Source organism: Ipomoea nil, unplaced genomic scaffold (genome assembly GCF_001879475.1).
Source record: "Ipomoea nil cultivar Tokyo-kokei standard unplaced genomic scaffold, Asagao_1.1 scaffold0545, whole genome shotgun sequence".
In the NCBI taxonomy this organism is placed as follows: Eukaryota; Viridiplantae; Streptophyta; class Magnoliopsida; order Solanales; family Convolvulaceae; genus Ipomoea; species Ipomoea nil.
In genome coordinates, this window is record NW_017616973.1 from 91,084 (window position 1) to 163,172 (window position 72,089).

The 72,089-nt window shown below is 33.3% G+C and overlaps 2 protein-coding genes across 2 annotated transcripts; both read right to left on the minus strand.

Moving 5' to 3' along the window:
- Window positions 1-310: 310 nt before the first annotated feature.
- Window positions 311-1,210, minus strand: LOC109174196. The gene has a single exon (XM_019323452.1). It carries the CDS (start codon window positions 1,208-1,210, stop codon window positions 311-313), a length of 900 nt encoding a protein of 299 aa, XP_019178997.1.
- Window positions 1,211-29,014: 27,804 nt separating this feature from the next.
- Window positions 29,015-29,709, minus strand: LOC109174194 (acyl-coenzyme A oxidase 3, peroxisomal-like). Its single transcript, XM_019323450.1, has 2 exons — window positions 29,552-29,709; window positions 29,015-29,349 (listed from the first exon to the last, which is right to left on the minus strand). The coding sequence occupies exons 1-2, from the start codon at window positions 29,644-29,646 to the stop codon at window positions 29,160-29,162; spliced, it is 285 nt and encodes a 94-aa protein (XP_019178995.1). The 5' UTR covers window positions 29,647-29,709; the 3' UTR covers window positions 29,015-29,159.
- Between the last annotated feature and the right edge of the window lie 42,380 nt (window positions 29,710-72,089).

Genomic DNA, 72,089 nt, shown 5'->3' on the forward strand with positions numbered 1-72,089 from the left:
ATCCGGGACACATAAAACATTAGACAAACGCAACATTTGTGACTTAGACGGGATCGATGCATGACCAACGTGAGAAATATCCAAACCTGCGCCGTTACCAACGCGAAGCACATCCCCGCCGGTGTACTCATCCGCCTGAGACATCATGGACACGTCGGGAGTTGCATGTGCCGACGCGCCTGTATCCGGAAACCATCCCGAAGCCGACGAGGGAGGCGCTGATTCATCCACGGCAGTCACCATATTGGCTTGGGCAGGAGGCGGTGTATTATATCTCTTAAAGCAGTAAACTGCAGTATGGCCCTGGGCTTTACAAATCCTGACACCGAGGAGCGTTGTTCCGTCCTCCCCGGCCTCTATCCTGGCCTCCTCTACCGCCACGGCCGCGGTTCTGGTCTTGTCTGCCACCATCGTTGCTGCCTCGTCCACCATTGCTCCGGCCTCCACGACCGACATACAAGGCAGAAGGGGCCGCCGTGTAACTGCCGTCTGATCCGGCCGGGTAGTCATCGGCGTGTATGAAATCTTGGGCTTGCAGATAGTCGGATATTTGTGGAATCGTCACCGGAATCCCTGCTGCCATGAGTGATGACGCCATGGCGCGATACTCTGGTCGGAGACTGCGGAAGACGAATAGGTTCTGTTCGTCAAGGGAGACGGGCCTGTCAGCGAGCGCAAGCTGTTCCACTAGCAGCTGCGCACGTCCGAGATACTCCACCGCACTGCCACTCCCTTGCCAGATAGAATGGAACTGCCCGAGGAGGCTGAGACACCTGGCACGAGTGGTGCTGCCTAACGCCGCCATGATTGACTCCCACACCTCTCTGGATGTGGCCTTGCCGACGGCGAGGTGCATCACTTCATCCGAGAGGGATGAAATGATCAGAGATAAGATCAGTTGATCTTGCTTAATCCACGCTTTGTATGCGGGATTGGGAATCGGACTAGTGGTGGTAGCTGCGGAATTTGAACCGCCGGAAGCAGGTGGTGATTCGACTGTGGGCGGTGGACACGGCGTATCCCCATCGACGAACCCCAACAGCTCTTGGCCGCGAAGAAAAGGGATTATTTGAGTTCTCCAGAAGTGAAAGTTACGGTGGGTGAGTTTGATAGACACATGGTGGTTCGCACCGGCGAGGGGATTGGAGGCAGTCGCCGGTGGGTTTGATGCACCGGCAGTGACTGTTCTTTCAGAGGAGTTCGTGGACATGGTGGGGGATTGAGTGATTGCCGGCGATAAAGATCGACAAAGGGGGTGAGAGAGAGAGAACCCGGTCTATCTGATACCAGATTAGATAAATGTTTGATGATATTTTATTCAGCACAAGAACAGGAAAACAATATAAAGGGAAATAACAACTAATGTGAGAGACTCCTATCTAAGAGGGATGACTAAGGACTTATTCTCCTGTTACAATATTGACTAAACATATATAACAAGACTAATAAATAATATATAACTAACAATATCTGATTTTCAAAAAAAAAAAAAAAAAAAAAAACAATATCTGACAAAACTACAAGTAAAAATTCGAAACATATAGATATATAAATAATTAAAGTCTAGAAAAGTAATTTTAAATTGGCTCACCAAGAGAAACAAAGTAAAAAATCAACAAATATATTATAACAAAATCAAATTGATCTTTAAAACGCACTCTCATTTCGATGGACTGATGAACAATGAAATCTAAAAAATATAATTCCTCAAAAAAATATTTGACATATATACTAATATACATTGGACATGAAAGAGATGAAACATAAGACCTAATTCTATGCAATTCACAAAATAAAAGAGAGAGAGAGAAAGAGAGAGAGAGAGAGAGAAAAAAACTACCATGCCTTGGTGTTTATGTGAAAGTGTGGAACTGAAAATAAATAGATCTCAAAACCAAACCCCAAGAATGAAGCAACAAGCAAATTTATGACTACTAGTATGGCTAAAAAGATCAAGACAGCGCATAGAGAATAATAAACCACAGGACGAAAAAAAAATCTCACTGAAAAATCTTATATATAATCAAAACTTTAAAAAAAATGAAACTGAGAACAAATTAATATAACGGTATTCTTGAATGATGTCACGCCTTACGTGACATTTTCCTATATGGAAAATCTCAACAATTAAATTTGTTTTCATTGGAGAAATATTACCATCCATAAATTTATGAAAACATTATAAAATATTTAAAATGATTTCTCTAATTTTAGAAAATTTTAAAATACCTTTTCTAATAATAAGAATTTGATAAAAAATTAATTTTTATGCATAAACGAAGAAAAAATATTTATAAATATACTTATATTTTTTATATTTGTACTTTCCCACGTGTTTCGTATCCTAGAATTATTGTCCTCCTTTCCCGTTTCCATGAAACTTGGACTAGCATTCCTCAATTGCTTTGACCCTATGTGTATTAGGTACAGAATTCATGACCTTAAAGCACATAATTTCATTATATAAAACGCAGAAACTCATGAAATAATACACATAAACATGTTGGGTGTGTCATGCTCTTAAGGCACATAAATTCATAATACAAGACACTTAAAAACCATAATACGAGACACATAACTCAAGCTACTCCACTCCATCTACATAAAAACCCTATTAAAAAATACACATTAATATCTCATCTAGCAATTCAATCATAATAACTCAATAATAACTATACAATATATCATAGAAACCATTATTAAGTAAGTAATCACCGCATCTCAAATGAATTTAATCACATTAAACGTAATTATTCAAGCAACTGGCCAAAAAATAAATAAGAAACACACAAAAATAATCTTGTCTAACACTTTCAAATCTTGCTGAGCAATGAACTTGTCCATATCTAGCACAAATCCTGCGAGTAAATCAACAAAGACCAAATCAAAAATTTGAGTGTTGAAAAAACTAGAGACCATGAACATTACAAGAGAAAATCTAAAAAATGAAACTACTAAAGAGACTGTTGAAAACGAGAAAAGTGGGGACAACTATAAACTATTATAATCTAAGCCACAAAACGACGCATTTCAATCTAGGGTCGATAAAATTATGTGGACATTGGTTCACGATATAATTTGTCGCACTAATCTTTGGGGACATGGTAGTAAGATGACATAAGCCCAACTATAAAATTTGATCCAATGTGGCTGGGCCTAGTGCCCTAGTTAGCCATTTGAGGCACATTCTACCAAGGGCTAGGGTCCAGTTTGCACTTTGGACCATGGTCCAAAATGATATTCAAATTATGCGTATATAGTTAACAGACTATTTGTATGTAATAAATTGAAGGCACATAATATATTAAATACAAGAACAAAATATGTCGTCAATATTTTATGTGCCTATAGATAATCTATTATGTATCCGTAATTAAATATTATGTACCTTCAATTTATTTATAGATACATAATTTAATAACAAAAAATACATAATGTGTTAACTGCAAATGTATAATTTATTGACCAAGTTCACATTACAAGGTCGACCCTAAATTGCTACAAACCCTTCTAATATAACACAAAATGCCTACCATAATGGAAATCCAATTAGATAATTAATTAAAATAAACTAAAATTTTGATTCATAAAATATTAAGCGGGTATTATGTAATTTGAAATAATCATCAAAAATTAAGCATTGTTACAACACTGACTCTGTTATAATATCCTATCTGTTCATAAATACTTTCACAACCTACTAAAGCATAAATAGTCAATATTGCCCCCACTGAGTCTCAAACACATGACATCCCAATTGGGAGACCCACTTGGTGCCACTAAACCACAAGTTCATTGGTCTTAAATGACCCAACAAAAATCGAAGGAACCTACGCTTGGAACTGACTACGAAAGAGATGTGCCACCACAACTCCCATGTAAATATGGACTTGTTTGATGATCCATATAGACAAAGATAATCCATAGTAGACACCTTTGCTTCCTCACTCCCTACCACAAAAGGAGCATGAAAGAACATATTGGAGCAATTTATGCTCCTCCTTTCTGGGACCCAGGTCTAATGGAGATTGCAAGTGTACTTGGGACATTGGTCTAAAGGAGATTGCTAGTGCACTTGGGACATTTTAAAAGCCATTGCACCTTTAATTTATGTATCTATCGGCTTTGTGGGTCGCTATTACCTTCAGAAAGGAGTAGCATAAATTGATCCAACATATTCTGTCACACTCCATTTGTGGTAGGGAGTGAGGAAGCAAAGTGTCTACTATGGATTATCTTTGTCTATATGGGATCATCAAACAAGTCCCAATTCACATGGGAGTTGCGGTAGCGCATCTCTTCCGTAGTCATTTCCAACCGCAGGTTCCTTCGACTTTTGTTGGGTCCTTTAAGACCAATGACCTTGTGGTTTTGTGGTATCAAGTGGGTATCCCAATTGGGAAGTAATGGGTTTGAGCCTTTGTGAGGTCTCTCATCTTGGGTTTTTATTGTGCTCTATTATCGATTTGATACTTTTAGTTGGACTACTAATTTTAACTTTGCTTCTCGATTCTTTTTGGGGACTTTGTTGCAAATGTCAACTTCTTTTATGTTCTACAAAAGATCAAGGATATATGGACGTCACCACAAAAGTTTTTAATGGTGATTTGGCTTTGCTAGCTTACAACAAGGATTTTGACACCTCTATGATTTTGAAAAGACTTGTCAGTTTATGATTTGCTAGAGATAGTGTCTGTTCTAAAGGAAACATAAAGAATTTTAAGGAATTGTGGGATGAAACACATGGCAACATTACGTATGGCATGTAACTTGGTGAAGCTGGTATAAATATTTCTTGGAGTTAGAGTTCAGTTTAGAACTGAGTCTAACTATATCGCTCACCATTCGATCGATCTTCAAATCTTTCTGGGTTATCCTCTTGAAGACCCTTAACAAATTTCATTTTCAAGAATATAAGCATAATGTTCTGACAGTAATTGCAGTAAAACAAGTTTTTGGTGCATTCTGAACATCAATCATTTTGCATGTTGTCTTGTTGTCTAATTCTTATGAAGTTTCTTACATAAAAACAAGATAACATTCCAAAAAGAATGATGTTCAGAATGCACCAAAAAGCTGTTTTGATGCAATTACTGCAGAGGACATGATGTTTATATTCTTTAGAATGAAATTTTTTAAGGGTCTTCAGGAGGATAATGTAGAAACATTTGAAGATCAGATGGTGAGCAGTATAGTTAGAATCAATTCTAAAATGAACTCTAACTCAAAGAAATATTTATACCAGCTTCACCAAGTTACAAGCCAAAGGTATTGCTGCCTAGTGTTTCGTCCTGCAATTCCGTATATATCCTTCTATATTTCTTTTTGAACAAACACCATCTCTAGCAAAGTATAACATGTCACGGTTTCAAGACCATCAAACAATAGACTCGTAGAGGTGTCAAAATCCTTGTAAGCCAGCAAAATCAAAGCACCATTAACAACATTTGTGGTGATGTTCATATATCCTTGTTCATCAGTACGTGTATAACAGAAAAGAAGTAGTCATCTGCAGCAAAGTGCACAAATGTAATAACAAGCAAATTTCAAATCAATAGTCCAACTAATTAAAAATATCAATGGAACAATATAGCATAATGCAAACCGAGTTGAAAATAATCTCATAGAAAAATCATTATATATAAGCAAATCTAAAAAAGTTAATCGTAACATTTCTAACAACCAAACAATGAATCAAAGTCTAGAAAGGATATTCTAGAGTCGCTGACCGAGAAAAAACAAAGTAATAGATAAACAAAAATATTATAGTAGCAAAACCAATGACACTCTAAATAAATAAATAAATAGAAACTCATTTTCAGTTAATGATGAACAATGAATTTTATACACTTAATATATATTAAATATGAAAGAGATCATATTCTATAATGATGAATCTGCAATCCCACATAAAATCTAGCTTTAAAAAAAAATCTTATATATAATCAAATAAAAAATAAAAGGCAAAAATTGAAACAACAAAGGAATCAATATTTGGAAAGGTATATATTTCCAAAGTGGCTCACCAAGAGAAAGAAACTAATCGATTAACATAAACATTATAGCAAAATCATATCGATCTTTATAAAAACACTCATTTTGACAAACGAACAAAAAATCTCAGGCATTTCCTCAGAAAGTCTAGTTGTAATATATCTTACATATACTCATATCTGACAAATCTACAAGTAAAATTACGAAACATATAGATATATAATTAATTAAAGTCTAGAAAAGTAATTTTAAATTGGCTCACCAAGAGAAACAAAGTAAAAAATCAACAAATATATTATTACAAAATCAAATTGATCTTTAAAACGCACTCTCATTTCGATGGACTGATGAACAATGAAATCTAAAAAATATAATTCCTCAAAAAAATATTTGACATATATACTAATATACATTGGACATGAAAGAGATGAAACATAAGACCTAATTCTATGCAATTCACAAAACAAAAGAGAGAGAGAGAGAGAGAGAGAGAGAGAGAAAGAGAGAGAGAGAATAACTACCATTCCTTGGTGTTTAAGTGAAAGTGTGGAACTGAAAATAAATAGATCTCTACAACGAGACCCCAAGAATGAAGCAACAAGCAAATTTATGACTACTAGTATGGCTAAAAAGATCAAGACAGCACATAGAGAATAATAAAGCACAGAACGAAAAAAATATCTCACTGAAAAATCTTATATATAATCAAAACTTTAAAAAAAAAATGAAACTGAGAACAAATTACTATAACGGTATTCTTGAATGATGTCACGCCTTACGTGACATTTTCCTATATGGAAAATCTCAACAATTAAATTTGTTTCCATTGGAGAAATATTTTCATCCATAAATTTATGAAAACATTAAAACTATTTAAAATGATTTCTCTAATTTTAGAAAATTTTAAAATACCTTTTCTAATAATAAGAATTTGATAAACAGTTAATTTTTATGCATAAACGATTAAAAAATATTTATAAATACACACTTATATTTTTTATATTTGTACTTTCTCACGTGTTTCGTATCCTAGGATTATTGTCCTCCTTTTCCGTTTCAATGAAACTTGGATTGCATTCCTCAATTGCTTTGACCCTATCAATCACTTTTCTAGCGATTCTAGCAATTAAACATAAATATACTTCTAATCACTTGCATTACAAAAATATATAATAAGATTTGTATTTTGTAATATTTTATTAGTATCCTGTCAATAGTTAACAAAATAAAAATATATATGATAAAAATTAATAAGCAACACATTTCAAATGATATAATTGTACGACACTTGCATTTGAAATAAAAAATAAACAACAAAAATATATAATACAACATCAAATACTAATTAAATATGTCTGCTATTACTATTAGTCAATGTTATATTAAATTTAATCCTCAATACGAACAAATATTATAAATTTACTATATATAATTTTAGGGAAGGGATCAGGTGCATTTGTTGCTTCCCGTGCGGTTGTGTGGTGGATTAATGTGCGTGAGATTTATATTTAATGTGCGTGAGATTTGTACTCAATGTGCCTGAGATTTGTACTTAATGTGCGTGATGTTAATATCTGTGAGTTTTGTACTTAATGTGCCTAAGTATTGTGTTTAATGTGCGTGATATTTGTGCTTGATGTGCGTGAGTATTTCAGAATTACGAGCTCAGAAAGAAGCAGAACAGAAACTCAGGCATATTAATGCCCAAGTTTCTTGTTACTTCTTCCTTCAATTTGGCCATGAATTCTGGATTATCAGCTCCCTTCAGTACAGTTGAATGTTTATATATATGACGCACGCACAACAAAATTTGCACACTAGCTAAGTTTGAATTTCTATTCTATTATTCTCATAATTCTCAATCACCATAGCTCGCCTCTGCATCATCATCATCAGGGAGGGGCAATGGCTACTGGGGATGGGGAAGAAACTGATATTCATATTTTCTGCTGCATTTTACACATTCACGCACATTAAGTACAAATCTCAGGCACATTAGACACAATACTCACGCACATTGAGTACAAATCTCACGCACATTAATAACCGCACAACCGCACAGGAAGCATTCACCCGCACGAGAACCTTTCACTATAATTTTATTTAAGAATTAATGAGAAAGTAATTCATAATTTTGGAACTTCATATTCACAATTATTAAACTCTATATTCACAATTATTAAACTCTATATTCACAATTACAAAACTCTTTGTTCATAAATTTTGAACTCTATATTTACGATTATGACAGTTTTAAAACTGTGTCCACCTTGCAAGGTGGACATGGTTCCACAACATAATTTGCCATCACCCGACAACGCGTCAAAAGATAATCAACATTTAATGCACACTAAAATCCAAATATTTTAGAGTTACATCCATTTTTGGTCCTAGATTTATGGCTGACAGTACACTTTTAATCATTTTTTTATCAAATTATCCCTTTTTAGTCCTAGTATTATTGTGACATGACCAATTTTGGTCCTTTATAAAAAAACAAAAAAGAATTGTTGAAATTTCGTTACTTACAAAGGCATTTCGCTCCTCAATTATGAATTTTTCAAAAAAATAAACATAAAAAATATAATGGGTCAACACACTTTGTATTAAAAAAGATCAAAATGCCCTTCAATTTAATAAAATTTTAACAATTTTGTTGATAGAGGACCAAAATTGGTCATGTCACAATAATTACTTGATGGACCAACTTCGACAAAATATCTTAGTAAGACGATTACTTCAATTGGGATAGAATTTATTGTAATTATTAATTATATTATAAAAGTTAAATAGTTACTTAGTAGGTCAACTTCAACAAAATATCTGTGAAAGACGAGAATATTTGTAATAAGCTACTTTCTTAGTGTTCGTTAAAGAATTTTTTAAATTACAATTTGATAAATAATTAATATTGATGAATAAATGAGGAAAAATATTTGAAAATGTACACTTATAATTTTTTTTTTTATATATGTACTTTTCTCACGCATTTTGTATCATAGGGCTATTGTTCTCGTTCCCATTTCCATTCAACCTAGACTGGCACTTCTCAATTGCTTTGGCACTTTCGATCACTTTTATTGGAATTCTAACAATTAAACATATACATCCATGTAATCTTTGTCATTAAAAAAATGTATAATATGATTATAACTTACATGTTTTGTACACTTGTATATCTCTATTTTGTAATATTTTATCAGTATCTAGTAGTTAATTAACAAAACAAAAATTTATATTGTAAAAATTGAAAAGCAGACCAATTGCAAAAGGGGAAAGGTATTTCCTCAACTTAATTAAGTATCACTCACCATCCTATTAACCATCATCTGACATTCTTTTTGGTTTTTTTTTTTTTTTTTTTTTTTTTATATTAAATTCTAGCCGACATTAGCATCTCAACTAGAGTACAACTACTGTTAAGCACCCAAATCAAAATCTAACTCCACAATAAAATCTTGTGTATGAACGGGCAAAAGAGGCACAATTAATGTTAAGCATTCAAATCAAAATCCTAACTCCACAATAAAATCTAGTGTAACAACTCGCGAAAGAGGTAACATATAAGAATAAAATAATTTTATGAGATTTACATTTTGAAAAAGAAAATAAGCAACAAAAAAAAATGATGCAACATCAAATACAAATTAAATATGCATCCTATTACTATCAGTCACAGTTATATTGAATTTATGTCTCAATGGGAATAAATATAATCAATTTACTATTTATACGTACTTTTAAGAATTAATAAGAAGCTAACTACTATATTCAAATTAATATACAACAAATATAAACGAAAGACAATATTTGGTGAGGGTGTGTGCGCTTATAGGGAAGAGTTCAGGTGAGAACATCTCCTCTGTAAAAAGTGAGGACACATCCACACCCTACATCAACTTTCAAGTTTCCAATAATTATAAAATGAACTCCACTCATAACTTTTTTTAATAATTTTATAATTCACTCCATGATATTTTTACCTCATTATATATATTGGGGAGGGTTAAGGTGGTGTAAAAAAGTAACTACTAATCTGATCATCTGCAAAACACACAAGTTTAAATAAAATAGAGATTGAATCATATATACAATGAAGATCATATTTATAAGTAGAGGAGGATACTGGTATGCCAAATAAATTTAACAATGCTCCGCATAAAAAATAAAGTCTTCAATATATCTAGCGAAATTACACAATCTAAATGCGTAAGAATCATTATCATCTTTTACACCATTTTATACTAGACACATAATTTATACTCCATAGATACATAAATTCATAAAAGAAGACACATAAACTCACAGTAGCACAAGATACATAAACATTATGCAGATCGACTAAATTTCAATTTTTTTCCGCTAACTATTGGAGTTGTGTTAATTGCAACAATTGACTTTCAAAAATGTTAATTTAGTACCTTGACTATGCAATTTCTTTCAATTTGGTCACGCTAGCCAAATTGCAGGCCAAATCTCACCAAAAATATTTAATAGGTCAAATAGTGAGGATATTTTTGTCATTTTACTCATCTTTTCTTTCTTCTCCGATGAGCTTCTCTCCATTTCCGGCGATCGTTTCTTCTGCGCTCAATGTGTTGGTCCCGGTAGGGTCGAAAGTGAGTCTAGAGGGGAGGGGGGGTGAACAGACTCTACTCGGGTTTTAGCAACAATTCATTTCGGGAGTTATTCGCAGCGGAAAAATATAGGTTTGTTTTAGATTAAACTTTGCACAATTTGAATATGAGAAATCTTTTAGGGTTTGGTCAATATGATTGCAATATCTTGAGTCAGAGTCCACTTCAAAATCAAAAAAATAAAATGTCATTTTTACTAGACTACCTCAGCCAAAATATTTCAATTAATGAATTTGAATTAGTTCTATCCAAGCTCTTCAATAAATTAGTCAATACAGAATTGTATGCATCTCTACTTATAAAACCAATAATTGGTGCCCCCCCCCCCCCCCCCAATTGCTTTAATTTTAAGAAATCTTATACCATCTGATAAGGCAATACCACGTGTTCTTCATCAAATCCTTTAGAGATGATTCTTAGACAATCTATGCGATCCCTAAAGAATAACTCTTACTCGGTGGAACCAATTCATGATTATGCACCCTTTCATGCTAGGTCATAATCCACATCCCATTCTCATCTACATCAAATTGAATAAATGCATGGCAACATTATATGTTCGAACTAACCTCATCTTTTGACTAACAACCCTTTCCTGCATTTTTTTTTTAAATCCAGCCTTCGAACACTAAAACTTATTCATCTTTTCTATTTGTGTAACACCATTATATCTTTACTTGACTCTCCTCACACTAAAACCTAATTTACAGACATAGTCATTATACATATCGTGTGCATCATCCACAGAACTTATTGACAACCATAACAAATAATCCTGATCATCTACAAAACACACAAGTTTAAATAAAATAGAGATTGTATCATGTATAGAATGAGATCATATTTCTAATTAAGTAGAGGTGGATACTGGTATGCTGAATAAATTTAACAATGCTCTACATAAAAATAAAGTCTTCAATGTATCTAGCTAAATTACACAATCTAAGTGCACAAGAATCATTATATTTTTACACCAGTTTATACTATAGCTAGACACATAATTTATACCCCATAGATACATAAATTCATAAAACTAGACACATATATAAATTCATGATAGCACAAGGTACATAAACATTATGTATCTTTACATAACCATCACTGTATTAGGTACAGAAGTCATGACCTTAAAGCACATAATTTCATAACATAAAACGTATAAACTCATGAAATAATACACATAAACATATTGTGTGTGCCATGCTCTTAAGGAACATAAATTCATAATACAAGACACTTAAAAATCATAATACGAGACACATTACTCAAGCTACTTTACTCCATCTACATAAAAACCCTATTCCAAAATACACATTAATTATCTCGTCTAGCAATTCAATCATAATAACTCAATAATAATTATACAATATATCATAGAAACCATTATTAGGTAAGTAATCACAGCATCTCAAATGGAAATTTAATCACATTAAACGTAAATATTTAAGCAACTGACCAAAAAAAAAAAAAAAAAGAAAAATAAAGAAACACACAAAAATAATATTGTCTAACACTTCCAGATCTTGCTGAGCAATGAACTCGTCCATATCTAGCGCAAATCCTGCGAGTAAATCCACAAAGACCAAATCCAAAATTAGAGTGTTGGAAAAACTAGAGACCATGAACATTACAAGAGAAAATCTAAAAAATGAAACTACTAAAGAGACTGTTGAAAACTGAGAAAAGTGGGGACAACTAAAAACCATTATAATCTAAGCCACAGAACGACGTCATTTCGATCTAGGGTCTATAAAATTATGTGGACATTGGTTCACGATATAATTGGTCGCACTAATCTTGGGGGACATGGTAGTAAGATGACAAAAGCCCAACTAGAAAATTTGATCCAATGTGGTTGGGCCTAGTGCCATAGTTAGCCATTTGAGGCACATTCTACCAAGGACCAGGGTCCAGTTTGCACTTTGGACCCTGGTCCAAAATGATATTCAAATTATGCGAATGTAGTTATCATATTATGTGCATTCAGTTAATATTAAATACAATAACAAAATATGTCGTCAACATTTTATGTGCCTCTAGCTAATCTATTATGTATCCGTAGTTAAATATTATGTAACTTCAATTTATTTATAGGTACATAATTTAATAACTAAAAATACATAATAGTGTTAACTGCAAATGTATAATTTTTTGGACCAAGTTCACATTGCAAGGTCGACCCTAAATTGCACCAAACCGTGCAAATATAACACAAAATGCCTACCATAATGGAAATCCAATTATATAATTAATTAAAATGAACTAAAATTTTGATTCAAAAAATCTTAAGCGGGTATTATGTAATTTAAAATAATCTTCGAAAATTATGCATTGTTACAACACTGACTCTGTTATAATATCCTATCTGTTCATAAATACTTTCACAACCTACTAAAGCACAAATAGTCAATATTGCACCCACACTGAGTCTCAAACCCATGACATCCCAATTGGGAGACCCACTTGGTGTCACTAAACCACAAGGTCATTGGTTTTAAATAACCCAACAAAAATTGAAGAAACCTACGCTTGGAACTGACTATGAAAGACATGTGCCACCACAACTCCCATGTAAATTGGGACTTGTCTGATGATCTATATAGACAAAGATAATCCATAGTAGATACCTTTGCTTCCTCACTCCCTACCACAAAAGGAGCATGAAAGAACATATTGGAGCAATTTATACTCCTCCTTTCTGGGACCTAGTGTGAGATCTAAACATGATCTAACTATACAGAGAATAATCTACGATAAACTTAACTCGTAGCAGCGGAAGCGGAAAGCATTGTAGATCTCCAGCCATGGTTGATATCATGTTGTGTTGCCTCTTGAACGGTAGATCTGACAGAATAGGGTTAGCCGTTTTGTCTCATACTTGACTCAGAACCCTAGATGGTGTACTGGTATTTTCTGAGCAGTATGAGTACCATATAATATTTTTGTATCTTATATCCCATCAATACAAGCTTTATATAGGCACATTGGTGGATATAAGACTTAAACCTAAAGGTCCAACCCAACCAATTACTTAATGGGCCTAGTCCACTTGCACCACATAAGTAAGACCCATAATATATAATATATATTATACGGGAAAGTCTTACAGTCTCCCACTTGGTGCAAAGTAATAGCACAATTCGCATTAAAGAACAAAACACACGAATCATAATAATATGTCCTCTACTGAATAAGTGAGTAATATCTCCTATGATCACATGCATTTTTGATTCCCTAACTTGAATCCTTTATGAACAAACCCAATGTTTATTCTTGGTACCTTAAGGGATGTTTCTCAAAATAAAATATATATGCGCAACTTAAGAGAGAAAACCATCCAAATTGTACAAAAGAGTACACTGTATGATCTCTAAGATCCTTAAAAGCATGCCATTAAGTAGAGATCTCTTAATGTTAGCATAATGCTAACTATATATTCCATGACTTCTTTATAAGTTAACATAAGAACTACATCTAACGGCTAAGAGCTTGGAGTTGACACGTCTGTCACTCCCACTCATCAAAATAGCCAAAAGGTAGTTTAGTCATAGAAGCATTCCAACAACTTAGACAATAAACCAAAGGTCTAAGTCCATAAATTTGGAATCTTAAACATACACCATAACTTCCCAAATAATCTTAAGGTCCACCTCAAAATGAACTGAACATTATGAGTATTACTTTTATGTTTCTCAAAATTGTCTTGAGCCTTACAAACTAAAATGGCCCAGGATCAATTTTAAAGAAACTAAATACTATTAAATGCTGAAGAATTTATTACTTAAAAGTGCACCACAAGTTATATGTTTTGTTCTAATAAACTCTTTAATATTGTTACAACATCTTCATAAATATGTTGCACAATCAATATGAATTTATATGAACAAATACATGATTAATACCCGTGGAATCTTTTGGACTTATTGTTTGACATACAATCCAATATGGGATGTATGAAGCGAATTAAATCCAAAATCTTTAATGGAGTATCTTAATGATCTTTTTCTAAATGATCACTCCCACTGATTAAGATATTCTTTAGCAAAATTAATGATATACGTACTCGTAATTGATTTGACCAACTAACAAATGAAGACATAATTCCCCACCATTAGTTGGACATACTAAATAATCAATATATGATTCCAATTATAGTCCAACTAAAGGAATAACTAATGGGGACATGACTCCCCACTATAGTTGGACATTCTAAAATAATAAAATATACTTTCCAAAACCAATTTAGAATTTGGCTCAAAAAGGTACATTTTATTCTTGGAATCCAAAAAAAAAAGGTATATCATATCACATAACTTACTATAGTTGATCCAAATAACCAAGTAAGCTTAGTGAAACAATTAATAAAAGTGGCTAAATTTTAGGAAGTGACTAAATACATGTTTTGCCCATGCAAACCATGAAACTTAGAATTATAAATAAACTAAAATTATAAATTATAAGAAATTGTAATAAAATTATTACTAGTGGGTTGAGGAATTTATTGACATAAAACTTGCTTGTGGGCTAAAGTTTTAATTCTATTAAATCCAACTAAACCCTTATGATAATATTTTATCTCAATTACTAAATAGACAGAAGAATCTAGTGACATAAAACTTGCCTGTGGGCTAAAGTTTTACTCAATTAGATCCAACTGAAATTTTATGATGAAACAATTATCAAATAAGTTGAAGAATCAAGTGACATAAAACTTGCCTGTAGGCTAAAGTTTTACTCAATAAGATTCATTACAACTATTATGATAAAAACTTAAGAAATCATGTTCCTTTCCTTAATCCATGTGGGTAAATTAAGAAATATGATCTAAAGTTTACATCATAAAATTAAATTTTCTGATAGAGATGGGAATTATTTACAAATAACCATAAAGTAAATAAAATTGATTTATTTCTATCATCGCCGATAAAACTACTAAACTACATTTCGATACATAATTGCCTGTGGGCTAAATTATGACCGTAGTCCAGTATTTCATCCTGATTAACTATACAAATATAACAAAATTGCCTGTGTGCTAAATTCCATCATATTACATACAATTAATCACAAATGATATGTCCAAAACTGTATGTGATCAAGATAAACTGCTTAATATATAATTTTAACTAATTAAGGATGTTGTGGCTACTCCCCAATTCATTAAAATTATAAGAGCACTAGACAATTATCATTGCCAATCTTTATGTAATTTAAACCATAGTCAATTTTTAGTAAATTAAAGATGCTGCATGTGGCTGCTCTTTAATTAATCTAAAATTGTAATCACTTGGCAAAAGGGAATTTAAAGCCTAACAAACAAATTAAACCAACACATGATAGACAATTATTAGGTATACTCCCAGGAAAGTTGGTCGAGACGAAGCTCGGTTAAATACCAACTCCTTAGACAGAGTAGCGTCGCAAGGGGACTAGTAGCAACAAGGCTTTTAAGCCAGGGCCATAGAACTAGTATTCCTCCCCAAGAAACTTCCCTAAGTCATGCATTCTCATGTTTGAAGTAAAATCGTTTGGAAGATCTAAAGATTGTAGATTCACATATGGATAAGGCTTTAAATTGATGAACTAAATTAACGGACTAAACGTGCTTAAATTCAGGCACTACCGTAACTAAAGTTTATGCATTAGTCCAACTTAAATAAGAACTAATATAATTCCGTCCTAAATTTATGCATCGCTAAAGGCATAAATTTTTTTTTTTTTTTTTTTTTGCATAATTTAAAACAGAATATTATGCATTAGGACAAACATGCATAAAATTAAACATTAAACTCATATATTCCAAACAAATTGCATAACTTGAAAGCAATTTACAATATGAGATTTCAAAAAAAAAAAAATCTTTGAAATTTTAAACTGTAAGCCCATGACAATATGTTTTAATGCATAAAGATCAAATTTATGAGAAATAACTGAATTCACAAATTATAACAATATCAAACCAAAAGGATATGTTGTCATTGTAAATCAAAATCTCACAAAACCTAATTGCATAATTAAACTTAATATTATGCACTTAATATGATCAAATGCATAAAACAACAGTCCAAAGAGTATGAATCATACATAACCAAATATGGGCAATAACACTAATCATAATTCAAAGACTAAATGGATTATGGAATAAATGTACAGTAATGGCAATAGTCAGTTGCTGCCTAAAAAAATTTTCTTATCTGAAGCATTGCCACATAAACATAATTGGAACAATTTAGGGTTCATAAATAAACCATAATAATAATGTTATTATTAAAATATTAATGGTAATAAATAACCTTATAATCACCATTAATATTTGGTAATAACAACCAAAGTATGGTAATATACCTTCTTTAATGTTTCCATTTTTCTTAAGGAAATAAAATGTGGCAATTTCAAAATTATAGCTGTCAAACTATAACTATAGCACTAATTATACCAAAAAATGAATAATGATAAAACTTAATGACTAACCTTAATGATGCAAATTGCATCTCCCATAGTGCTATAATTCTCCCATCTTCATCGTCAGTAACCTCAATGCAACGTCACGTAACAATAAACACTAAATAGGTAATCTTTCCAAACATAATAGATTACCAAGAAATAATAATTACTATGAAAGGTAATAAACGAGATTAGCCCCTAAACTTAATAATAGTAATTAATCATGCCAAATTTAACTTAATAAATGGCACAACTATAATTAAGGGAATACTGAATGTCAATCTCATATTACCACATAATAATTAATCAAGACTATAATGTCTTTTAGGAAGACTGAAATTAAGGTAATAATTAAATTACCATTATTAAGCCAATATACCAACTATATTGCTTACTATATTATTAAAGCTATTAATATTATTATTAAGGCATGACTACGCGTCAAAAGATAATCAACATTTAATGCACACTAAAATCCAAATAATTTAGAGTTACTTCCATTTTTGGTCATAGATTTATGGATGATAGTACACTTTTAGTCATTTTTTTTTATCAAATCATCCCTTTTTAGTCCTAGTATAATTGTGACATGACCAATTTTGGTCCGTTATAATAAAAAGAATTGTGAAATTTAGTTAATTACAAATGCATTTCGTTCTTCAATTATGAATTTTTCCAAAAAAAAAAAAAACAAACATAAAAAATATAATGGGTCAATACACTTTGTATTAAAAAGATCAAAATGCCTTCAATTTAACAAAATTTTAACGATTTTGTTGATAGATGACCAAAATTGGTCATGTCACAATAATTACTTGATGGGCCAACTTCGACAATATATCTTAGTAAGAGGATTACTTCAATTGGGATAGAATTTATTGTAATTATTGATTATATTATAAAAGTTAAAAAGTTACTTAGTAGGTCAGCTTCAACAAAATATCTGTGAAAGATGGGAATATTTGTAATAAGCTACTTTCTTAGTGTTCTTAAAAAAAAATTTAATTAGAATTTGATAAATAATTAATATTGATGAATAAATGAGGAAAAATATTTGAAAATGTACACTTATATTTATATATATATATATATATATATATATATGTACTTTTCTCAGGCATTTTGTATCATAGAACTATTGTTCTTGTTCCCATTTCCATTCAACCTAAACTGGCACTTCTCAATTGCTTTGGCACTTTCGATCACTTTTATTGGAATTCTAACAATTAAACATATATATCCATGTAATCTTTGTCATTAAAGAAATGTATAATATGATTATAACTTACATGTGTTGTACACTTGTATATTTCTATTTTGTAATATTCTATCAGTATTTAGTAGTTAATTAACAAAACAAAAATTTCTATTGTAAAAATTGAAAAGCAGACCAATTGCAGAAGGGGAAAGGTATGTCCTAAACTTAATTAAGTACCACTCACCATCCTATTAACCATCATCTGACATTCTTTTAGGTTTTTTTTTTTTTTTTTTTTTTTTTTTTTTTTTTTTTTAATGCTAGCCGACATTAGCATCTCAACTAGAGCACAACTAATGTTAAGCACCCAAATCAAAACCTAACTCCACAATAAAATCTTGTGTAAGAACGGGCAAAAGAGGCACAATTAATGTTAAGCATTCAAATCAGAATCCTAACTCCACAATAAAATCTAGTGTAAAAACTCGCGAAAGAGGTAACATATAAGAATAAGATAATTTTATGAGATTTACATTTTGAAAAAGAAAAATAAGCAACAAAAAAATGATGCAGCATCAAATACAAATTAAATATGCATCCTATTACTATTACTCTATTAGTCACTGTTATATTGAATTTATGTCTCAATGGGAATAAATATAATCAATTTACTATTTATACGTACTTTTAAGAATTAATAAGAAGCTAACTACTATATTCAAATTAATATACAACAATTATAAGCGAAAGACAATATTTGGTGAGGGTGTGTGCGCGTATAGGGAAGAGTTTTGGTGAGAACACATCCACACTCTACATCAACTTTCAAGTTTCCAATAATTATATAATGAACTCCACTTGTAAATTTTTTTAATAATTTTATAATTCACCCCATGATATTTTTACCTCATTATATATATTGGGGAGGGTTAAGGTGGTGTAAAAAAGTAACTACTAATCTGATCATCTGCAAAACACACAAGTTTAAATAAAATAGAGATTGAATCATATATACAATGAAGATCATATTTCTAAGTAGAGGAGGATACTGGTATGCCAAATAAATTTAACAATGCTCCGCATAAAAATCAAGTCTTCAATGTATCTAGCGAAATTTCACAATATAAGTGCGTAAGAATCATTATCATCTTTTACACCATTTTATACTAGACACATAATTTATACTCCATAGATACATTAATTCATAAAACAAGACACATAAACTCATAATAGCAGAAGATACATAAACATTATGTAGATCGAGTAAATTTCAATTTTGGTCCGCTAATAATTGGAGTTGTGTTAATTGCAACAGTTGACTTTCAAAAATGTTAATTTAGTACCTTGATTATGCAATTTCTATCAATTTTGGTCACGCTGGCCAAATTGCCGACCAAATCTCACCGGAAATATTTAATAGGTCAAATAATGAAGATATTTTAGTCATTTTACTCATCTTTTCTTTCTTCTCCGATGAGCTTCTCTCCATTTCCGGCGATCGTTTCTTCTGCGCTCACTGTGTTGGTCCCGATATTGTCGAAAGTGAGTCTAGAGGGGCGGGGAGGGGGGGGGGAGGGGGGTGAATAGACTATACTCGGGTTTTAGCAACAATTCCTTTCGGAAGTTATGCGCAGCAGAAAAATGCAGGTTTGTTTTAGATTAAACTTTGCATAATTTGAATATGAGAAATCTTTTAGGGTTTGGTCAATATGATTGCAATATCTTGACTCAGAATCCACTTCAAAATAAAAAAAAAAAATAAAAAATAAAAAGTCATTTTCACTAGACTGCCTCAGCTTAAATATTTCAATTAATGAATTTGAGTTAGTTCTATCCAAGCTCTTCAATAAATTAGTCAATATAGAATTGTATGCATCCCTACTTATAAAACCAATAAATGGTGACCCCCCCCCCCCCCCCCCAATTGCTTTAATTTTAAGAAATCTTATACCATATCTGATAAGGCAACACCACGTGCTCTTCATCAAATCCTTTAGAGATGATTCTTAGACAACTGATCTATGCGATCCCTAAAGAATAACTCTTACTCGGTGGAACCAATTCATGATTATGCACCTTTTCATGCTAGGTCATAGTCCACATCCTATTCTCATCTACATCAAATTGAATAAATGCATGACAACATTGTATGTTCGAGCTAACCTCATCTGTTGACTAACAACCCTTTCATGCCTTTTTTTTTTTTTTTTTTTTTAAATCCAGCCTTCGGACACTAAAACTTATTCATCATTTCTATTTGTGTAACACCATTATATCTTATAATTGGACAAATTTTTGATCTTGTGTGTTTTGCGTTGCTAGTGAAGGCTTATGTGAGATTCCGGTCATGGGTGTTTTGCTAGAACTTGCCTCATTACTCCCTAAGTGATGTCTAAGTTTTGCATGTTTTGAAGTGATTTAGGGCATTTTTGTTTAGCCATAGCTTTTAAACCTGTCCCTATATATATTTTTATCTTTTGTGTCCCCATTATGCCTTTTGTTTGTTTAAATAAGTGCTAAGCACTTATCCCCTCGTTGTGATTGTTTTTCTTTGATTTACCCCCATTATTATAACCCTTAGCCATTGGCCAAATATTTTCCCTCCACCCTTTGAGAGAATGAAACTTTTATCTTTATTATTTCTATAAGAAGAGTTTTATGGAGTTGTGACAAAAAACAGCTGATATTACAAATGCTCAAGTGTGTGGGAATTAAAAGATCGGATTAAAATTATCTTGCTATATCCAAAATAAATCAAAAGAAGGGAATCAAGGAAAAGAAAAGAAAAGAATGAAAAAAAAAAAAAAAGATTGAAAGTTTTTGACTTTGGACCCCCACTTTACCAAAGAGTTGCTAAGTTCTTAAAAGAAATTTGCTCCTTGAAATCATGATTATCTCATCTCTTCCAAATTTTGAAAAGTTAAGATAAATGATGACATTCTCTCTTTTTGATTAATTTTTCCATACCAGTTCCTTGTTAGCCATCACCCGTAGCCCCATTAGAAGCTAAATAAAGTCCTATTTGATCTTAGCATGCATTCTTAGATTTGATCTAAGGGAGTATGAAGGGCAAGCGTATGAGATCTCATTCATGAGCCGTGTCTTGCATAATCTCAACCGAGTACTTGTGCACTATGATAAAAAGGAGTACAAGAGGAGAGTTAATTACACACTAAAGTATAACCTATATATAACTACTCCTGAGCCTACTCCAGTGCATGCGATCTTCATTGCTTTGACAACTACTCCAGACGATATGACTAATCCAGCATCTAATCCAGAACTACTTTGATAACTAATCCAAGCCAATATTAAGAGGTTTCATGTGCTACATTTTTTACACTTTCAATAAATATTTGTGTCACTTCCCCTACGCCATGATCTTTCCATAATCATGCCTCGTTAAAAATCTCACTAAGAAAACCTAGTGGGAAAAACATAGTTAAGGAAGAGAGTGCATGATATATGTAACATTATGTGTTGCACCAATTGCCTCATTAAAACCTTAGCTTAAGAAAACTCAGTAAGAAAAAAATTTAGCTAAGGGAAAAAGAATACAACCATAAACGTTCAGAGCATAATCTTCAGGATTTCAAGAGTCTTCTAGACTATACATTTAAGTACAGCTAAAGGTTGTCGCTCCCCCTAAGACAAGAATCTTCCAAGCAGATACATCAAAATTTTCTGAACATATTTCTTAAATGTGGATGTAGACAGGGACTTAGTGAACAAATCTACTAGATTGTCACTAGAGTTATGAGCGAAAATTCTATGTAATCACAACAACATAAATCACCTACAACGTCACACATATAATGTTGGTTGTTTACAAAACCGATGTCAAAACATTAACTAATAAATTTATAATTTTGTAACAAGACTTTTAATGTCAGTTATTTTTGTAAAAACTGATGTCATAATTCATTTTAAATAAATACAAAAACTAACAAACTATTCGCCGTCGGTTGTTTGTATAACCAACATCGTATAGTATTTTTTAAAATTTTTAGATTTAGGTTACGACGTTGGTTCCTTAAAGGAACCGACGTCGTAAACAATTTATTTTTTTTAAAAAAATATCAATACGACGTGGGTTGTGATATAACTAACATCGTATAGTATACATATTTTTTATTTTATTATTATTCTTTTAATTTAGGCTACGACGGTGGTTCGTCATTGAACCGACGTCGTAACGTGTTTTATTTTAAAAATAAATTAAGACCTATACGATGTCAGTTTTGGTGTAACCGACGTCATATTGGTGTATTCATTTTTTTGTAAATATAAGATACGACGTCGGTTTGTCATTGAACTGACGTCGTAACTTTTTTTTTAAACAAAATTAATACATATATGGCGTCAATTTGGTGTAACCGACGTTGTATATGCGTATTTCATTTTTTTAAAATATAATATATGATGTTAATTGTTTGAAACAACCGACATCGTATAGCTGTTATTAAAAAAAATACAGTTTCGTCTGTGGAATTTCCCCCCTTCAACTTCTCCTTCTCCAAACAAGCCATAGCCACCGCCACCATTTTCTACTCCTTCTTTGCTGCAAGGGGCGGAGGTATGTGGGGGCTGTGGGGGGCCTTGGCCCCCACCCCACACCCCACCTCACCCTAACCTAAAAAATTTAAAATATATTTAAATATATATTATTATATTACAAATAAAAATTCTCTTTTAACCCCCTCAAATTTTCTTTTACAAAATTTTATTATGTATTTATTAAATATAAACCTAAACCATATATTGAAGTTCAAATTCACCAAATAAAAAGAAATAAATCAAATAATTAATTAATTAGTTAGTTATTATGTATTTTTATTATTTATTTACACCTTTAAAATGTATATTTGCTAATTCAAGATTAGTTTTGAAATTAGGAAAACTAATGTTAATATTGATTTTTTAATTCGTGATTTTGAGTTTCGTCCCCATTTTTCAAATTTTTGTAATTAGTAAAATAAAGGGAGAATCAACGATTTGGTCCCTCAATTGTTGGCGAACTGTCAATGTAGTCCCTCAATTCCATATTCATCAATTTGGTCGAATAAATCAATTAACTTTGGTCGACTAAATCCTTACAGCCGTATTTCATCATTTTGCATGTGACAGGTCCGATTTATCATGGGAATTTTTCTCTGTTCCCATGTTTAGCCCTTTCTTACCATTGTTGAACTTTGGGCGGCAGCGGAGCAGTTGCCGGCAGCGACTACGTCGCCGGAGATCGCGAAATCAGCGACAGTGTCACGGAGGTCTCCAGAAGCCTTGATTGATGATCAGATGGGGGATTTGTTGTCAGATTGTGTCCGCTTTCCAGAAATCGCGCCTCAATATTATGCAAATTCAAGATCTGAGAGCGATCGAGTTGATCTATTGCGAAGGAGATATCTAGAGGCTGAAGAGGGTCGAGGAAAGCTGACGGTGTGGTTTTCATAACCAAAATTGGAGAAGATTGCGGCGATCTAGGAGAGGCTCCCCTTACTCGGTCATTTTATGAAGGAGGGAACCTTCACTAGATTTGATTAGGGCGAAAATATGTTCGATTCTTCACCTAGAAGGAAGAATCCAGATTCGCCTCTAACCTGGGTATGAATTCAATTTCCTAGATTACCTTATCATTTGTTTAATTTCTGGCATATATACTCCGATTGGCAGAGTACAGTCGTCGACGAAACGAAGGTCAAGGCCGAGTGTGGCCAATGTGCGACTGGAAATTGATATCTCCAAACCTAGAATTGATAGTGTTTGGATTGAAATTGTGAGTGAAAATGGTGAATTGAAGGGTTTTTGGCAGCAATTTGTGTTTGAGAAAGTGCCAATGTATTGTGTGAATTGTGGTCAATTCGGCCATGAGGTGATGAGTTGTTGGAAGGCGAAGGAAGGAGGTGGAAAGTCCTGGAGGGAGGAGGTGGTGTGACCAGGCCCAATTTAGACTTCATCATCGCCGCCCTTTCATACCATTCACTAGACATGGGAAAAGATAAAAATGCCCATGTTAACTCGGACCTCTCATCGGTTGAACCACGGAATATAACCGAAAGGATTTATTCGACCAAAATTAATTGATTTCGAGGAGCAAATTGATCAATATGGAATTTAGGGACTATATTGACAGTTCGCCAACAATTGAGGGACCAAATCGTTGATTTTCCATAAAATAAATGTCAATTCATTATGTAAAAAAATGGTCCAAAAAAAATAATTGAAAACTTTTATTTGATAAAAGAATGACATGAAAGATTGTTATTTTGTATATTTTGTGTTATGTGGAAAATTATAAAGTATCAATTAACATCATTGTCAATCATTACATAAAATATTGTTATAAATTATTATCGATAATATATAGTATAATTATACTTGGTATATGTAATGATATTATGTATGACTAGTATTATTGTTAATTGTATTGTAAACTTTTTCTATGATCCTGACTCCCCTTTCATGAATTTTCTGGCTCCCCTTACATGAATGACCTTCACGCTATCATTTTACTCCTTCGTTCCCCGGTGTGCCTTCAGGCGTTTCCCTTGTGCTTTTAAGCCTCATTTTCTCCCAAGATTAGCGTTATTTCATACTTCCTTGCACCATTACTCAATCTTTTCTTCCTTCAAGTAAAATACACCAAATTTGCATTGTTACACCATTATTTAGCTAACATTTCAGCCAAAAGCAAGCATAAATGAGCACAAATATAAGACTATTTCCTGGCATATCAAAACCTTACACAATAATATTATATGGCAGAGACACATAAACTCACATGTTATTATGTGAAGGCACATAAAACAAAAACTACAGACACGTAATACCATTGATAAATGTCTAGAACATATCAAGCCATACGGTGTCTATTAAAATTCAAACTCTGCCTCTGTATTGTATATTTCAACAAACAATTGAATAAATAAAAAAAAAAAAAGACATTTTGATTTCTTAATCCCTTGGTGTGATTTAAATTCTTACCAATATGCCATATATAATGTCAATGACGTGAACTTGGAAATACTTTGACAAATAATAGCGAGCCAGCGACTATAGAAAAACATTGATCAGTAATTATAATTTGAGGACATCTGACATCAATATATTTCAAAAACGACCTAAAAACCAACAAAAGACTCAATCCTCTCATTCATTAAAAAAAAAAAAAAAACACCCAAACATAATATTCACACAATGATGATTCACACCAACAAATAGACCTCAAATCATATGATATTTGTTAGTGTGATATGTTATATCAAGGACTAACAAGTCTCCAAACAATTGATAATCCCATTTCACTTGTCCATCCCTCCAAAAAAAAAAAAAATTGCAATATCTTGAGTCAGAATCCACTTCAAAAAAAAAAAAGAAATAAAAAGTCATTTTTACTAGACTACACTCAGCCTAAATATTTCAATTAATGAATTTGAGTTAGTTCTATCCAAGCTCTTCAATAAATTAGTCAACACAGAATTGTATGCATCTCTACTTATAAAACCAATAAATGGTGAGCGCCCCCCCCCGCCCCTCCCCCGCCTCTCGCCCCCAAAATACTTTAATTTTAAGAAATCTTGTACCATCTAATAAGGCAACACCACGTGCTCTTCATCAAATCCTTTAGAGATGATTCTTAGACATTTGATCTATGCGATCCCTAAAGAATAACTCTTACTCGGTGGAACCAATTCATGATTATGCACCTTCTCATTTTACCCATAGTCCACATCCCATTATCATCTACATCAAATTGAATAAATGCATGAGAACATTATATGTTCGAACTAACCTCATCTTTTGACTAACAACCCTTTCCTGCATTTTTTTAAATCCAGCCTTCGGACACTAAAACTTATTCATCTTTTCTATTTGTGTAACACCATTATTTCTTTACTTGTTCATATATCCTTGTTCCTCAGTGTATATCAGAAAAGAAGTAGACTATAAATACTAAAGTCAAAATGTGGAAGGAGATGAGGTAGGAGAAGAGATTTGAATAAGACAAAGAATGAGATGAGGTAGGAGATGTGGTATGAGAGGACCCCTGAATAAGACAAAAGATGAAAGGTTGGAGATGAGGTTGGAGCATAGGTATTGCTTTGGGAAAAGGTTGCAGGAGAAGTTTCATGCCTTACAAATCCCTAGGCATTTAATGTGGCATTAAATGCTTTGCAAATTTCTAGACCATTTTGCTGCTGTAAATAGGCACCATCCTTCATTCATTTTGTTCATTTCATCTAGGTCATCTGTATCATTCTTTCGAAATACAGAGAAAATATAGCAAAATACAGAGAGTAAAATTAGAGAGTTATATTTGTAATTCCTATTGTAATATTCTTTTGCCAATACAGAAAATTCTTCTTCAATTTGCCTTGTTTTGTGTATGATTTATTTTAAATCTTACACTAGAAATTTATTCTCAATATTTCCAGTTCAAGTTGCTATTGTATTTTGGTGTTGTGAACCGTTTCGATCCTAACAAGTGGTATCAGAGCCCTAGGTTGGTTCATAGATATATCTTTACTGTATCGTTTATGTTAGAACTCATACTGGTAAAGTGATTGTACATGTCTAGGAAAAGCTCTGGTTAAGACTTGGTATTTAAGCAGTCCATTTGTGACTCACCTCTCTTCTCCAGAAATATTTTCCTGGTGTACTATTCAAAGGACCGGTAGTGTTCTATTATACGATACTATTTAGATATATTGTTCAGGATCTGAATTAAGAACACCACTTACAATGACGGCAAAATACGAGATTGAAAAGTTCAATGGGAACAATTTCTCATTGTGGAAAATGAGAATGAAAGCAGTTCTCAGGAAAGCTAACTGCGTAGCAGCAATTGAAGAAAGACCAGCCGATTTCACTGACGATGCGAAGTGGACAGAAATGGATAGCAAAGCTATAGCCAATCTACACTTAGCACTTGCTGATGAAGTTTTGTCAAGTGTGGCGGAAAAAGGTACGGCAAAAGAGGTATGGGATACTCTCATAAATTTTTATGAGGCCAAATCACTGCACAACAAGATCTTCTTGAAGAGGAATTATACACTCTCAGGATGATGGAGACATCTTCAGTAACTGAGCACATCAATACTCTCAGCACTCTATTTTCACAACTCTCGGCGTTGAGTTATAAAATAGAAGTGAATGAACGTGCTGAAATCTTGGTTTGCAAGTTGACCAAAATACTTTAATTTTAAGAAGGAAAAGGGAACTTGGTTTGCAAGTTGACCAAATCTCTATATGGTCTCAAACAGGAGCCGAGATGTTGGTATAAGAGATTTGATTCATTCATTCTGAGCCTTGGATACAACAGATTTAATTCCGATCCTTGCGTATATTGCAAGAGATTTGATGATAATCAGTTTATCATCTTGCTGTTGTATGTTGACGACATGTTGGGTAGTAGGCCCCAACAATGATCGCATCACGGAGATGAAGGCTCAGCCAGCTAGGGAATTTGAAATGGAGGACTTGGGACCAGCAAACAAGATTCTAGGGATGCAAATTCACCGAGACAGAAATAATAGGAAGATTTGGCTTTCTCAGCAGTATTATCTGAAGAAAATCTTGCGGCGCTTCAACATGCAAGATTGTAAGCCAATTTTTACCCCTCTTTCTATTAATTTCAAGTTATCCTCATGAATTAGTCCTAGCAACGAAGTAGAGAGGATGGAGATGTCTCGAGTACTGTGTACATTAGTAGTGGGCAGTTTAATGTTTGCTATGATCTGCACTAGACCAAATATTGCACAGGCAGTGGGAGCGGTCAGTCAATACATGGCGAATCCTGGTAGAGAGCATTGGAGTGCTGTGAAGAGGATCCTTAGATATATCAAGGGTACCTCAGATATTGCATTGTGTTATGGAGGATCAGACTTCATTATTAAAGGCTATGTTGATTCAGATTATGCAGGTAATCTTGATTGTAGTAAATCCACCACGGGTTATGTGTTTACTCTTGCTGGCAGAGTAGTAAGCTGGGTCTCGAAGTTGCAGTCGGTTGTGGCAACTTCAACGACAGAAGCAAAATATATAGCGGCTACTCAAGCTAGTAAAGAGGCAATATGGTTTCAAATGCTATTGGAGGAGCTCGGGCACAAGTTAGAGAAAATGCCTCTATTTTGTGACAGTCAGAGCGCTTTGTATATGACAAAGAATCCAGCATTTCATTCCAAGACGAAACACATACGAGTTCAGTATCACTTTGTACGTGAAAAGGTGGAAGAGGGAAGTGTGGATATACAGAAAATCCATACTAAAGATAACCTGGCAGATATGTTAACAAAGCCTATTACCAACGATAAATTCGTATGGTGTAGATCCTCAATTGGCCTAACAGGAGTGCAAGCAGCAGGGAGTTGGCAAAAAGGATGAAGATCCACATTATGACTTTAAGTGGGAGATTTGTAAATCACTAGTACAGAAATACACATCCGCTACCCTTGTAAATGACTATCCGCTACCCTTGTACAAGAGTAGCGGATGTTAGGGTCGCAGAAAGTCTTGGGCTTTCCGCTACCCTTTTAAAGGGTAGCGGAAAGTTGAGTATCCACTACCCTTCTAACTGTAGAAGGGTAGGGCATATTATTATTTTTTTTTTTCATAATCTTCCACTACCCTTTCTGGGAAGAAAGGGTAGCGGATGGTTTACTTTTTTACAAAAAAAAAAATTATTTATTATTTTTAAAATTCCCAATTATTTTAAAAATCTTGTACACCGAATTCATAAACTACATATCAATACAATATTATGAACACAATATTATCAATGCACTTTCAATACAATACTATCAATACAATATTTTATATCAATCAATCTCAATACTTTCATCACAATAATAAATTATAAACACAAGATAATATTTAATCTAAAATAAAAGTTAAAAATGGACTCCACAAGACATTTTGATCACAACTGTGATGTCTGCTACTACCTGAAGTGTTCGCATATTATGCGTGCTTAAGGTAGCCTTAAAGGCACTTGAAACAACATGTAAGGTTTTGATCATTTCAGGTTTCTTCTTCACATACATCCTTTTCAAGAAGTTAGCAGCAAAGCTCATGGCATATCTGCAGCAAAAGAACAGTGTTGATAAGCAATTTTCACTTAGAAGAGCAAGAAAAAGTCATAACAAAAACAGTGGTATGGCGAGGGCTTAGTTAGTTATTAACAACATCGGTTAACCAAGTATAGAATCAAAATTGTGACATAAAACGTAACACAAGTAGAAAGGAAAGGGCAATGAGGAGAAATGCAGACACAGCTGCTTACGTCTTTGCAAGAAGAGGGAGTAGTTGTCTTTGATGGCTGGGGTAATCAAGCAATAAAACTTCAGGTCCATTTGGTGTGACTGAAAATGCTCCCATTGTCAATGAGTATCTTATTGCAATTGCTATGCCCACCTGATGAATATCCAAGTCTTATTACATAACAGTTCTAATTTAATACTTATAAATCTTTCAGAAATACTAAATCAGAGAAGAGTAATGTGTTTTACTTTTGCTGAGTAAGTTACAATGGATGGTATGCTTACATGCCCGGTCCAGTTGGTTCAATTCTCGCGGGAATATATAATGCATTCGATTCAATGGTGTCGGAACAATAATGCATTCAATTCAATATAATAACTACCATTCCTTGGTGTTTAAGTGAAAGTGTGGAACTGAAAATATTAAGATCTCTACAACAAAACCGCAAGAATGAGGCAACAAGCAAATTTATGACTACTAGTATGGCTAAAAAGATCAAGACAGCACATAGAGAATAATAAAACACAGGACGAAAAAAAATCTCACTGAAAAATCTTATATATAATCAAAGCTTTAAAAAAAATGAAACTGAGAACAAATTACTATAACGGTATTCTTGAATGATGTCACGCCTTACGTGACATTTTCCTATATGGAAAATTGTTGGAATTTTTAGCTAAAAATGGCATTTTGAGTGATGATTTTGTGGTACAAATATATGTGGGTCCACTTCCGATTTGGGTCGGGTCAAAGTGGATTCGGGTTCTTCGTAGTGAGACGAAGAATTTGATATAATGTACGCTCAAAATGGATAATAAGTGAATGAGAAATTGATTCTCAAAGTGAACCTATTTGAGAGAAGTCAAAAACTTAAGTTTAAATGCTAATTGAAAATTAGCATTTTAATAACTTTCGTTTGCACGAAAGTTGGTTGGAAGCTTAAGTGTAATTAAGCTTGAAAAGCTTAATTGAATTGGGATGCATTCGTGCTGTGATGATGCATGGACGAATGGAAGGAAGCTTTTGTATTAATTAAGCCTTGGAAGGCTTAATTAGTGAAATGGAGTTTAGCTCCTTTCGTGTGAGCTTTCGTGCTACACCATTTCGGTGCTTGCGGACCACTCGGGTGTGGTTTCGGTCCCAATTCGTTAAACATTCGGGTATGTACGGACTTCTCGGTCACTCAGATATTTTGAAACGGGTCGTTGTGGTCGGTACGAATTAATCGCGTATTAAGTTCGTGACCGTTGGAATTATTACGATAATAATTACGACCGTTTCAAACGTTATTATCCAATAATTAAATCGTGGATTTATGTTGGTTTAATATGCCATTTAGTGGGCTACTAACTCCTCTCTCCCCTATAAAAACCTATGTGTTGGGTAGAATGTTGGAGTCCAATTTTTGAACTTGAAAAATCATATTTTTCTCTCATCTTCTCTCAAAAAAGTTGTTTCTTACAAAGAGATTCTACCAACACTTCCGTAAAACGTCGGAGTGCTCAACTTGTGTTCTAGTTCGCCGGGCTTTGGTTTGGAGTGCTCGAACGCCAAAGTCGTAGTCCGTTTTATCCTGGGAGACTGACGCCACAACGATCCTAGCACCCTCGGGAGGCGGCGAATCGGTTTTAAGGAGAGTGTGTGTACACACGACTCGGGCTTCCTCTGCTTCTTCTTGTTTCTTCGCGTTGGGTTGAAACCTCAGGTTAGAAACCCGTTCTTGCTTTTATTTTGTTCTTGGTTTCGGACCAAGTGGTGGGATTAATCTCGGATAGATTAAATCCTTGTACTAGTTTCGTACTAGTTGTGGAGGGATTAATTTCGTGGAAATTAAGTCCCGTGTACTAGTTTCGTACTAGTTGTGGTGGGATTATTTTGATAAAATAAATCCCTATTTGATTAATATATATACGTGGCATATATATATGTAATTTTGGTTTCGTACCAAAATTGGTTGGAATTAATTTTGTATAAATTAAATTCCATTTTTCGGGACAATTATATATTTTATACATATATTTTGTGTATCGATTTATTCACCAATATCCAACAAAAATCTCAACAATTAAATTTGTTTCCATTGGAGAAATATTTCGATCCATAAATTTATTAAAACATTATAAAATATTTAAAACCGATTTCTCTAATTTTAGAAAATTTTAAAATACCTTTTCTAATAATAAGAATTTGATAAACAATTAATTTTTATTCATTAACGAAGAAAAAATATTTATAAATATACTTATATTTTTTATATTTGTACTTTCCCACGTGTTTCGTATCCCAGGATTATTGTCCTCCTTTCCCATTTCCATGAAACTTAGACTGGCATTCCTCAATTTCTTTGACCCTATCAATCACTTTTCTAGCGATTCTAGCAATTAAAAATAAATATACTTGTAATCTCTTGCATTACAAAAATATATAATAAGATTTGTATTTTGTAATATTTTATTAGTATCCGATCAATAGTTAACAAAATAAAAATATATACCATAAAAATTAATAAGCAACACATTTCAAATGATATAATTGTACGACATTTGCATTTGAAAAAAAAAATAAACAACAAAAATATATAATACAACATCAAATACAAATTAAATATGCCTGCTATTACTATTAGTCAATGTTATATTAAATTTATGCCTCAATACGAACAAATATTATCAATTTACTACAGATAATTTTATTTAAGAATTAATAAGAAAGTAATTCATAATTTTGGAACTTCATATTCACAATTATTAAACTATATATTCACAATTATTAAACTCTATATTCACAATTACAAAACACTATGTTTATAAATTTTGAACTCTATATTTACAATTATGATAGTTTTGAAACCGTGTCAACCTTGAAAGGTGGACACGGTTCCACAACATAATTTGCCATTACCAGACTACACGTCAAAAGATAATCAACATTTAATGCACACTAAAATCCAAATAATTTAGAGTTACTTCCATTTTTGGTCATAGATTTATGGATGACAGTACACTTTTAGTCATTTTTTATCAAATCATCCATTTTTAGTCCTAGTATTATTGTGACATGACCAATTTTTGTCCGTTATAATAAAAAGAATTGTTGAAATTACGTTAATTACAAATGCATTTTGCTCTTCAATTATGAATTTTTCAAAAAAAACAAACATAAAAAATATAATGGGTCAATACACTTTGTATTAAAAAGATCAAAATGCCCTTCAATTTAACAAAATTGTAACGATTTTGTTGATAGAGGACCAAAATTGGTCATGTCACAGTAATTACTTGATGGGCCAACTTCGATAAATTATCTTAGTAAGACGATTACTTCAATTGGGATAGAATTTATTGTAATTATTAATTATATTATAAAAGTTAAATAGTTACTTAGTAGGTCAAGAAAGACGAGAATGTTTGTAATAAGCTACTTTCTTAGTGTTCTTAAAAGAATTTTTGTAATTATAATTTGATAAATAATTAATATTGATGAATAAATGAGGAAAAATATTTGAAAATGTACACTTATATTTTTTTTTTTTTATATATATGTACTTTTCTCACGCATTTTGTATCATAGGGCTATTGTTCTCGTTCCCATTTCCATTCAACCTAGCTAGACTGGCACTTCTCAATTGCTTTGGCACTTTCGATCACTTTTATTGGAATTCTAACAATTAAACATATATATCCACGTAATCTTTGTCATTAAAGAAATGTATAATATGATTATAACTTACATGTGTTGTACACTTGTATATTTCTATTTTGTAATATTCTATCAGTATCTAGTAGTTAATTAACAAACCAAAAATTTCTATTGTAAAAATTGAAAAGCAGACCAATTGCAGAAGGGGAAAGGTATGTCCTAAACTTAATTAAGTCTCACTCACCATCCTATTAACCATCATCTGACATTCTTTTAGGGTTTTTTTTTTTTTTTTTTTTTTTTTTTTTTTTTTTTTTTTTTTTTTTAATGCTAGCCGACATTAGCATCTCAATTAGAGCACAACTAATGTTAAGCACCCAAATCAAAACCTAACTCCACAATAAAATCTTGTGTAAGAACGGGCAAAAGAGGCACAATTAATCTTATGCATTCAAATCAGAATCCTAACTCCACAATAAAATCTAGTGTAAAAACTCGCGAAAGAGGTAACATATAAGAATAAGATAATTTTATGAGATTTACATTTTGAAAAAGAAAAACAAGCAACAAAAAAAATGATGCAACATCAGATACAAATGAAATATGCATCCTATTACTATTAGTCACTGTTATATTGAATTTATGTCTCAATGGGAATAAATATAATCAATTTACTATTTATACATACTTTTAGGAATTAATAAGAAGCTAACTACTATATTCAAATTAATATACACCAATTATAAACGAAAGACAATATTTGGTGAGGGTGTGTGCGCGTATAGGGAAGAGTTCAGGTGAGAACATCTCCTCTGTAAATAGTGAGGACACATCCACATCCTACATCAACTTTCAAGTTTCCAATAATTATAAAATGAACTCCACTCTTAAATTTTTTTAATAATTTTATAATTCACCCCATGATATTTTTACCTCATTATATATATTGGGGAGGGTTAAGGTGGCGTAAAAAAGTAACTATTTATCTGATCATCTGCAAGACACACAAGTTTAAATAAAATAGAGATTGAATCATATATACAATGAAGATCATATTTCTAAGTAGAGGAGGATACTGGTATGCCAAATAAATTTAACAATGCTCCGCATAAAAATCAAGTCTTCAATGTATCTAGCAAAATTACACAATCTAAGTGCCTAAGAATCATTATCATCTTTTACACCATTTTATACTAGACACATAATTTATACTCCATAGATACATTAATTCATAAAACAAGACACATAAACTCACAATAGTAGAAGATACATAAACATTATGTAGATAGAGTAAATTTCAATTTTGGTCCGCTAATTATTAGAGTTGTGTTAATTGCAACAGTTGACTTTCAAAAATTTTAATTTAGTACCTTGACTATGCAATTTCTATCAATTTTGGTCACGCTGGCCAAATTGCCGACCAAATCTCACCGGAAATATTTAATAGGTCAAATAATGAAGATATTTTAGTCATTTTACTCATCTTTTCTTTCTTCTCCGATGAGCTTCTCTCCATTTCCGGCGATCGTTTCTTCTGCGCTCAATGTGTTGTCCCGGTATGGTCGAAAGTGAGTCTAGAGGTGGGGGGTGAATAGACTATACTCGGGTTTTAGCAACAATTCCTTTCGTAAGTTATACGTAGCAGAAAAATGTTGGTTTGTTTTAGATTAAACTTTGCATAATTTGAATATGAGAAATCATTTAGGGTTTGGTCAATATGATTGCAATATCTTGAGTCAGAATCCACTTCAAAATCAAAAAAATAAAAAGTCATTTTCACTAGACTACCTCAGCCTAAATTTTTCAATTAATGAATTTGAGTTAGTTCTATCCAAGCTCATCAATAAATTAGTCAATATAGAATTGTATGCATCCCTACTTATAAAGCCAATAAATGGTGTCCCCCCCCCCCCCCCCCCCAATTGCTTTAATTTTAAGATTACCATATCTGATAAGGCAACACCACGTGCTCTTCATCTTAAAATCTTATACCATATCTGATAAGGCAACACCACGTGCTCTTCATCAAATCCTTTAGAGATGATTCTTAGACAACTGATCTATGCGATCCCTAAAGAATAACTCTTACTCGGTGGAACCAATTCATGATTATGCACCTTTTCATGCTAGGTCATAGTCCACATCCTATTCTCATCTACATCAAATTGAATAAATGCATGACAACATTATATGTTCGAACTAACCTCATCTTTTGACTAACAACCCTTTCCTTCCTTTTAAAAAAAAAAAAAAAAAAATTCAGCCTTCGGACACTAAAACTTATTCATCTTTTCTATTTGTGTAACACCATTATATCTTTTCTTGACTCTCCTCACACTAAAACCTAATTTACAGACATAGTCATTATACATATCGTGTGCATCATCCACAGAACACATTGACAACCATAACACATAATCCTGATCATCTACAAAACACACAAGTTTAAATAAAATAGAGATTGAATCATGTATAGAATGAGATCATATTTCTAATTAAGTAGAGGTGGATACTGGTATGCTGAATAAATTTAGCAATGCTCTACATAAAAATAAAGTCTTCAATGTATTTAGCTAAATTACACAATCTAAGTGCACAAGAATCATTATATTTTTCACCATTTTATACTATAGCTAGACACATAATTTATACCCCATAGATACATATATAAATTCATAAAACTAGACACATAAACTCATGATAGCACAAGGTACATAAACATTATGTATCTTTACTTAACCATCACTGTATTAGGTACAGAAGTCATGACCTTAAAGCACATAATTTCATAACTTAAAACGCATAAACTCATGAAATAATACACATAAACATGTTGAGTGTGTCATGCTCTTAAGGCACATAAATTCATAATACAAGACACTTAAAAACCATAAAATGAGACACATAACTCAAGCTACTCAACTCCATCTACATAGAAACCCTATTATAAAATACACATTAATATCTCGTCTAGCAATTCAATCATAATAACTCAATAATAATTAAACAATATATCATAGAAAACATTATTAGGTAAGTAATCATAGCATCTCAAATGGAAATTTAATCACATTAAAGGTAATTATTCAAGCAACTGGCCAAAAAATAAATAAGAAACACACAAAAATAATATTGTCTAACACTTCCCAATCTTGCTGAGCAATGAACTCGTCCATATCTAGCACAAATCCTGCAAGTAAATCCACAAAGACCAAATCCAAAATTAGAGTGTTGGGAAAACCAGAGAGTAGAGACCATGAACATTACAAGAGAAAATCTAAAAAATGATACTACTAAAGAGACTATTGAAAAAGAGAAAAGTGGGGACAACTATAAACCATTACAATCTAAGTCACAAAACGACGTCATTTCGATCTAGGGTCTATAAAATATTGTGGACATTGGTTCACGATATAATTTGTCGCACTAATCTTGGGGGACATGGTAGTAAGATGACATAAGCCCAACTAGAGAGTTTGATCCAATGTGGCTGGGCCTAGTGCCCTAGTTAGCCATTTGAGGCACATTCTACCAAGGACCAGGGTCCAGTTTGCACTTTGGACCCTGGTCCAAAATGATATTCAAATTATGCGTACGTAGTAAACATATTATGTGGATTCAGTTAACAGATTATTTGTATGTAAATAAATTGAAGGCACATAATATATTAAATACAAGAAAAACATATTTCGTCAACATTTTATGTGCCTATAGCTAATCTATTATGTATCTGTAGTTAAATATTATGTACCTTCAATTTATTTATAGGTACATAATTTAATAACTAAAAATACATAATGTGTTAACTGCAAATGTGTAATTTTTTGGACCAAGTTCACATTGCAAGGTCGACCCTAAATTGCTCCAAACCCTACTAATATAACACAAAATGCCTACCATAAGGGAAATACAATTAGATAATTAATTAAAATGATATAAATTTTTGATTCAAAAAATCTTAAGCGGGTATTATGTAATTTGAAATAATCTTCAAAAATTAACCATTGTTACAACACTGACTTTGTTATAATATCCCATCTGTTCGTAAATATATTCACACCCTACTAAAGCACAAATAGTCAATATCGCCCCCCATTGAGTCTCAAACTCATGACATCCCAATTGAGAGACCCACTTGGTGCCACTAAACCACAAGGTCATTGGTCTTAAATGACCCAACAAAAATCGAAGGAACCTACGCTTGGAACTGACTACGAAAGAGATGTGCCACCACAACTCCCATGTAAATATGGACTTGTTTGATGATCCATATAGACAAAGATAATCCATAGTAGACACCTTTGCTTCCTCACTCCCTACCACAAAAGGAGCATGAAAGAACATATTGGAGCAATTTATACTCCTCCTTTCTGGGACCCAGGTCTAATGGAGATTGCTAGTGCACTTGGGACATTGGTCTAAAGGAGATTGCTAGTGCACTTGGGACATTTTAAAAGCCATTGCACCTTTAATTTATGTATCTATCGGCTTTGTGAGTCGTTATTACCTTCAGAAAGGAGGAGCATAAATTGATCCAATATATTCTGTCACACCACATTTGTGGTAGGGAGTGAGGAAGCAAGGTGTATACTATGGATTATCTTTGTCTATATGGGATAATCAAACAAGTCCCAATTCACATGGGAGTTGTGGTAGCGCATCTCTTCCGTAGTCATTTCCAACCGCAGGTTCCTTTGATTTTTGTTGGGTCATTTAAGACCAATGACCTTATGGTCTTGAGGGATCAAGTGGTTATCCCAATTGGGAGGTCATGGGTTTGAGCCTTAGTGAGGTCTCTCAACTTAGATTTTTATTGTGCTCTATTATCGCTTTGATACTTTTAGTGGGACTACTAATTTTAACTTTGCTTCTCGATTCTTTTTGGGGACTTTGTTGCAAATGTCAACTTCTTTTATGTTCTACACAAGATCAAGGATATATGGACGTCACCACAAAAGTTTTTAATGGTAATTTGGCTTTGCTAGCTTACAACAAGGATTTTGACACCTCTACGCGTCTACTATTATATGATTTTGAAAAGACTGTCAGTTTATGATTTGCTAGAGATAGTGTCTGTTCTAATTGAAACATAAAGAATTTTAAGGAATTGTGGGATGAAACACTTGGCAACATTACCTATGACATGTAACTTGTTGAAGCTGGTATAAATATTTCTTGGAGTTAGAGTTCAGTTTAGAACTGAGTCTAACCATTCGATCGATCTTCAAATCTTTCTGGGTTATCCTCTCGAAGACCCTTAACAGATTTCATTTTTAAGAATATAAGCATAATGTTTTGACAGTAATTGCAGTCAAACAAGTTTTTGGTGCATTCTGAACATCAGTCATTTTGCATGTTGTCTTGTTTTCTAATTCTTATGAAGTTTCTTACATAAAAACAAGATAACATGTCAAAAAGAATGATGTTCAGAATGCACCAAAAAGCTGTTTTGATGCAATTACTGTACAGAACATTATGCTTATATTCTTGAGAATGGAATTTTTTAAGGGTCTTCAGGAGGATAATGTAGAAACATTTGAAGATCAGATGGTGAGCAGTATAGTTAGAATCAGTTCTAAAATGAACTCTAAGTCAAAGAAACATTTATACCAGCTTCACCAAGTTACAAGCCAAAGGTATTGCTGCCTAGTGTTTCGTCCTGCAATTCCGTATATATCCTTCTATATTTCTTTTTGAACAAACACCATCTCTTGCAAAACATAACATGTCAAGGATTCAAGACCATCAAACAATAGACTCGTAGAGGTGTCAAAATCCTTGTTGTAAGCCAGCAAAATCAAAGCACCATTAACAACATTAGTGATGATGTTCATATATCCTTGTTTCTCACTGTATATCAGAAAAGAAGTAGACATCTGCAACAAAGTCCACAAATGTAATAACAAGCAAATTTCAAATCAATAGTCCAACTAATTAAAAATATCAATGGAACAATATAGCACAATACAAACCAAGTTGAAAATAATCTTATAGAAAAATCTTTATATATAATCAAATCTAAAAAAGTTAATCGTAACATTTCTAACAGCCAAACACTGAATCAAAGTCTAGAAAGGATATTCTAGAGTCGCTGACCGAGAAAAACAAAGTAATAGATAAACAAAAACATTATAGCAAAACGAATGACACTCTAAATAAATAAATAGAAACTCATTTTCAGCTAATGAAGAACAATGAAATTTTATACACTTAATATATATTAAATATGAAAGAGTTCATATTCTATAATGATGAATCTGCAATCCCACATAAAATCTAGCTTTGAAAAGAATCTTATATATAATCAAATAAAAAATAAAAGGCAAAAAATTGAAACAGCAAAGGAATCAATATTTGGAAAGGTATATATTTCCAAAGTGGCTCACCAAGAGAAAGAAACAAATCGATTAACATAAAAATTATAGCAAAATCATATCGATCTTTATAAAAACACTCATTTTGACAAACGAACAAAAAATCGCAGGCATTTCCTCAGAAAGTCTAGTTGTAATATATCTTACATATACTCATATCTGACAAAACTACAAGTAAAAATTCAAAACATATAGATAATTAATTTAAGTCTAGAAGAGTAATTTTAAATTGGCTCACCAAGAGAAACAAAGTAAAAAATCAACAAATATATTATAACAAAATCAAATTGATCTTTAAAATGCACTCTCATTTCGATGGACTGATGAACAATGAAATCTAAAAAATATAATTCCTCAAAAAAAATATCAGACATATATACTAATATACATTGGACATGAAAGAGATGAAACATAAGACCTAATTCTATGCAATTCACAAAATATAAGAGAGAGAGAGAGAGAGAGAGAGAGAGAGAGAGAGAGGGAGAGAGAGAGAGAGAGGGAGAGAGAGAGAGAGAGAGAGAGAGAAAGAGAGAGAGAAAATAACTACCATGGTGGAACTGAAAATAAATAGATCTCTACAACCAAACCCCAAGAATGAAGCAACAAGCAAATTTATGACTACTAGTATGGCTAAAAAGATCAAGACGGCACATAGAGAACAATAAACCACAGGACGAAAAAAAAATCTCACTAAAAAATCTTATATATAATCAAAACTTTAAAAAAATGAAACTGAGAACAAATTTCTATAACGGTATTCTTGAATGATGTCACGCCTTACGTGACATTTTCCTATATGAAAAATCTCAACAATTAAATTTGTTTCCATTGGAGAAATATTTCCATCCATAAATTTATGAAAACATTATAAAATATTTAAAACTGATTTCTCTAATTTTAGAAAATTTTAAAATATCTTTTCTAATAATAAGAATTTGATAAAAAATTAATTTTTATGCATAAACGAAGAAAAAATATTCATAAATATACTTATATTTTTTATATTTGTACTTTCCCACGTGTTTCGTATCCTAGGATTACTGTCCTCCTTTACCGTTTACATGAAACTTGGACTAGCATTCCTCAATTGCTTTGACCCTATGTGTATTAGGTACAAAAGTCATGACCTTAAAGCACATAATTTCATAACATAAAACGCATAAACTCATGAAATAATACACATAAACATGTTGAGTGTGTCATGCTCTTAAGGCACATAAATTCATAATACAAGACATTTAAAAACCATAATACGAGACACATAACTCAAGCTGCTCCACTCCATCTACATAAAAACCCTATTCAAAAATACACATTAATATCTCGTCTAGCAATTCAATCATAATAACTCAATAATAATTATACAATATATCATAGAAACCATTATTAAGTAAGTAATCACAGCATCTCAAATGAATTTAATCACATTAAACGTAAATATTCAAGCAACTGGCCCCAAAAAATAAATAAGAAACACACAAAAATAATCTTGTCTAACACTTTCAAATCTTGCTGAGCAATGAACTCGTCCATATCTAGCACAAATCCTGCAAGTAAATCCACAAAGACCAAATCAAAAATTTGAGTGTTGAAAAAACTAGAGACCATGAACATTACAAGAGAAAATCTAAAAAATGAAATTACTAAAGAGACTGTTGAAAACGAGAAAACTGGGGACAACTATAAACTATTATAATCTAAGCCACAAAACGACGCATTTCGATCTAGGGTCGATAAAATTATGTGGACATTGGTTCACGATATAATTTGTCACACTAATCTTTGGGGACATGGTAGTAAGATGACATAAGCCCAACTATAAAATTTGATCCAATGTGGCTGGGCCTAGTGCCCTAGTTAGCCATTTGAGGCACATTCTACCAAGGGCCAGGGTCCAGTTTGCACTTTGGACCTTGGTCCAAAATGATATTCAAATTATGCGTATATAGTTAACAGACTATTTGTATGTAATAAATTGAAGGCACATAATATATTGAATACAAGAACAAAATATGTCGGCAACATTTTATGTGTCTATAGCTAATCTATTATGTATCCGTAGTTAAATATTACGTACCTTCAATTTATTTATAGGTACACAATTTAATAACTAAAAATACATAATGAGTTAACTGCAAATGTATAATTTTTTGGACCAAGTTCACATTGCAAGGTCGACCAAAAATTGCTACAAACCCTACTAATATAACACAAAATGCCTACCATAATGGAAATCCAATTAGATAATAAATTAAAATAAACTAAAATTTTGATTCAAAAAATATTAAGCGGGTATTATGTAATTTGAAATAATCTACAAAAATTAAGCATTGTTACAACACTGACTCTGTTATTATATCATATCTGTTCATAAATACTTTCACAACCTACTAAAACATAAATAGTCAATATCGCCTACACTGAGTCTTAAACCCATGACATCCCAATTGGGAGACCCACTTGGTGCCACTAAACCACAAAGTTATTGGTCTTAAATAACCCAACAAAAATCGAAGGAACCTACGCTTGGAACTGACTACGAAAGAGATGTGCCACCACAACTCACATGTAAATTGGCACTTGTTTGATGATCCATATAGACAAAGATAATCCATAGTAGACACCTTTGCTTCCTCACTCCCTACCACAAAAGGAGCATGAAAGAACATATTGGAGCAATTTATACTCCTCCTTTCTGGGACCCAGGTCTAATGGAGATTGCTAGTGTACTTGGGACATTGGTCTAAAGGAGATTGCTAGTGTACTTGGGACATTTTAAAAGCCATTGCACCTTTAATTTATGTATCTATCGGGTTTGTGGCTCGCTATTACCTTCAGAAAGGAGGAGCATAAATTGATCCAATATATTCTGTCACACTCCATTTGTGGTAGGGAGTGAGGAAGCAAAGTGTCTACTATGGATTATCTTTGTCTATATGGGATCATTGAACAAGTCCCAATTCACATGGGAGTTGTGGTAGCGCATCTCTTCCGTAGTCATTTCCAACCGCAGGTTCCTTCGATTTTTGTTGGGTCATTTAAGACTAATGACCTTGTGGTCTTGTGGTATCAAGTAGGTATCCCAATTGGGAGGTCATGGATTTGAGCCTTAGTGAGGTCTCTCAACTTGGGTTTTTATTGTGCTCTATTATCGCTTTGATACCTTTAGTTGGACTACTAATTTTAACTTTGCTTCTCGATTCTTTTTGGGGACTTTCTTGCAAATGTCAACTTCTTTTATGTTGTACACAAGATCAAGGATATATGGACGTCACCACAAAAGTTGTTAATGGTGATTTGGCTTTGCTAGCTTACAACAACGATTTTGACACCTCTACGCGTCGACTATTGTATGATTTTGAACAAACACCATCTATAGCAAAATATAACATGTCAAGGATTCAAGACCATCAAACAATAGACTCGTAGAGGTGTCAAAATCCTGGTTGTAAGCCAGCAAAATCAAAGCACCATTAACAACATTTGTGGTGATGTTCATATATCCTTGTTCATCAGTGTATAAAAGAAAAGAAGTAGTCATCTGTAGCAATGTACACAAATGTAATAACAAGCAAATTTCAAATCAATAGTCCAACTAATTAAAAATATCAATTGAACAATATAGCATAATGCAAACTGATTTGAAAATAATCTCATAGAAAAATCTTTATATATAATCAAATCTAAAAAAGTTAATCATAACATTTCTAACAACCAAACAATGAATCAAAGTCTAGAAAGGATATTCTAGAGTCGCTGACCGAGAAAAACAAAGTAATAGATAAAGAAAAATATTATAGCAAAACGAATGACACTCTAAATAAATAAATAAATAGAAACTCATTTTCAGTTAATGATGAATGTTGAGATTAATAAGAACAAGAAAAATAATAATGGCAGTAAAGGATAAAGAAGACAAGATTTACGTGGTTCGGCAATGTGCCTACATCCACGGAAGTGAAAGTATTCTCTTATTATTTGTGATGGTGATCCAGGTGATGAGATACATTGATTATATTTATAGGCATATAATCTCCCTTTCACTCCTATTCCTTATATGAGACAAACTCATATTCCTAATCCTTATATGAGACAAACACAACAAATCTCCACCTTGGCGAATAAGCCCTTCAGGAGAAAATACTTATCTAACCATCTCCACCTTCGCAAATAAGCCCTTTAGGAGAAAAAAAACTCATCTCATAGTCTCCCTGGATTAGGACCACCATGTTCATTTAACATCTGGAAACACCCAACAAGTCCAAACAATGTTTGAACTTGTCACTAGTAACTGCCTTTGTCAACATGTCTGCTGCATTCTCACTTGTATGAATTTTCTGCAACAAAATCTCACCAGAAGCAACCAACTCTCTGACCTTATGAAACCTTACATCAATATGTTTGGTTCTGGCATGGTATACTTGATTTTTAGCTAAGAAAATGGCACTTTGATTGTCACAGTGTAATTGAACTCCATCTTGCTCAATACCCAACTCCTTAATCAAACCTGAAAGCCACAAAGCCTCTTTAGCTGCCTCAGTCACAGCCATGTATTCTGCTACAGTTGTAGACAAAGCTACAATAGACTGAACTGATGATCTCCAGCAAATAGGACCACCCCCAAGAGTAAAAACATACCCTGTTGTAGAACGTCTATTATCCATGTCACCAGCATAATCAGAATCCACATATCCCATGAGTACATGCTCATTCTGTTGACTCCCAAATGCAATACCATACTCCATAGTGCCCCTTAAGTACCGGAGAATCCATTTAACTGCTTTCCAATGCTGCTTCCCAGGTTTAGACATGTACTTACTAACTTGGCTAACAGCATGAGCCAAATTAGGTCGAGTACAAACCATTGCATACATTAAACAGCCAACTGCACTAGCATAACGAACCTTTGCCATATTTTCAATCTCACTAACTGTTTGGGGACACTGACTAGATGAGAGTTTAAAATGATTAGCCAAAGGGGTACTAACCGGTTTAGACTTACTCATCCCAAACCTGTCAAGAATTTTCTCTATATAACTCTGTTGAGTTAGCCACAACTTTCTTGCACCTCTATCCCTGTGAATTTCCATGCAAAGAATTTTCTGTGCAACTCCTAAGTCTTTCATATCAAATTCCTGACCCAACAAAACTTTCAATGCAGTAATATCATTCATACTCTTAGCAGCAATCAACATATCATCCACATACAGTAACAGAAAAATAAAAGAACCATCACCAAGGCTTTTAACATAGACACAACAATCATACTCACAACGTGTATAGCCAATTTGAATCATGTAAGCATCGAACCGCTTGTACCACTGCCGTGGAGCCTGTTTCAGCCCATACAAAGACCTCTTGAGTCGACAAACCAGATGCTCACCTCCGGGTTTAACAAACCCTTCAGGTTGTTTCATGTAAATTTGCTCATCTAGATCACCATGCAAAAAAGCAGTTTTCACATCCATTTGTTCCAAATGCAAATCCCAAATGGCTACCAAAGCAAGTACTAATCTGATAGAAGTATGTCTAACAACAGGAGAGAAAACCTCATCATAATCTATCCCCTTCTGTTGAGAAAACCCCTTCGCAACTAACCTAGCCTTAAACCTTTCCCCTTCTTTTTATGATACTGGTGGCTTCTTTCTATAGACCCACTTGCAACCTATAGCCTTCTTTCCTTGAGGAAGTTGAGCTAACTCCCAAGTATGATTATGATGTAAAGACTCCATCTCCTCAATCATACCTGCCATCCATTTATCTTTCTCCTGGCTAGAAATAGCCTCTTGAAAGGTAACTGGATCATTATTAGAAACAAGAAGTGCAAAAGAAACCATATCCTCAAACCCATACCTACTAGGTGGTTTGACATTGGTGCGTCTCGGTCTATCTCTAGCCAAACTGTAATCTTGTAAATTTTCTGAACTCGATCCAGCTGCAGATGTAGGATCTGCAACTTCTTGAGTCTCAACCGTAGGTGGATTAACTACTTTCTCACTCAAAGGTACACGATCCATATCCACTTCTACTGTGCTAGAACCATCAACTAGTGTATCTTCTTTCTTCGGCTGGAACATGAAATTCTCATCAAACACTGCATCTCTGATAATCACCACCTTTTTGGTTGCAAGATCCCAAAACTTATATCCTTTTACACCTTTCTTGTAACCCAAAAAGATGCATTTCTTCGACTTGGGATCTAACTTTGACCTCTCATCACCTGGAATAAGAACATAGCTAGGACAACCAAAAACTCGTAAGTGATCAAAACTTACAGGATTACCTAACCAAACCTCCTCAGGAACCTTGCCACCAAGTGATGTCCGTGGTGATCTATTGATCAAGTAACATGTCATGTTCACTGCTTCTGCCCAAAAACACTTAGATAGCCCAGCATTCAATTTGAGACACCTTGCTCTCTCAGCAATGGTTCTATTCAGCCGCTCAGCAACACCATTCTGTTGTGGTGTCTTATGCACTGTATAGTGCCTTTGAATTCCATGTTCTGCACAGAATTTCTGAAATTCTTTCTTAGTATATTCTGTCCCGTTGTCAGACCTCAAGTACTTGATTTTTCTTCCAGTCTGGTTCTCAACCTCAGCTTTCCACAACTTAAATTTCTCAAACGCCTCAGATTTATGTTTCAAGAAATACACCCAGACTTTCCTAGAAAAATCGTCAGTAAATGTAACATAATATCCAGAGCCACCCATTGAAGGTTCCCTGGTAGGTCCCCAAACATCAGAATGCACATAATCCAGAATCCCTTTAGTTTTATGCTGCCCAGTAGAAAAACTGACTCTAGTCTGTTTCCCAAGGACACAGAACTCACAGAAATCTAGCTTACAACATTTAACTCCTTTTAACAAATTCCTTTTGTGCAAATCAGACAGACCACGTTCACCAAGGTGACCCAAACGTAAATGCCACAACCTAGTAGTATCATCACTAGACTCAACAGAATGTGCTCCACCTACAACAGTATTACCCAACAACCTATAAATGTTCCCTGTGGTCCTTTTCCCTTTCATCACAGTTAAAGCACCCTTACTAATTTTAATGGTTTCCTTATCACTCTCAGACTTATGAATAAAACCATTAGCATGCAAACTGCCAAGAGAAATCAGGTTCTTAGTTAATCCCGGTATATGTCTGACATCATGCAAAGTTCTGACAATACCATCATACATCTGGATGTTAACATCACCAATACCTATGATATTATGACATCTATCATCACCCAGAAAAACAGAACCGAAAGTACCTGACTTATAGGTTGTGAACCACTCCTTGTTAGGTGTAATATGATAAGAGCATCCTGAGTCTAGAATCCAAGCGTCTGACAACTTACTCGATGAAACTGCTAGAACATCACCTTCACTCTAATCTGAGTCATCAGCATGCACCACGTTCGCCGCCTCTTGTTGTTTTTTCAACTTTGGACAACCTCTCTTTATGTGTCCAATCTCATAACACTTGTAGCACCGGATTTTCCTGCTATTTCTGGACTTAGACCTAGAGTTTTTCCTCCCAGAATTACCCTTCTCTTGTTTCCTTCCACGATCCTGACCCTCTTTAGCATACAAACTTTCACCAACAGACGATCCACTCTGCAAGCGCTTATTATGAGCCTGCAGGGCCGCAGAGATCTCGCTGTATTTAATCGTGCTTTTCCCGTATGTTAGAGTAGTCACCAGATGTTCAAAGGAAAAAGGTAATGAACATAGCAAGATCATCGCCTTGTCTTCATCTTCAATCTTGACATCAAGCCTGGCCAGATCTGAGATTATCTGGTTGAAGACATTAATATGATGCACAAAGTCTGAACCCTCCTCCATCTTAAGCCCATAAAGCCTTTGCTTTAGATACAGTTTGTTCGTTAGAGATTTTTCCATGAACTGAGTTTCCAATTTATCCCAAATTTCTTTTGGGGCTTCCAGGGCCATAACGTGATACACAATTCCATCGTCTAGGCATAGCCGAATGGTTCCTGCCGCACGCTCCTTCGAATCTTCCCAATCTTCCTCTTCCAGATTTGCTGGCTTATCCGCCTTCAAAGTTTTCAGAAGACCCTGTTGTGCCAACAAATCCTTTACCCTAGATTGCCATAACCCAAAATTCCCTGTACCATCAAATTTTGATACCTCGAATTTTGTACTTGAACTGGTCATCTCAACAGTGCTCTGATACCAATTTGTTGAGATGAACAAGAACAATGAAGCAATAATAATGGCATAAAGGGTAAAGAAGAGCAAGATTTACGTGGTTTGGCAAGGTGCCTACATCCACGGGAGTGAAAGAATTCTTATATTCATAGTGATGGTGATAGTGGTGACACAACCCTTTAGGGATACAACCAATATATTTTTAGGCATCCAATCCCTATACAATAGGTCTACCCGTTTCACTCCTATTCCTAGTATGAGACAAACTCTTATTCCTAATCCATATATGAGACAAACACAACAATGAACAATGAATTTTATACAGTTAATATATACTAAATATGAAAGAGATCATATTCTATAATGATGAATCTGCAATCCCACATAAAATCTATCTTTAAAAAAAAAATCTTATATATAATCAAATAAAAAATAAAAGGCAAAAATTGAAACAGCAAAGGAATCAATATTTCGAAAGGTATATATTTCCAAAGTGGCTCACCAAGAGAAAGAAACTAATTGATTAACATAAACATTATAGCAAAATCATATCGATCTTTTTAAAAACACTCATTTTGACAAACGAACAAAAAATCTCAAGCATTTCCTCAGAAAGTCTAGTTGTAATATATCTTACATATACTCATATCTGACAAAACTACAAGTAAAAATTCAAAACATATAGATAATTAATTAAAGTCTAGAAAAGTAATTTTAAATTGGCTCACCAAGAGAAACAAAGTAAAAAATCAACAAATATATTATAACAAAATCAAATTGATCTTTAAAATGCACTCTCATTTCGATGCACTGATGAACAATGAAATCTAAAAAATATAACTCCTCAAAGTGTGGAACTGAAAATAAATAGATCTCTACAACAAAACCGCAAGAATGAGGCAACAAGCAAATTTATGACTACTAGTATGGCTAAAAAGATCAAGACAACACATAGAGAATAATAAACCACAGAACGAAAAAAATATCTCACTGAAAAATCTTATATATAATCAAAACTTTAAAAAAAATGAAACTGAGATCAAATTACTATAACGGTATTCTTGAATGATGTCACGCCTTACGTGACATTTTCCTATATGGAAAATCTCAACAATTAAATTTGTTTCAATTGGAGAAATACACTATTGGAAATTATTGAATTTCCGACCACCTGAAAGTGATCTTAAATCAAGTTAAAAGCAAAAAGTGGTCGGAAATAGCAACAAGGGTTTTTCCGAATACCATAAGTGGTCGGAACAAGACTTTCGATTTGATTTAAGATAACTTTCAGGTGGTCGGAAATTTCAGAATTTCCAGTAGTGATATTTCCATCCATAAATTTATGAAAACAATATAAAATATTTAAAACTGATTTCTCTAATTTTAGGAAATTTTAAAATACCTTTTCTAATAATAAGAATTTGATTAACAATTAATTTTTATGCATAAACGAAGAAAAAATATTTATAAATATACTTATATTTTTTTATATTTGTACTTTCCCACGTGTTTCGTATCCTAGGATTATTGTCCTCCTTTCCCGTTTCCATGAAACTTGGACTGGCATTCCTCAATTGCTTTGACCCTATGTGTATTAGGTATAAAAGTCATGACCTTAAAGCACATAATTTCATAACATAAAATGCATAAACTCATGAAATAACACACATAAACATGTTGGGTGTGTCATGCTCTTAAGGCACATAAATTCATAATACAAGACACTTAAAAATCATAATACGAGACACATAACTCAAGTTGCTCCACTCCATCTACATAAAAACCCTATTAAAAAATACACATTAATATCTCGTCTAACAATTCAATCATAATAACTCAATAATAATTAAACAATATATCATAGAAACCATTATTAGGTAAGCAATCACAACATCTCAAATGAAAATTTAATCACATTAAACGTAAATATTCAAGCAACTGGCCAAAAAATAAATAAGAAACACACAAAAATAATCTTGTCTAACGCTTTCAAATCTTGCTGAGCAATGAACTCGTTCATATCTAGCACAAATCCTCCGAGTAAATCCACAAACACCAAATCAAAAATTTGAGTGTTGTAAAAACTAGAGACCATGAACATTACAAGAGAAAATCTAAAAAATGAAACTACTAAAGAGACTGTTGAAAACGAGAAAAGTGGGGACAACTATAAACCATTATAATCTAAGCCACAAAACGACGTCATTTCGATCTAGGGTCTATAAAACGTGGACATTGGTTCACGATATAATTTGTCGCACTAATCTTTGGGGACATGGTAGTAAGATGACATAAGCCCAACTATAAAATTTGATCCAATGTGGCTGGGCCTAGGGCCCTAGTTAGCCATTTGAGGCACATTCTACCAAGGACCAGGGTCCAGTTTGCACTTTGGACCCGAGTCCAAAATGATATTCAAATTATGCGTATATAGTTAAAAGATTACTTGTATGTAATTAAATTTAAGGCACATAATATATTAATTACAAGAACAAAATATGTCATCAACATTTTATGTGCCTATAGCTAATCTATTATGTATCCGTAGTTAAAGAGGACAGCGGCTGGTTAAATTTCGAAAGTTGGAGGACCATGGGTGGTTAACTTGGACCACGAATGATTGAATTTAAAAGTCGAATGACCACAGATGGTCAATTTGAAAGTTTAGGACTAAAAGTGGCAAGATCACTATACTCGGAGGACTTCATGTGGTATTAACTCAAATACATAATGTGTTAACTACAAATGTATAATTTTTTGGACCAAGTTCACATTGCAAGGTCGACCCTAAATTGCTCCAAACCCTACTAATATAACACAAAATGCCTACCATAATGGGAATCCAATTAGATAATTAATTAAAATAAACTAAAATTTTGATTCAAAAAATATTAAGCGGGTATTATGTAATTTGAAATAATCTTCAAAAATTAAGCATTGTTACAACACTGACTCTGTTATAATATCCTATCTGTTCATAAATACTTTCACAACCTACTAAAGCATAAATAGTCAATATCGCCCTCACTGAGTTTCAAATCCATGACATCCCAATTGGGAGACCCACTTGGTGCCACTAAACCACAAGATTATTTATCTTAAATGACCCAACAAAAATCGAAGGAACCTACGCTTGGAACTGACTACGAAAGAGATGTGCCACCACAACTCACATGTAAATTGGCACTTGTTTGATGATCCATATAGACAAAGATAATCCATAGTAGACACCTTTGCTTCCTCACTCCCTACCACAAAAGGAGCATGAAAGAACATATTGGAGCAATTTATACTCCTCCTTTCTGGGGCCCAAGTCTAATGGAGATTGCTAGTGCACTTGGGACATTGGTCTAAAGGAGATTGCTTATGCACTTGAGACATTTTAAAAGCCATTGCACCTTTAATTTATGTATCTATCGGCTTTGTGAGTCACAATTACCTTTAGGAAGGAGGAGCATAAATTGATCCAATATATTCTGTCACACTCCATTTGTGGTTGGGAGTGAGGAAGCAAAGTGTCTGCTATGGATTATCTTTGTCTATATGGGATCATCAAACAAGTCCCAATTCACATGGGATTGTGGTAGCGCATCTCTTCCGTAGTCATTTCCAACCGCAGGTTCCTTTGATTTTTGTTGGGTCATTTAAGACCATTGACCTTGTGGTCTTGTGGCATCAAGTGGGTATCCCAATTGGGAGGTCATGGGTTTCAGCGTTAGTGAGGTCTCTCAACTTGGGTTTTTATTGTGCTCTATTATCGCTTTGATAGTTTTAATTGGACTACTAATTTTAACTTCGCTTCTCGATTCTTTTTAGGGACTTTGTTGCAAATGTCAACTTCTTTTATGTTGTACACAAGATCAAGGATATATGGACGTCACCACAAAAGTTGTTAATGGTGATTTGGCTTTGCTAGCTTACAACAAGGATTTTGACCCCTCTACGCGCCTACTATTGTATGATTTTGAACAAACACTATCTATAGCAAAATATAACATGTCAGGGATTCAAGACCATCAAATAATAGACTCGTAGAGGTGTCAAAATCCTTGTTGTAAGACAGCAAAATCAAAGCACCATTAACAACATTTGTGGTGATGTTCATTTATCCTTGTTCCTCAGTGTATATCAGAAAAGATGTAGACAGCTGCAGCAAAGTACACATATGTAATAACAAGCAAATTTCAAATCAATAGTCCAACTAATTAAAAATATCAATGGAACAATATAGCATAATGCAAACCGAGTTAAAAATAATCTCATAGAAAAATCTTTATATATAATCAAATCTAAAAAAGTTAATCGCAACATTTCTAACATCCAAACAATGAATCAAATTCTAGAAAGGATATTCTAGAGTCGCTGACCGAGAAAAACAAAGTAATAGATAAACAAAAACATTATTGCAAAACGAATGTCACTCTAAATAAATAAATAAATAGAAACTCTTTTTCAGTTAATGATGAACAATGAAATTTTATACACTTAATATATATTAAATATGAAAGAGATCATATTCTATAATGATGAATCTGCAATCCCACATAAAATCTAGCTTTAAAAAAAATCTTATATATAATCAAATAAAAAATAAAAGGCAAAAATTGAAACAGCAAAGGATTCAATATTTGGAAAGGTATATATTTCCAAAGTGGCTCACCAAGAGAATAAAAAATCATATCGATCTTTTTAAAAACACTCATTTTGACAAACGAATAAAAAATCTCAGGCATTTCCTCAGAAAGTCTAGTTGTAGTATATCTTACATATACTCATATCTGACAAAACTACAAGTAAAAATTCAAAACATATAGATAATTAATTAAATTGTAGAAAAGTAATTTTAAATTGGCTCACCAATAGAAACCAAGTAAAAAATCAACAAATATATTATAACAAAATCAAATTGATCTTTAAAATGCACTCTCATTTCGATGGACTGATGAACAATGAAATCTAAAAAATATAATTCCGCAAATAAATATCGGACATATATACTAAATATACATTAGACATGAAAGAGATGAAACATAAGACCTAATTCTATGCAATGCACAAAATAAAAGAGAGAGAGAGAGAGAGAGAGAGAGAGAGAGAGAGAGAGAGAGAGAGAGAGAGAGAGAGAGAAACTACCATGCCTCCAAGAATGAGGCAACAAGCAAAATTATGACTACTAGTATGGCGAAAAAGATCACGACATCACATAGAGAATAATAAAACACAGGACGAAAAAAAAAATCCCACTGAAAAATCTTTTATATAATCAAAGCTTTAAAAAAAATGAAACTGAGAACAAATTACTATAACGGTATTCTTGAATGATGTCACGCCTTACGTGACATTTTCCTATATGGAAAATCTCAACAATTAAATTTGCTTCCATTGGAAAAATATTTCCATCCATAAATTTATGAAAACATTATAAAATATTTAAAACTGATTTCTCTAATCTTAGAAAATTTTAAAATTCCTTGTCTAATAATAAGAATTTGATAAACAATTAATTTTTATGAATAAACGATGAAAAAATATTTATAAATACACACTTATATTTTTTATATTTGTACTTTCCCACGTGTTTCGTATCCTAGGATTATTGTCCTCCTTTTCCGGTTCCATGAAACTTGGATTGGCATTCCTCAATTACTTTGACCCTATCAATCACTTTTCTAGCGATTCTAGCAACTAAACATAAATATACTTCTAATCTCTTGCATTACAAAAATATATAATAAGATTTGTATTTTGTAATATTTTATTAGTATCCGGTTAATAGTTAACAAAATAAAAATATATACGGTAAAAATTAATAAGCAACACATTTCAAATGATATAATTGTACGACACTTGCATTTGAAAAAAAAAAAAAACAAAAATATATAATATAACATCAAATACTAATTAAATATGTCTGCTATTACTATTAGTCAATGTTATATTAAATTTATGCCTCAATACGAACAAATATTATAAATTTACTATATATAATTTTAAGGAAGGGATCAGGTACATTTGTTGCTTCCCGTGCGGTTGTGCGGTGAATTAATGTGCGTGAGGTTTATACTTAATGTGCGTGAGATTTGTAGTCAATGTGCCTGAGATTTGTACTTAATGTGCGTGAGTTTTGTACTTAATGTGCCTGAGTATTGTGTTTAATGTGCGTGAGATTTGTGCTTAATGTGCGTGAGTATTTCAGAATTACGAGCTCAGAAGGAAGCAGAACAGAAACTCAGGCACATTAACGCCCAAGCTTCTTGTTACTTCTTCCTTCAATTTGGCAATGAATTCTGGATTATCAGCTACCTTCAGTATAGTTGAATGTTTATATATATATGACGCACGAAATTTGCACACTAATTCTCATAATTCTCAATCACCATTGCTCGCCTCTGCATCATCATCATCAGGGAGGGGGCAATGGCTACTAGGGATGGGGAAGAAGCTGATATTCATATTTTCTGCTGCATTTTACACATTCACGCACATTAAGTACAAACCTCAGGCACATTAGACACAACACTCACGCCCATTGAGTACAAATCTCACGCACATTAATAACCGCACAACCGTACGGGAAGCATTCACCCGCACGAGAACCTTTCACTATAATTTTATTTAAGAATTAATGAGAAAGTAATTCATAATTTTGGAACTTCATATTCACAATTATTAAACTCTATATTCACAATTATTAAACTCTATATTCACAATTACAAAACTCTATGTTCATAAATTTTGAACTCTATATTTATGATTATGACAGTTTTAAAACCGTGACCACCTTGCAAGGTGGACACGGTTCCACAACATAATTTGCCATCACCAGACAACGCGTCAAAAGATAATCAACATTTAATGCACACTAAAATCCAAATATTTTAGAGTTACATCCATTTTTGGTCCTAGATTTATGGATGACAGTACACTTTTAATCATATTTTTATCAAATCATCCATTTTTAGTCCTAGTATTATTGTGACATGACCAATTTTGGTCCTTTATAAAAAAAAAAAAAAAACGAATTGTCGAAATTTCGTTAATTACAAAGGCATTTCGCTCTTCAATTATGAATTTTTCAAAAAAAAAAAAAACAAACATAAAAAATATAATGGGTCAACACACTTTGTATTAAAAAGATCAAAATGCCCTTTAATTTAACAAACTTTTAACGATTTTGTTGATAGATGACCAAAATTGGTCATGTCACAATAATTACTTGATGGTCCAACTTCGACAAAATATCTTAGTAAGACGATTACTTCGATTGGGATAGAATTTATTGTAATTATTAATTATATTATAAAAGTTAAATAGTTACTTAGTAGGTCAACTTCAATAAAATATCTGTGAAAGACGAGAATATTTGTTAAAAGCTACTTTCTTAGTGTTCGTTAAAGAAATTTTTAAATTAGAATTTGATAAATAATTAATATTGATGAATAAATGAGGAAAAATATTTGAAAATGTACACTTTTATATATATATATATATATATATATATATATATATATATATATATATATATATATATTTTATATATGTACTTTTCTCACGCATTTTGTATCATAGGGCTATTGTTCTCGTTCCCATTTCCATTCAACCTAGCTAGACTGGCACTTCTCAATTGCTTTGGCACTTTCGATCACTTTTATTGGAATTCTAACAATTAAACATATATATCCATGTAATCTTTGTCATTAAAGAAATGTATAATATGATTATAACTTACATGTGTTGTACACTTGTATATTTCTATTTTGTAATATTCTATCAGTATCTAGTAGTTAATTAACAAACCAAAAATTTCTATTGTAAATATTGAAAAGCAGACCAATTGCAGAAGGGGAAAGGTATGTCCTCAACTTAATTAAGTATCATTCACCATCCTATTAACCATCATCAGACATTCTTTTAGGTTTTTTTTTTTATTTTTTTTTTATTTTTTTTTAATGCTAGCCGACATTAGCATCTAAACTAGAGCACAACTAATGTTAAGCACCCAAAACAAAACCTAACTCCACAATAAAATCTTGTGTAAGAACGGGCAAAAGAGGCACAATTAATGTTAAGAATTCAAATCAAAATCCTAACTCCACAACAAAATCTAGTGTAACAACTCGCGAAAGAGGCAACATATAAGACTAAAATAATTTTATGAGATTTACATTTTGAAAAAGAAAAATAAGCAACAACAAAAAAAATCATGCAACATCAAATACAAATTAAATATGCATCCTATTACTATTAGTCACTGTTATATTGAATTTATGTCTCCATGGTAATAAATATAATCAATTTACTATTTATATGTACTTTTAAAAATTAATAAGAAGCTAACTACTATATTCAAATTAATATACACCAATTATAAACGAAAGACAATATTTGTTGAGGGTGTGTGCGCGTATAGGGAAGAGTTCAGGTGAGAACATCTACTCTGTAAATAGTGAGGACACATCCACACCCTACATCAACTTTCAAGTTTCCAATAATTATAAAATGAACTCCACTCGTAAATTTTTTTAATAATTTTATAATTCACCCCATGATATTTTTACCTCATTATATATATTGGGGAGGGTTAAGGTGGTGTAAAAAAGTAACTATTTATCTGATCATCTGCAAAACTCACAATTTTAAATAAAATAGAGATTGAATCATATATACAATAAAGATCATATTTCTAAGTAGTTAGTTATTCATTCTGACATGTTCCCTTGGTTGCCTCAGAGAACTCATTTGTTGCCACAGAGAATTACACTTGGTAAAGTATTCATTCACTGACATGTTCCCTTGAACATTTTTAAAAATTTCATTCTGAATCTCAGAGATCCGATGTGGATCAGACTGAGAATATCTCTTCTGCAAGGCCTTCCAAATGTCGGAGGCCTTATCAAAGTACATGATGCTATCTGCAATGCTAGGACTCACCGATTTGAGGATCCATGAGCAAACAATCCGATTGCATCTTCTCCACGATGCAAGCCTAGGATCATCCTCAGACGGAATCGGAACTGCATCCACAATGAAACCGAGCTTGTTTTTCACTTCCAGACCAATCTTCATTGATCTGCTCCAGGAAGTGTAATTCACTTCTGCCAATAGAGGTGAAACTAAACTGAGATTAGGATTTTCCGTTGCATGAAGGTATAGAGGATCGTCAAACTCCTCATTCCTCTGAATCGGATTCATTGTCGTTTGACTTGAGGAACAAGCTGCATTCCCCACCGGATTATTCTCTCCGGCCTCTTCCATCATCACTGCTGCGGCGTAAGGTCGATGGCTCTCTGATACCATGATGAATTGGTGATGATTACACTGAAGCTAAGACTAAAACGAACACATGGAGCCAAAAAGGAAAGGGAAAACATTATGTATTCATAGTTCCAGGGAGCAAGTAAAAGAAGAGTATGAAGTGCAGAAAAGAAAGATAAGAGCTACTGCTCTTATATTACCTGAGAAGCAGTTATAACTAACAACTTAGGAGGAAAAGACTAAAAAGATCCCTGGTCTTTCTATTGCTTCATCAGAGGAGGATACTGGTATGCCAAATAAATTTAACAATGCTCCGCATAAAAATAAAGTCTTCAATGTATCTAGCGAAATTACACAATCTAAGTGCGTAAGAATCATTATCATCTTTTACACCATTTTATACTAGACATAATTTATACTCCATAGATACATATATTCATAAAACAAGACACATAAACTCATAATAGCACAAGATACATAAACATTATGCAGATCAAGTAAATTTCAATTTTGGTCCGCTAACTATTAGATTTGTGTTAATTGCAACTGTTGACTTTCAAAAATGTTAATTTAGTACCTTGACTATGCAATTTCTATCAATTTTGGTCATGCTGGCCAAATTGCCTGCCAAATCTCACCGGAAATATTTAATAGGTCAAATAATGAGGATATTTTAGTCATTTTACTCATCTTTTCTTACTTCTCCGATGAGCTTCTCTCCATTTCCGGCGATCGTTTCTTCTACGCTCAATGTGTTGGTCCCGGTAGGGTCGAAAGTGAGTCTAGAGGGGGGGGGGGGGTGAATAGACTCTACTCAGATTTTAGCAACAATTCCTTTCGGAAGTTATGCACAGCAGAAAAATGTAGGTTTGTTTTAGATTAAACTTTGCACAATTTGAATATGAGAAATCTTTTAGGGTTTGGTCAATATGATTGCAATATCTTGAGTCAGAATCCACTTCAAAATAATAAAAAAAAATAAAAAGTCAATTTTACTAGACTACCTCAGCCTAAATATTTCAATTAATGAATTTGAACTAGTTCTATCCAAGCTCTTCAATAAATTAGTCAATATAGAATTGTATGCATCTCTACTTATAAAACCAATAAATGGTGACCCCCCCCCCCCCCCCCCCCCCCCTCTTAATTTTAAGAAATCTTATACCATCTGATAAGGCAACACCACGTGATCTTCACCAAATCCTTTAGAGATGATTCTTAGACAACTGATCTATGCGATCCTTAAAGAATAACTCTTACTCGGTGGAACCAATTCATGATTATGCACATTTTCATGCTAGGTCATAGTCCACATCCAATTCTCATCTACATCAAATTGAATAAATGCATGACAACATTATATGTTCGAACTAACCTCATCTTTTGACTAACAACCCAAATTGAATAAATGCATGACAACATTATATGTTCGAACTAACCTCATCTTTTGACTAACAACCCTTTCCTGCCTTTTTTTTTTTAAATCCAGCCTTCGGACACAAAAACTTATTCGTCTTTTCTATTTGTGTAACACCATTATATCTTTACTTGACTCTCCTCACACTAAAACCTAATTTACAAACATAGTCATTATACATATCGTGTTACAATACTGACTCTGTTATAATATCCTATCTGTTCATAAATACTTTCACAACCTACTAAAGCACAAATAGTCAATATCGCCCCTCACTGAGTGTCAAACCCATGACATCCCAATTGGGAGACTCACTTGGTGACACTAAACCACAAGGTCATTGGTCTTAAATGACCCAACAAAAATCGAAGGAACCTACGCTTGGAACTGACTTCGAAAGAAATGTGCCACCACAACTCCCATGTAAATTGGGACTTGTTTGATGATCCATATAGACAAAGATAATCCATAGTAGACACCTTTGCTTCCTCACTCCCTACCACAAAAGGAGCATGAAAGAACATATTGGATCAATTTCTACTACTCCTTTCTGGGACCCAGGTCTATTGGAGATTGCTAGTGCACTTGGGACATTGGTCTAAAGGAGATTGCTAGTGCACTTGGGACATTTTAAAAGCCATTGCACCTTTAATTTATGTATCTATCGGCTTTGTGGGTCGCTATTACCTTCAGAAAGGAGGAGCATAAATTGATCCAATATATTCTGTCACACTCCATTTGTGGTAGGGAGTGAGGAAGCAAAGTGTCTACTATGGATTATCTTTGTCTATATGGGATCATCAAACAAGTCCCAATTCACATTGGAGTTGTGGTAGCGCATCTCTTCCGTAGTCATTTCCAACCGCAGGTTCCTTCGATTTTTGTTGGGTCATTTAAGACCAATGACCTTGTAGTCTTGTGGCATCAAGTGGGTATCCAATTGGGAAGTCTTGGGTTTGATCCTTTGTGAGGTCTCTCAACTTGGGTTTTTATTGTGCTCTATTATCGCTTTGATACTTTTAGTTGGACTACTAATTTTAACTTTGCTTCTCGATTCTTTTTGGGGACTTTCTTGCAAATGTCAACTTCTTTTATGTTGTACACAAGATCAAGGATATATGGACGTCACCACAAAAGTTGTTAATGGTGATTTGGCTTTGCTAGCTTACAACAACGATTTTGACACCTCTACGCGTCTACTATTGTATGATTTTGAACAAACACCATCTATAGCAAAATATAACATGTCAGGGATTCAAGACCATCAAACAATAGACTCGTAAAGGTATCAAAATCCTTGTTGTAAGCCAGCAAAATCAAAGCACCATTAACAACATTTGTGGTGATGTAATAACAAGCAAATTTCAAATCAATAGTCCAACTAATTAAAAATATCATTGGAACAATATAGCATAATGCAAACCGAGTTGAAAATAATCTCATAGAAAAATCTTTATATATAATCAAATCTAAAAAAGTTAATCTGCAGCAAAGTGCACAAATGTAATAACAAGCAAATTTCAAATCAATTGTCCAACTAATTAAAAATATCATTGGAACAATATAGCATAATGCAAACCGAGTTGAAAATAATCTCATAGAAAAATATTTATATATAATCAAATCTAAAAAAGTTAATCGTAACATTTCTAACAACCAAACAATGAATCAAAGTCTAGAAAGGATATTCTAGAGTCGCTGACCGAGAAAAACAAAGTAATAGATAAACAAAAATATTATAGCAAAACGAATGACACTCTAAATAAATAAATAGAAACTCATTTTCAGTTAATGATGAACAATGAATTTTATACACTTAATATATATTAAATATGAAAGAGATCATATTCTATAATGATGAATCTGCAATCCCACATAAAATCTAGCTTTAAAAAAATCTTATATATAATCAAATAAAAAATAAAAGTCAAAAATTGAAACAACAAAGGAATCAATATTAGGAAAGGTATATATTTCCAAAGTGGCCCACCAAGAGAAAGAAACTAATCGATTAACATAAACTGTAAGTGTAAAATTTAATACACATTAAAACCCTATAAATTGTTTAATTTATTTGACAAATTAATTAGAACTTAGTTTTAGTTATGATATATGGACCGTCTCCTATCAACTTTGCTAGCGCATTCTTTGGAGCAATTTCAGCGTACATATATATTCAAGTGGCAGACAATGAATCATGTGGAGTGGATTCTACTATTAAGGGTTTATTTATTTTATGTGGCTATGATTTTTTTCAAACAAGTGAATAGCTTTATTTTGGGTGAAGTTAGTTGAAGAAGACTTTAGTATAAAAGGAAAGAGTTTCCTTATTTGAAGCTCACGAACTGCTAAGCCAATTTTGAGAATTATACACTGCCAGAGCTCTCTTGATTTTACAAAGCAATTTATATTTTGAATGTAATTTCTGATTTACTTCGTAAGAATATTTATATTGTACTGTATGATCAGTACGTGGTACTGCTGAAGCATCTTGTGAAGATTGTTCGGGTATTTGTGTGTCAGTCCTGGATAGGTGTTAGAAAGAGTGGTAGTGATAAAAGGCTGGAGGCCGTATTCATTTACCTCTTGTAATACTCCTTTGGTGAACATCTATAGTGGATTGGGCAGACGTGGGTTGCCCCGCAGACGTAGGAGAAGGAGCTCCGAACTGCGTAACAATTTCCTTGTGTTTTTATTTTATTTATGCTTTCTGCAGTTATTATTTATACTTGCATAAACGAGCTTAATTAATTAACTAAATTGGTGCATAATTTAATTAACAAGTAAAAAACACATAGCTTTTATATTTCAAGTATCACGGTACATTTTCAATTGGTATCAGAGCCTGTAGACTTAATCTATTAGTCTTTCGATCTGGCGAATCCGTGTATCTTGATTTTATCTCTTCAGCAGCTCATTTTATTTATCAGTTTATTATTTATTTGTTTGATCTCACGGGGTACTGAGTATTGCAGAATGGATCGAATTAAAGCCCTTCCCCAGTTGACCGGCGACAACTACGCATATTGGAAGGCTCGCACCCGTACTCATCTAAAAGCTAAAGGTGAAGCCGTATGGCGGTCTGTGGTATCAGGTTGGACATATCCCACTAAACCCAGTTCCAGCACTGATGGAACAGAAGTCACTAAGCCAGAGACTGAGTGGACTCAAAGAGAAATAACCAATGCAGGAAACAATGATAAAGCCTTAGACACAATTTATTCTCTTATGCATGAAAGTCAGTTTTCAATTGTTGCAGGTATTCCTTCAGCTAAAGGTGCTTGGGAGGCTCTTGAGTCAACATACGAAGGAACTACCTCTGTAAAACAGTCGAAGCTGCAACTGGTCCAGTCAGAATTCGAAGAACTGCGCATGAACGAGGATGAAACAGTCATCGACTTTCATACTCGCATACAGGAACTGGCAAATCGCGCAATGGTCCTTGGTGAACCATTCTCGCAAGAGAAACTCGTCAAAAAGATATTGAGATCTTTACCGCCCAGGTTTCGAATGAAAGTCACAGCCATCCAAGAGCATGATGGCTGGGAGAATAAATCTGTTACTCAGTTAATGGGAAATCTCAAAACCTATGAAATGGAAATTTTAACTGATCACACGAAAATGAAAAAACAAAAAAATATAGCTTTTGCCGCTGAAGAAAATAATGTTGTATCCGATTCAGATGAAACTAGTGATGATACAGTTGTATTCCTGACTAAACAGTTTTCCAAAATTTTGAAACAGGTATCCAAAAACACACACAACAGAAATTCACAAAGGGGAGCAACGTCGTCCAAAACTGCGCTTAGGACAGGGGCGTCAAACTTCAAACAGTCTGTCTCACGTCCAGGACAGTCCAAAGAAAGACCCAACAATAAAGGAATCAAGTGTTATGAGTGCGAGGGCTTTGGACATGTACAAGCTGAGTGTGCTACCTATCTTCGACGCAAAAAATCTATGTCAGCCATTACCTGGAGTGATGACGAGCCTGACGTTGATACAACTGGATCGGATGTCGAAGAAATCTCGGGTAACTTTGTTGCATTTACGGCACGAGTCACTGGCTGTTCAGAACCCATTGAAGACTCAGAAGGTGGTGAATATGTCTCTGCAGAAGATGTTGAACTAAATACTTTATCTTTTGAAGCTGAGTTTAATAAGTTGTATCCCAAATGGGAAGCCTTACGAAAAATGAACTGCAAACTAGCTAGTGAGATAGAGATTGTAACCAATGCCAATAAAGTATATCAAACTCAAGTAGCTGATAGGAATGTCTTACTTAAAGAAGCAGCTGATCGAGAAGAAAAACTACAAAACAAAGTACAAACTGGCAATGTACTACTGAAGGAGGCAGCCGACCGAGAAGAAAAACTCCAGCAAGAAGTACAGACATTGAAACAGGAGCTTAGCACCTACAAACGACAAATCCAAATGATGGATACCACTTCAACACTTGATAAGATTCTTGATTCCGGCAGGAAATCTTCTGCAAAATTTGGTTTGGGCTTCACTGGAAGTAACTCCAAAGATAAGACAGTATTTTTCAAAGCATCTGGACCTGATCCAGAAGACATCCCTGAGTCTAGCACAATGAAATGCTCCTATGGTACAGTAAGCGCAAATAAGATACATTATAAACTATATAATCCCGTTTGCCACTATTGCAGGTTACGCGGTCATACCAGACCTGAATGCTACTATTTCTACAAGGATCAAAGGATTGAGAAGTTCAGGCACAAGAACATACAACCGTTCACAAAACAAATTTGGGTTAAAAAGACTGATTATATTTCGTTTGTTTCGTTTCACTCTAAAAGTGCAGGAAGGGAAGAGAAATGGTACTTTGACAGCGGATGTTCCCGTCACATGACAGGAAATGTCAAATTCCTTAACAACGTAAATACCAGTAAAGGAGAAGTTACCTTTGGTGACGGTGTCAAAGGTCAGGTGACTGGCGTAGGCACTCTGAATGTAGCTGGTTTGCCAAAACTGGACAAAGTGTTGCTTGTCCGTGGTCTTCATGCTAATCTTATCAGCATAAGTCAATTATGCGACCAAAACTGGAACGTATGCTTCACTAAAAATAGCTGCAGTGTGATGGATAAAACAAATCAATGCGTTATGGAAGGTAAAAAGTCAACTGACAATTGCTATATTTTAACTAACATATCTTCTGTTGCAGGACCAACATGAATGAAGCCGAGCTATGGCATCAAAAAAAAAAAAAAAAAAAAGGGGTCATCTAAGTTATAGACTCCTTGATAAACTTGTAAAAGTAGAAAGTGTTCGTGGTTTACCCAAGATGAAAGTCGAGTCAACTATCTGCGGTGCCTGTCAAGCTGGGAAGCAAACCAAATAATCTCATCCAGCTCAACATACCATAAACACAAGTCGGTGCCTAGAATTGATCCACATGGATCTCGTTGGTCCAACTCAAACAGAAAGCTTCGGAGGTAAGAAATACATACTGGTATGTGTCGATGACTTTTCACGTTTTTCGTGGGTAATCTTTCTCAGGGAAAAATCCGAAGCACCTGAAGCATTCAAAACACTGGGATTAAAACTCCAAAAATAAAGAAATGAATCCATTGTTCAAATCCGAAGTGATCACGGCAGAGATTTCGAAAACAAGCTGTTCGATGACTTCTATAACCAATTAGGAATCACTCATGAGTATTCAGCTCCAAAGACTCCTCAGCAAATGGGAAGGGTTTTATTAAACGCCAAAGGATTACCACAGAAGTTATGGGCAGAGGGTGTAAACACAGCATGTCACATCATCAACCGAGTCTACCTTCGTCCAGGCACAACACAAACACCATACGAATTATGGAAAGGTAAGAAGCCGAACATTTCATATTTTCACATTTACGGCTCACTATGTTTTATATTGAAAGGTAGGAATCCAGTCTCAAATCTTGAACCAAAAAGCGACGAAGGAATCTTTCTCAGCTACTCAACAAATAGTTGAGCCTACAGAGTATACAATAAGGTGATCAAAACCATCATGGTGTCCACAAATGTCGTAATCGATGATCAACCACATGAGATTATCGAAGTTACTCAACCTGACTTAGTGACAGATCCTGAAGCTAACCGCCCTAAATCCCCTGACGCTGGTACTCCGGAACTAGTTCCTGAGTCATCTACCTCATCGCCCATATCTAATCAACCAGAACCTGAACCAGAGTTAGAATCAGACAGCGATCGAGATAACATTGACATTCCAACACGCATCCACAATAGATCACCCATCTTTAAAATTAATTGTGCCATCATCGTTGCTGATAAAGTTTACAGGTTCATCACTCTCAAATTCCTTTTGTTAATTCCTTGAATGTTTTTAGGGTGTCTTTGTCTAATGTGTCTTGTGAATTACCTACAAATTTTCCTATATCTAAAGCTGAGTTTTTATGTGTTCTTTTATCTAATTTGGTGCCCTCTACTTCAATATCCTTGTATTCATCAAAATCTTGACATTATTCATCTTTGCGCGTGTAATATTCTGCATCTGTGATAGAATATGTTTCAGGATAAGAGAATTTACCTTTTGAATTAATGGTTCAGTTCCTACATGCTCTCAAACTGCATATATGTTTTATTTGGAGTGTGTCTATGATTGATTTTCCTTATATTTTATCTTTTATAATTTTCTCGCAATTAGTTCTTTTCATTACCTACTACTCAAAATTGCAGATTGATTCTTTGCGTTTTGTTCTTGACTATTTTCTATGTGTAACAAAATGTTCTACTTGTGTTGTTGTGAGTGCTTTTAAACCTATTTTTACTGAGGTTACTTTATTGGTGTTTCTTGTGTTGCATCTTTTGAATTCTCTATGGTTATTTGAATGAAAATTTGATGTATTTTGTTTAATATTTGCACAATATGTGAATGTGTTTTGTTGGTCCAGTCATGACCGTATTTGTGTTTTCTTGTGTACTTAATTGTGCTAAACTGTTATGAATTCTTGCCTGAAGTTGATATATATGAATCTGTGCCTGATTTTGATCTATTTGAATCTCTGGCTGAATATGCTTTACATGACCGTGCTTGTTTTGTTTGTGTGTTTTTACGGTGCTATCTAGTATGAATCTGTGCTTGACTTGGCTTTATATGAATCTGTGCGTAAATGTGCTTTACCTGAATGTGCTTACTGTCTTATTTACCAATCTGTATTTTTGAGTGACCCAATTATGTGCTTTTTGTGTTATTTGCTACTAATTTGTGCTTGAATGCGTTTATTACTTGGTATGTATTATCTACTTAATATACTCCAACTTGGCCTGTGCTTATATGTTATTTGTAATTTAATTGTTATCTAGCTCTGCGTTTCTTGTTTCTAATTTTCTTGTGCAGGTTCAATCCAATAGGGCACTCCGTCAGACTCAATCCACGAATATAGATGTTCACATTTGTCAATTCATTGGCAAAAAAGGGGGAGTATATACAAAGGGGGAGTATGGTTGGATTAAGGGGGAGTATGGTTGGATTAAGGGGGAGAATTATGATCTTTTGGTTGAAGTATGTGGTATGTTAATCGATCAAGGTAATCTGTTGGCTTTCTATTGAGGACTGAGGACCAGTTTTTCTCACGTATTGTTGGGTTGGATATTAGCTCTTATTTAGCTAATCCATTTCTTATGGTTTCTTGGTTTTTTGGGCTTCTCTGATTATTGATCGACTATCAACCATTGAAATTTTGTTGGAATATATCTCTATACAGCTTGTTTGTTGAGTATGAAGCCTTATGGGTGGAGCACGGTCCAAATATCTGGGTAATTGTTATTTCTCTGTCTTATAGGTCTCTTTGTCAAGCACATATACTAAGGGCTAATTTAATGAAATTATTTTGTATAAAAAGTTTTCTTTTTGCCCAAAGTATATATGCACTAGTTTTTGCCAAATAAATTGCCAAAGGGGGAGATTGTAAGTGTAAAATTTAATACACATTAAAACCCTATAAATTGGTTAATTTATTTGACAAATTAATTAGAACTTAGTTTTAGTTATGATATATGGACCGTCTCCTATCAACTTTGCTAGCGCATTCTTTGGAGCAATTTCAGCGTACATATATATTCAAGTGGCAGACAATGAATCATGTGGAGTGGATTCTACTATTAAGGGTTTATTTATTTTATGTGGCTATGATTTTTTTCAAACAAGTGAATAGCTTTATTTTGGTATAAAAGGAAAGAGTTTCCTTATTTGAAGCTCACGAACTGCTAAGCCAATTTTGAGAATTATACACTGCCAGAGCTCTCTTGATTTTACAAAGCAATTTATATTTTGAATGTAATTTCTGATTTACTTCGTAAGAATATTTATATTGTACTGTATGATCAGTACGTGGTACTGCTGAAGCATCTTGTGAAGATTGTTCGGGTATTCGTGTGTCAGTCCTGGATAGGTGTTAGAAAGAGTGGTAGTGGTAAAAGGCTGGAGGCCGTATTCATTTACCTCTTGTAATACTCCTTTGGTGAACATCTATAGTGGATTGGGCAGACGTGGGTTGCCCCGCAGACGTAGGAGAAGGAGCTCCGAACTGCGTAACAATTTCCTTGTGTTTTTATTTTATTTATGCTTTCTGCAGTTATTATTTATACTTGCATAAACGAGCTTAATTAATTAACTAAATTGGTGCATAATTTAATTAACAAGTAAAAAACACATAGCTTTTATATTTCAAGTATCACGGTACATTTTCATAAACATTATAGCAAAATCATATCGATCTTTATAAAAACACTCATTTTGACAAACGAACAAAAAATCTCAGGCATTTCCTCAGAAAGTCTAGTTGTAATATATATTACATATACTCATATCTGACAAGACTACAAGTAAAAATTCAAAACATATAGATATATAATTAATTAAAGTCTAGAAAAGTAATTTTAAATTGGCTCACCAAGAGAAACAAAGTAAAAAATCAACAAATATATTATAACAAAATCAAATTGATCTTTAAAATGCACTCTCATTTCGATGGACTGATGAACAGTGAAATCTAAAAAATATAATTCCTCAAAAAAATATCTGACATATATACTAATATACATTGGACATGAAAGAGATGAAACAAAAGACCTAATTCTATGCAATTCACAAAATAAAAGAGAGAGAGAGAGATAGAGAGAGAGAGAGAGAGAGAGAGAGAGAGAGAGAGAGCGAAAATAACTACCACGCCTTGGTGTTTAAGTGAAAGTGTGGAACTGAAAATAAATAGATCTCTACAACCAAACCCCGAGAATGAAGCAACAAGCAAATTTATGACTACTATTATGGCTAAAAATATTAAGACAGCACATAGAGAATAATAAACCACAGGACGAAAAAAAAAATCTCACAGAAAAATCTTATATATAATCAAAACTTAAAAAAAAAAATGAAACTGAGAACAAATTGCTATAACGGTATTCTTGAATGATGCCACGCCTTACGTGACATTTTCCTATATGGAAAATATAATCTCAACAATTAAATTTGTTTCCATTGGAGAAATATTACCATCCATAAATTTATGAAAACATTATAAAATATTTAAAACTGATTTCTCTAATTTTAGAAAATTTAAAAATACCTTTTCTAATAATAAGAATTTGATAAAAAAAATTAATTTTTATGCATAAACGAAGAAAAAATATTTATAAATATACTTATATTTTTTATATTTGTACTTTCCCACGTGTTTCGTATCCTAGGATTATTGTCCTCCTTTCCCGTTTCCATGAAACTTGGACTAGCATTCCTCAATTGCTTTGACCCTATGTGTATTTGGTACAGAAGTCATGACTTTAAAGCACATAATTTCATAACATAAAACGCATAAACTCATGAAATAATACACATAAACATGTTGGGTGTGTTGCACATAAATTCATAATACAAGACACTTAAAAACCATAATACGAGACACATAACTCAAGCTACTCCACTCCATCTACATAAAAACCCTATTCCAAAATACACATTAATATCTCGTCTAGCAATTCAATCATAATAACTCAATAATAACTATACAATATATCATAGAAACCATTATTAAGTAAGTAATCACCGCATCTCAAATGAATTTAATCACATTAAACGTAATTATTCAAGCAACTGGCCAAAAAATAAATAAGAAACACACAAAAATAATCTTGTCTAACACTTTCAAATCTTGCTGAGCAATGAACTCGTCCATATCTAGCACAAATCCTGCGAGTAAATCCACAAAGATCAAATCAAAAATTTGAGTGTTGAAAAAACTAGACCATGAACATTACAAGAGAAAATCTAAAAAATGAAACTACTAAATAGACTGTTGAAAACGAGAAAAGTGGGGACAACTATAAACTATTATAATCTAAGCCACAAAACGACGCATTTCAATCTAGGGTCGATAAAATTATGTGGACATTGGTTCACGATATAATTTGTCGCACTAATCTTTGGGGACATGGTATTAAGATGACATAAGCCCAACTATAAAATTTGATCCAATGTGGCTGGGCCTAGTGCCCTAGTTAGCCATTTGAGGCACATTCTACCAAGGGCCAGGGTCCAGTTTGCACTTTGGACCGTGGTACAAAATGATATTCAAATTATGCGTATATAGTTAACAGACTATTTGTATGTAATAAATTGAAGGCACATAATATATTAAATACAAGAACAAAATATGTCGTCAACATTTTATGTGCCTATAGCTAATCTATTATGTATCCGTAGTTAAATATTATGTACCTTCAATTTATTTATAAGTACATAATTTAATAACTAAAAATACATAATGTGTTAAATGCAAATGTATAATTTTTTGGACCAAGTTCACATTGCAAGGTCGACCCTAAATTGCTACAAACCCTACTAATATAACACAAAATGTCTACCATAATGGAAATCCAATTAGATAATTAATTAAAATAAACTAAAATTTTGATTCAGAAAATATTAAGCGGGTATTATGTAATTTGAAATAATCATAAAAAATTAAGCATTGTTACAACACTGACTCTGTTATAATATCCTATCTGTTCATAAATACTTTCACAACCTACTAATGCATAAATAGTCAATATCGCCCCCACAGAGTCTCAAACCCATGACATCCCAATTGGGAGACCCAGTTAGTGTCACTAAACCACAAGGTCATTGGTCTTAAATGACCCAACAAAAATCGAAGGAACCTACACTTAGAACTGACTATGAAAGAGATGTGCCACCACAATTCCCATGTAAATATGGACTTGTTTGATGATCCATATAGACAAAGATAATCCATAGTAGACACCTTTGCTTCCTCACTCCCTACCACAAAAGGAGCATGAAAAAACACATTGGAGCAATTTATACTCCTCCTTTCTGGGACCCAGATCTAATGGAGATTGCTAGTGCACTTGGGACATTGGTCTAAAGGAGATTGCTAGTACACTTGGGACATTTTAAAAGCCATTGCACCTTTAATTTATGTATCTATCGGCTTTGTGGGTCGCTATTACCTTCAGAAAGGAGTAGCATAAATTGATCCAATATATTCTGTCACACTCCATTTGTGGTAGGGAGTGAGGAAGCAAAGTGACTGCTATGGATTATCTTTGTCTATATGGGATCATCAAACAAGTCCCAATTCACATGGGAGTTGCGGTAGCACATCTCTTCCGTAGTCATTTCCAACCGCAGGTTCCTTCGATTTTTGTTGGGTCCTTTAAGACCAATGACCTTGTGGTGTTGTGGCATCAAGTGGGTATCCCAATTGGGAAGTAATGGGTTTGAGCCTTTGTGAGGTCTCTCAACTTGGGTTTTTATTCTGCTCTATTATCGATTTGATACTTTTAGTTGGACTACTAATTTTAACTTTGCTTCTCGATTCTTTTTGGGGACTTTGTTGCAAATGTCAACTTCTTTTATGTTCTACAAAAGATCAAGGATATATGGACGTCACCACAAAAGTTTTTAATGGTGATTTGGCTTTGCTAGCTTACAACATGGATTTTGACACATCTATGATTTTGAAAAGACTTGTCAGTTTATGATTTGCTAGAGATAGTGTCTGTTCTAAAAGAAACATAAAGAATTTTAAGGAATTGTGGGATGAAACACATGGCAACATTACGTATGGCATGTAACTTGGTGAAGCTGGTATAAATATTTCTTGGAGTTAGAGTTCAGTTTGGAACTGAGTCTAACTATATTGCTCACCATTCGATCGATCTTCAAATCTTTCTGGGTTATCCTCCTGAAGACCCTTAACAAATTTCATTTTCAAGAATATAAGCATAATGTTCTGACAGTAATTGCAGTAAAACAAGTTTTTGGTGCATTCTGAACATCAATCATTTTGCATGTTGTCTTGTTGTCTAATTCTTATGAAGTTTCTTACATAAAAACAAGATAACATGCCAAAAAGAATGATGTTCAGAATGCACCAAAAAGCTGTTTTGATGCAATTACTGCAGACAACATTATGTTTATATTCTTTAGAATGAAATTTTTTAAGGGTCTTCAGGAGGATAATGTAGAAACATTTGAAGATCAGATGGTGAGCAGTATAGTTAGAATCAATTCTAAAATGAACTCTAACTCAAAGAAATATTTATACCAGCTTCACCAAGTTACAAGCCAAAGGTATTGCTGCCTAGTGTTTCGTCCTGCAATTCCGTATATATCCTTCTATATTTCTTTTTGAACAAACACCATCTCTAGCAAAGTATAACATGTCACGGTTTCAAGACCATCAAACAATAGACTCGTAGAGGTGTCAAAATCCTTGTAAGCCAGCAAAATCAAAGCACCATTAACAACATTTGTGGTGATGTTCATATATCCTTGTTCATCAGTACGTGTATAACAGAAAAGAAGTAGTCATCTGCAGCAAAGTGCACAAATGTAATAACAAGCAAATTTCAAATCAATAGTCCAACTAATTAAAAATATCAATGGAACAATATAGCATAATGCAAACCAAGTTGAAAATAATCTCATAGAAAAATCTTTATATATAAGCAAATCTAAAAAAGTTAATCGTAACATTTCTAACAACCAAACAATGAATCAAAGTCTAGAAAGGATATTCTAGAGTCGCTGACCGAGAAAAAACAAAGTAATAGATAAACAAAAATATTATAGCAAAACCAATGACACTCTAAATAAATAAATAAATAGAAACTCATTTTCAGTTAATGATGAACAATGAATTTTATACACTTAATATATATTAAATATGAAAGAGATCATATTCTATAATGATGAATCTGCAATCCCACATAAAATCTAGCTTTAAAAAAAAATCTTATATATAATCAAATAATAAATAAAAGGCAAAAATTGAAACAACAAAGGAATCAATATCTGGAAAGGTATGTATTTCCAAAGTGGCTCACCAAGAGAAATAAACTACTCGATTAACATAAACATTATAGCAAAATCATATCGATCTTTATAAAAACACTCATTTTGACAAACGAACAAAAAATCTCAGGCATTTCCTCAGAAAGTCTAGTTGTAATATATCTTACATATACTCATATCGATTAGATAAATGTTTGATGATATTTTATTCAGCACAAGAACAGGAAAACAATATAAAGGGAAATAACAACTAACGTGAGAGACTCCTATCTAAGAGGGATGACTAAGGACTTATTCTCCTGTTACAATATTGACTAAACATATATAACAAGACTAACAAATAATATATGACTAACACTCCCCCTCAAGCA

What these genes read in the sequence shown, in the direction of transcription:
- LOC109174194 (XM_019323450.1), bottom strand. Translation starts at nt 29,646, where the DNA reads ATGGGAGCATTTTCAGTCACACCAAATGGACCTGAAGTTTTATTGCTT. An exon ending in CTCCCTCTTCTTGCAAAGAC is followed by an intron (nt 29,350 to 29,551) that starts GTAAGCAGCTGT and finishes CTTTTGCTGCAG; the next exon opens with ATATGCCATGAGCTTTGCTG.
- LOC109174196 (XM_019323452.1), bottom strand. Translation starts at nt 1,210, where the DNA reads ATGTCCACGAACTCCTCTGAAAGAACAGTCACTGCCGGTGCATCAAAC.